At 44.9% G+C, this 69,680-nt stretch overlaps 2 protein-coding genes across 2 annotated transcripts in view; both read left to right on the top strand.

The window, feature by feature from the left end:
- Positions 1 to 12,348: 12,348 nt before the first annotated feature.
- Positions 12,349 to 41,787, top strand: LOC8026316 (atrial natriuretic peptide receptor 2-like). Its single transcript, XM_040213109.1, is given in 17 exon segments — positions 12,349 to 12,457; positions 13,354 to 13,579; positions 13,962 to 14,093; positions 16,237 to 16,508; positions 18,851 to 19,122; positions 19,572 to 19,851; positions 26,558 to 26,722; positions 28,168 to 28,321; positions 28,871 to 29,171; positions 30,535 to 30,801; positions 31,802 to 31,929; positions 32,024 to 32,265; positions 32,325 to 32,466; positions 33,162 to 33,399; positions 40,257 to 40,852; positions 41,381 to 41,693; positions 41,695 to 41,787. Coding segments are annotated over 17 exon segments (3,930 nt in total).
- Positions 41,788 to 61,744: 19,957 nt separating this feature from the next.
- The window catches only part of LOC121047082 (glutamate receptor U1-like), an 8,773-nt gene continuing 837 nt past the window's right edge, over positions 61,745 to 69,680 (top strand). Inside the window, exons 1-7 of the mRNA XM_040501971.1 lie at positions 61,745 to 61,759; positions 61,988 to 62,094; positions 62,242 to 62,332; positions 62,672 to 62,833; positions 62,905 to 63,043; positions 65,656 to 65,879; positions 67,084 to 67,367. Of these exons, the coding sequence (XP_040357905.1) occupies positions 61,745 to 61,759; positions 61,988 to 62,094; positions 62,242 to 62,332; positions 62,672 to 62,833; positions 62,905 to 63,043; positions 65,656 to 65,879; positions 67,084 to 67,367 (1,022 nt within the window). The remainder of the gene's footprint in view (positions 61,760 to 61,987; positions 62,095 to 62,241; positions 62,333 to 62,671; positions 62,834 to 62,904; positions 63,044 to 65,655; positions 65,880 to 67,083; positions 67,368 to 69,680) is intronic.

Below are 69,680 nucleotides of genomic sequence, written 5' to 3'. Positions count from 1 at the left end.
TGCAGAACGTAGTTTTCTTCCTGCTCTGGACACGTCTTAGGATGAGCAAGATGAGTCGTGACAATAAATTTGAGGGATGTATTTTCGCCCACAAAATTGTATTTAATTACAATTGTATTTGAAATACCCACGTTTTAGTATTTAAATACACACGTCAAATACATTACCCAATTTGTAATTAAATACAAATGCAAAATACACAAAGTATTTGAAATACGTATTTCAAATAATTGTATTTGAAATACTGCCCATCCCTGATCACAGTGAAAAAGCAGAGAGCTTACGAAGGGGAAGGAGGTACGAAATAGTCCGCTCTGTTTTCAAATTTTCGCACCGAAAATCAGCGCACTGTGCTGTCTGTTTCTCGCCTCTTTGTCCCTGTTTTTTGAGCGCTAAAATGTATTCCAAATTCCAAAAGCGCACTGTGCTGTCTGTTTCTCGCCTCTTTGTCCCTGTTTTTTGAGCGCTAAAATGTATTCCAAATTCCAAAACCAACTAGCCCAACAATCTACTCTACCGAAAATCAGGCTTTTGACTTCCTCCCTTTTTTTCTTTTGGCTCACCGAACAATGAGCTATTAGTAAAATCTCAATATAAATTAATTTATTCCAGCCCAAAATTCGTTTCATGGGCCCTTTAAGTGGTACGTTTATCATACTTAAATTTTATTAATGTAGGTTACAGGAAAGAAATACTAAGACCAAAAAAACCCTGTTCTTTTTTTGCATAAAGAGGAAAAGTGACAAAACCTTGTGAATGACACAGACAACACAACATAAAAAAAAAAAGAAAACTCAGTTCTTTTGGTTTGGTGAAGAAGAAAGACCAGCGAAGCTGTACTATGGTAGGAATAAAGTAATGGCCGGCCGCCAGTCGGCAAGCCAGAGTGGAAAGGTTGCCGCCGTCGTTCATAGATGGCGGTAGCTGTCGGAGTTTTGTGTCGACATTTGTTTGCCCGTGAACACAATACTGGGGAAACTAGCCCGTAACAGCTCCACTGTAAAAATAAAACAAAACGTGAAAGCTTCTTTGAAATGAACACAGCAGATCCGAGCGTGTGTGGCATCATCTATGATGAGTAGCCACGTCGGCTAGACGGTTTGCTTCTTCTATCGGGCTATCGTAGCATCTGCGCGACACAATTGTCTGACACCAATATCAATCTGATGCAGCGTCCGTACTCCGTTTCACGATAGCTCGGCGAACTGTGGAGGCTACGGAGCGAGGCACGTGACTGCACGTCACGGGAGCGTGATGATTCCTCCGTGGACGAGGCCTCCCTGGCCTCAACCATGAAGTGTTGTCCGCAGCCTCCACAGTTATTATCGTGAAACGGAACATAGACGAGCAGAATGACTTTCGTTTCACTTGAAGTCCAGATGCAGCCGACGCTACGAGTTGACGGGACCAATCAAATAGCGTGAAAAGCTCAAGTCACTGGGTTTTTCCTCTACATGATTGGTTCAGCGATGATGGAACACCTACAGACACTTGACGAATATCATGACGTTGCTTGTGCTTTCCTTGTTCCGGGCAACTAAACGCATCCTTTCGACTGCATACAACAGCGCCAAGTGCGCGCAACAACATCGCGGCCCTGCCCTGTAATCGGCAGACGCAACACATGCATGTTCAACAGGCCACAGAGCATGTGCCACAGTATCTGCTGCGATAGAAAGCGCCAGCCGCAAAGAAGATAATCGCAGGCCAGCAGAGTGCTTCAGAAACGGGCTAAGCTTTGCCTTTCTTATTTTAGGCGACGACACAGCGGCTTAGAAAATCTAGTTTGACACCCCTCGGCCGCAGCCTTTCGACTTCGTGCGGCATCCCCAAGTGCACGCAACACCATCGTGTCACTACCCTGCCATCGGCAGCCGCAGCTTGTGTAGTACGTTGGGCTGACCACAGCGCAAGTGCCGAGATTCGTCGCATAAATAGGCGCCAGGCGTAGTGTGCATTGCAGACCCGTGGAATGCTTCCAGACAAGAGGTAAGCTTAGTTTGACGTTTTAGTCTTTTACCATGGCCGCTTCCTTTTAATCTGTCCTAAGAATCCACCAATGGATCTTCTTGTGATTTTCTTTCTCTTCGACACATTTGCAGCATTCTTAACTTTCTTTGTCGTGCCAGTTACCCTGGGGTGCCCCACCACCCATGTTGCGACGGGGCTAGACAAAGACCCCCGAAACCAATTTCCTTCTTAGCGTTTTTTGCCTCCCGTTTGCCGTTCACCTGCTTAGCCTAGTTTTCTTTTTTGAAGCCTCCACGACTGCTTGTCGCCACTGCCTCCGATACCCTTTGTCATGCCGACTGGCACGGGCACCCCTCTTCCCCCACATGTGGACGGAAGTGAGGACAACAACCACTCGCATACGAATTTCTTGTATTTTTGTTTTGTTCTTGCTTTGGCGTTGCCCGCGTGTGGCATTGGGAGAGTGCCCGGTTTAGGTTTGCAGCCAGATTTTTTCCTTCTTAGAGGGATTATCCGGTCAATTTTTGTCTTCAAGACATCAATTCAAGACATCAAAAAGAAACACCCTCCGCACAATGTCCGAATTTTTCATCCTCTTCCACGCGAGAAATTGGATATTAAACTCTTCCCAAAACGCGTCCTAAAAAAAAAAAGAAAAAAAAAAGAAAAAAGACTGCGTTTTTGTTGGCAACAGTGGCCACCGCGGAAGCTCTGACGTACCCTCAGGTAAAGAACCGCGTTGGGGTGCTTCCCGACTGCTGTACTGTAACCTTTCGTTTCTTATTCGTTTACCCTTGTTGCTTTTTCAGACTAGATCTTCGTGGATTTAAGGGGACCTTTGTTGTGCCGTTGGTTGTAACAACCCTTGGACTGCAGACAAACGATGTCCTGTCTGTGTGAAATAGAATCGAGCTGTCCGCGTGCGAGTATGGCCGCGACCTGTCAGGTTCCAGAATGGTTTCGGTTTCGCCGCATAAATATATTTTGAAAATACAACTCCTGCAGGTAATCGCTGGGGAGCTTGTATTCATTCCATTCTGTTCTACCAACCCATCGCGCGGCCGCCGAGGTTGAGTGGTAAAGGATGTAGTAGAGAAGTTTCAACCGTCCCTCTTCCCCACTTCATTCAATCTCTACGGTCCATAGCTTTCACCGTTACAAAAATACAACCTCTCCTTCTAAAGCGCAAATAGTATGACCAAAGCTGAGAACATACAATGACTTTTGTCATGACCAGAAATAACAATAATCTCTTGTCCTGACTAAAATTTGAAACAAAAGTGCGGTGGCATTTTCCCAGGACCATTGACTCTACGCGCTGATAAAACCATTAATTGTAAAATATTTTTGTGTGTATGTTTTGGGGGGGGGGGAGGGAGGGAGGGAGGGAGGGAAGTGAGGAGGGGGAGGGGAGGAGGGGGGGGGGGAGGCACATCGAAATTCGGAGTTTAATCGGATACGTCCGCATTGACAAAAATGTTACTGGCGGGTGTTTTTCGGATTTATCCGAAAACACGTGATTAACCTTCCAGGTTCATTTTCAAAACACGTGATTAACCTCTCGGGTTCATTTTCTCGTCATAGTTTTCTGTTCTCTTCTTTCATCCTCTCTCTATATAGTTATCGAAGAGGCTAACGTCCCCCCCCCCCCCCCCCCCCCCCCCGACTCATTAGATGGGCAGTACAAATAAAAAGAACAAACTTAAAATGTATACACTATTCAAGGACTACCTTCTCCGTTCCAATTTCGAGCACATACCACGTAACAATCGATGATAATTCATATCGGTGGCACGTACACCGCGTACTTAAGGCCTGTTGATAGCGCTCTAGGGAGTCTAGGCGACACTAGTTTTTATTTTGATATCGCCAAGTTGTCGCAGTAGAAAGAAGCGTCCTATACACAGGGAGTATCTAGGGACAGTGGGCAGATACTCAAGCTTCAGTTTTTCCATGTCTACGTCTTTTATGACAGTGCTATAAGGGACTCGCAAAAAACACTAATTTGAAGTGAACGTCTTAGTTCTCCTGCAAATTAACTTATTTCGGTACCAGTACTAGGCAGTTAAGCTCGTTCAGAAATTGCCAGCAGGCCAGATGCACAGAGAAGCGCTCACAAGCCCGCATCTGGCCAAAAAGGGGTGATACAAATTCTTTATTATATCTCATTGATATTTTATTGCTACGAGGTCCCTTGCAAGACTTATACAAATTCATGCTCAAAAAAATATATATTTCGGCAGAATTCAAACTTCAAGTTGATGTATTTTAACGTATTACTCTAAATAAATGAATGTAAAACAATTGTGTCTCAAGTCACTAGGCTTGATCGAAAATGGACCGTGAAAATGGACCAAAGAAAGTGAAAAACTGATTTTAAACTGTATCGAAACCAACTAAACAAAGAACTTCGAAATGCTAGAGAAGTGTATTTTTGTGAGTTCTTTATAAGGTGATGTAACAAAGTCGACATTGTATGGAAACAAACAAACTAAATTTTGTCTTGGATCGTTCATGTGCGCCGAAAGAAATGGAAAATATAAACAACAATGGCAAAGAATTATCAGGTCGAGGATTGGACAATGCATTTAATAATTATTTTATTAACCTCGTTAAAGAAAGTCCCGAGTCAAATGCGTGCAAGTATATAAATTTTCAAAGCGATGCATCAATGTTTCTTACGCCTATCATTGATACAGATGTCATATCTGTCTTCAATGCCCTTAAAAATAGTAAAAGTTGATTCCGATGGATTACAGATCACGCCGGTTATTGGTCTCATTTCTCCTTGCTTAACGCAAATCTTTAATCTAGGCTTGCTTGCCGGAGTATTTCCCAGTCGGATGCAATTAGCTAAATTAAGTCATATATAAAAAGGGTGATAAAAATTACCTAGGCAATTACCGACCCGTTTCAATCCTATCGGTATTTTCTAAGGGTCTAGAAAAAATTATACACCTTAGATTGCCAAAATTTGCGGATAAGCACAACATAATAAATTCATGTCAATTTGGTTTCCGTAAACATCGCTCTACCGAACTCGCTCTTTTAGCCCAAAAAGAACATGTACTTTAAAATTTTGAGAATACAAAAACTTAACTCTCGGTACATACGTCGACCTCACGAAAGCTTTTGACTACCTGGATCATAATTTTCTAATTAGGAAATTAAATGAGTATGGATTTCGTGGCCAAGTGTCACTTCTATTAAATTCATATTTGTCTTGCCGCAGACAATATGTAGATATAAATGGTCAGTCATATGAAATAAAACTGATCAAGTCCGACGTTCCCCAAGGGAGTATTTTGGGGCCTTTATTATTCAATATCTATATAAAGGACATAGTAAACGTAAGTTCAACAATTTTTATCTACGCCGATGATACTAGTTTATATTTTACTGGAGAAACCTCCACAGAGCTGATACCTAACGCCAACGAAATGTTACAAAACCTTGGTAGTTGGAGTAAATGTAATGCTCTAAAAATAAATTCCAATAAGACAAAAGCAGTGTTATTTCGACCAAGAAATAAATATGTCTACATTACTAAAGATATTTTTTCAAATTCTTTGAAAATTGAAATTGTACCCATATTTAAAACTTTAGGTTTTTTTTTCAGGAAAACATGTCATGGGACGATCATATTAATTTCATCGCATCTAAATTATCACGATATGACGATAATAATCCCTGGAGAAGGGGAACAAGAGGGACGAAGGACAAACACAAATCTCCAAACACAGCTAGGTGACTAGTGAGCGACCCTCTTGTTCCCCTTCTCCAGGGTTGTCCAACTCGCTTGTCGTTTGTATTTCATATCGTCATAAACACATCTTGCCTCTTAAAACAAAGTTATTATTATATAATTCATTATTTTACTCGCATATAAATTATGGCCATCTTATATAGGGAATCACTACACATACCAATCTTCAAAAGATATTTATATGAGAAAAATATATTAAGATGCATTTCCTATGTTACGCTGGATTATCGCATGAACATTGTTTTCAATCAACTTGGAGTAATGAAAATTTTTGATTTATACAAATATCGTTTATGTTCAAATTATATGGTAGGAAAAAATCAATCTCAACATTATCTCGAAGACTTAGCAAATCTAGCAAAAAAGGTATATGCATATCCGGCGCGAACTGTAGAACCATGGGAAGTACCATTGTTTTAGAACTACTTACGGACAATACATTACATCATACACCCTTCCGACTACACTGAATCGGTTCAGTAGGGAAAATATAGAACTTGACAATTTGTCAGTGAGCAGCTTGCGGGAATTAATCATACTCATCTCAAACCAGAAAGAATAGAAGAAAGATGTAAATGTTTGGGGGTTGAAGTTGTTCTTTTGTCGCGTTTTGTCTACTATTGCTAGTCTGTTCAAATTGAATTTGCAATATATAATGACACTAATCAATTTTTTTTCGTGTAAAGGATCTCTTCATGTTTTCATTTATGTCCTAATCATATGTAAATAATTTGGTGCCCGCGTCTCAACTGCTATTTAGGTGGCTGGGGACTAGTCAACCTGTGTTACAGCTTTTTCCCTTTTCACCTTCCAACTGTAAACTGCTGGCAAAATAAAGTCATTTATTATTATTATTATCAAATCGACGCATGCACGTAGCAATCTAAACTTTTCGTCAAAGGTGCATTTCCAAGATCGATTTTTTTTCTTGTAAAATTAGACAGCATAGCTTCCTTTCTGTAAAAAAAGATAGGGCCAAGAAACTTGCCAGGGTCAACGGCGGGCGGCAACGCAGACGACGAAGTCGAGTTGCGGGGCGTGTTTGGCGCACATATTGATAGATCGCGTTAGGAGCTACGTCGGAAGGTGCAGCCGACCAGAGAAAGAAAGCTGACGACACGCAGACGAAATCCGTTGGCAGCAAAAACGCCGTCGTTATGCAGACGCGTTCTTTTTAACTAAGTTTTGTTTTTATTGTCTACGTTTATTTCTTGACCAAAGGTACATTAAAAAAAGACGTATGTTCATTTTCATAAACCACGGTGGTCGCGAGCCGTCTCGATAAGGAGGTAGCGCCATTTATTTATACGAGAGCCAAGCGCACCCCGCCACTCGACTTGTTCGTCTGCGTCTCCGCCCGCCGTTGACCCTGGCAAGTTTCTTGGCCCCATTTTTTACTGAAAGAGAGCTACGATTTCCAATTTTACAAGCAGAAACCGACCTCTGAAATACACCTTCGACGAAAAGTTTAGCTTGCTACATGTAGGCGTCGATTTTTACGGTCCATTTTAGATCGAGCCTGGTGAATTGGGACACCCTATAATTAGTGTCTACGCACAACAACACTTTTGCCTTATTTAAAGAAAAAAGGTTCGGAATTTTCCGTAAATATCAGATGTAAACAATATATAAAATTTATTTAGTGTTTGTACCTCACAAACGCCCAATAAGGTATATATGAAAATATTTAAAAAAAGCACGAAGGTACTTGAAACACTGAAAAAAAAAATATAGCCATGCAATTAATTTTCGCACAATTGAAAGATGTTCCTACGGATGCGGCGTGCCCACAGTTCCCGTGTGCTAACAGTATTGCTTTACGTTTTACAGCGATCAGCTCTTAGCCTCACGCTCTCCGGAAATACTTGTCGTATCCACAAATCCTCTCCTCTCTCCGCCCCCCAAAGCTGGGATTACAGGTCACGCTTGTAATGTCGCGTTTACTGTACTCAAACGCCTCTTAACATATTTCATAAACACTTTGCCATCATTATGAAACGCATTCATGCAGACCAATATGAACATCAATCACATCATGGAAATTTACTGCTTTCAGTCAAGATCAATACTGTTCACTGCTTTATTGTTCTAACCCCGAAGCAAGGTGATTTTACGTTACAGACATTTTTCAGTGTGTATTGCATTTAAATATTGCATTTCTGTCTGAGGCTTATGCCCACTCACAACCTCCTTATTGATATTTTTTGTGTTTTGTTCCTTTCTATTGTTTTTGAATCAAGAAACGTCCCTGATTTACATATTTTCGCCACCATTGTGAGCCTGTTTAAGGGGCCAGTCAAGCTGCTTGTACAGCGTTTCTTTTTTTTTCTTTTTTTTATGGGCCCTCACCTGGGACACCCATCTATATGGTGAACGACATATTATTATTACGCTTAAAGTTTGCGTTTTTCTGAGCACGACTTTCAATGAGTTACATGCCCATTCTATTTGTATCTCGCATTTCACCGAAGTTGTGCTAAAAATTACTGACGTAATCGAATATTTATGGTGATTGAAAAAATCAAGGTCTACCTTTGTATTAGTTGCATTATCTACATAGTCCGTTGCACCTCAAGAAGGTAAGGCGAGGAAAAGGAAGGCCGGGGAGGAGGAAGCAGACGGAACGGTAGAGAGGAGGAGGTTCCCTCTCTCTTCCAGCTTCAGCAGAGCGAATCACTGTGCTTATGTCTCTTGGACAGCCCCGTCACTGCCTAGCTTCGAAAACTATTCCCTAACTGACTCGTCAAATATTTATTCGTAACCTTTAATATTAACATATGGAGCTGCATTCAACAGGAAAATTTCTAAAAAAATAGCTAACCTACGATCACATTTCTTTCACTAAGTCACCCATGGCGTACTCCAAAATTTTGGTCACCAGGGAATTAAGCATCTACTTCCCGAATCACTAAAGAGCATTGCAACAAATGGAATCGATATTCTTTCTGTACCCGAGAAGCATATATCAAACGTTTTACAAATGTGCATGTAGTAATTTCTGATATGGTAAGATTGTGTAACTCTTGTGTGTTCTCGTATTTTGTTATTTATTACTTCTGTCTTTTGGAGCTTTTGTCTGCTTGCTTTGTAAGGGTGCCAAGGGGTTGTCAAGCTGTGTGAAACGGCTTTTTTTCCTTGGCATCCACATCCCCCAAGATGAAAATAAAACACTGTTCAATGTTCGATTCAATACCCGCGGAAGCGAAGCTCCGCGGGTGTTGCTTTTCTGAATTACAGCGGAGCTCGGTAAGAAGCGCACTCAACGGGGTAACCCGCGCCGCAATCAACATTTAAAAAGTATGAATATCGCGATTACATGCTTGGAAGAAAAGTGTACATTATAAGCGGGATGGTGAGCGCGTCAAGGGTCTATTTGAAAATAAATGAAAACTTTGAATGTGTTTATCTACATTGTAGTATAATTTTCAAAATTAAACTGACTGTTATGCAAGAGTGAATGTTAGGCTGGATGTCCTGCCTGTCCATGCGCAATTGTCTTTCTTTTTTTTTTATTCGAGATTAAAGAAAGAATATTTTATAGAGAAAAATCTGAAAATTCACACAATTTAGTATAGTTGGTAATCTCTATAAAATTCATTTGATGTCAAATCCGTCGTTTATTTGCCATCCCAAGACATCAGACCTTCTGAAGTCAGTTAATAAATATAGGTAGAAGAAACTTTGCTTATGAATGAACAAGTGGAACCACCTTCACAATTTTAGTTGGGTTTTCGTTCGAGCATTATACAAGGGCAGTGAAAGGCTCGGAAAAACTATTCGATATTCGAATAAAAAATACTCGGCCAAAACTACTATTCGCTTCGAACTCGAAATCCACAATTCGCACAGGACTACCAACAAATAATAATACTAGGAAAAAAAAAAACACCCTCTTTACCTCTACCAATCCTAAAAACCAACTAAAGAACAACAACATACAGTTCTGGATTTACTTTCCAAAGTGCTGTCGCGCTTCCTCCGCCTAAAAAAAAAAAAAAAGAGGAAAAACGTACACAAACATACACAATTGTTTGGAGTCCCAAAAATGGATTGTCATTGTTCTCCAGCTGCAACGATGCCTTTCTGATACAGTTGTGATTTTTTTTAACACTGTCATTCACTTCTTTGTGTATTGTTTCCGTTCCTTACCGCAAAGCAGTGCCGTTGTTACAATAATTTATGTGCTTCGTTATTTCCGGATTGGTTGCGTCAATCCTTACATTTCTCGTGTTCTGTCAATCTATCATTACCACGCCTCGAAGTTTGGCCTACATATGCAAAACCACGTGCCGTCGGAATTTCATGCACTACACTATTCTTCGAAGGGATTGATTTCTCACGGTGAGCTTTTTACACTCGTGCACTCCCGTTTCAAAAGCAGTTAGTCTACTCAGCCTGAAATCTGAAATAAAAACGATTTCCACTCTAAACTGCACAGCACAGGCCTTCAAACAATGCGAAATTACATGAAAATTCGGGATCACAGTCTTTTCCACGTGTTTTTCCTTTCTTTTTTCTCCTTTGTGTAGGAATTTAAATACATTTGGATGAACTGATTTTCTTACCCTTCCCCGCCTAGTCTCTTCTATTGACCTTGCAACGCCTTTAAGATAAAATGTAGGCACGACCGGCCTAGAGCATTCCTGATAAAAGATTTTACACCTCGCTGTTTCACTGTTTTCGGATGGCAGCTCATTTTCGACAGTACTGGTTTGTAATTTTCTTTGCCGTACTACCAGCATAGACCATCTTCGGTGTGAATGTTCAGATCCAAGTATTGTAATACTCCATTTTCAGGTTTCTCCACAGTGGAGCTCGGGATCGTTCGACATATCATCCCGGAAAGTGCACACAAAAATATCGTCCACATATCTCCGAACAATACACGTGTCCGCTTCAAACACGCGATTTCTACCAAACACAACATAAACCAACCGATTTAGATAAAACTCCGCTAAAGCCGGTGCAACCCAGGACCAAATGCACAAGCCTTCCCCTTAAGCACACTTTTTTTCTTCCTACTCCATAACTGTAGACTGAAGATGGTCATCAAGAATTCCTTTTACCCCATATAGTCGTTCATGCCCCCACATGCACTGACTGCGTTCCTTGTTTCGAGAACAAGTTTTGGGAGGACAACATAACAGATTTTGGCAGGGAAATCATTGAGTCCTTCACCATGAACACTGTTTCAATAATGCTCCCCACCTTCCCTTGTTTCCAAAGAAGATATAACCTACCTGATTCGGGAATTAGCGCAGATTACTATAACTGTTCCCCACCCCATCCAAAATTTTTGTTCTCACTGTTACCTCGCATTATCTTAGTTTCTTCTTCACAATTTTTGTCTTAACACTTTCCTTTATCTCTTTTTCTGTCTGCGTCCGCGCCCAGTCTGTTGCTTCCATGCGTACAGTACATCTCCGTTGATTGCCGCCTGTCTCCCTGGCTCTTCCCTCCCGGTGCCTCTGGTTACATCCGCCGCTGTTCGGCTCATTACGTCTTGTTCGCTTTACGTGGCGAACACGCACATACAACACTGCCACACCCTTTCTCTCCCTTTTTTTTTTTTTCCATGGCTGTTCTGGATTGGAGCGAGCGCTTTTAAGCTCATTCATGTTGTTTCTAGTTGAAGGAAATGTCGTCGTCCCCGAGTTTGTTTTATTGCTTCTGTTGCCAGACGAGAAAACTGTCTAGCGAATATGCCTGTTTGGGACTAAAACTGAACCAGATTAGATTTTAGCGCATCCTTCCCCCTTGTCATTAGTTTATTTTTCTCCAGAGAATAATATAGGTCCTTAATGTTTATCGATAGAACTAAACATTCCCTCTCGTGGTTGACTTCAGAGATTTAACTCGTTCGAATTCCTGAGAGACAACGATTTATTTAAATGCGCATACTTAAAAAAAAAAAAAGAAAGTCTATTAAGATACCTTTGTAAACATTTTGTTGACTTGTTCACCTCCGCATGTAGTACATCCGACGGATGTCTTTGAGGATACTAAACTTTTAAGACGAAATATGTCAGACCTAGGGATGTAATGTGGGAAAAGGAACGATGCTCGGAAAACTCGATACCTTTCATTTATTTTACTTCAGGCGTCTAGCGACGCATTACTTGAGGGTCAAAACAAGGGTGTGTGGTAAGTCGTATTAAATACCGTATTTTCCAGACTATAGTGCGCACGCGGCGCGTAGTGCCAAATCCGAGCGTAAAAATGATCATACACATCACACCTAGAGAAATGCCTGCTATATTAGCTCAGAAAAAAGCTTGTATCATACATAAATTACTATTAATATACTCTGTTACTCATAAAATCCTTCGCGTCTTGTCACAGTGAACGATCTAGAAAAATGCAAGACCTTGTATAGTCTGTACCTGTAGATAGTCCACACCGGGTAAAATTTCAATTTTTAAACATGTATAGTGAGCGGACTGTAGTCCGCAAAATACGGTGTATAAATACATGCGAGACATGTCATCTTGCTCAGAGAGTTGCTCCTCCCAATCAAGACCTTGAAGCCGCCGGACCGTGCAGAAGTGCTCAGGGCTCGTTCTTCTGCAGCTCGGCCCAGCTTCATGGACTGCCATGGATGAGCGCTTAACATGAGGCGCAACTCCTGGAGCTTCTGCATTCTGGTCGCCCTTCTGAACGAGCTTGGCCCGCCCGTCAATGGCTACGGCAGCTCGACCAAAACATGCTTCGAGCCCGGCAGTGAGTGGCCTCTTGTACGCTCGCTTGTTACACGGGAGTGCAAGTAACTTGGGAGCCCGAAGGTTATCGTTGCTTTCTCTTTGCGATCTCTATGCCGGAGTGGGAGTAGTCTGGCTCTTGCGCTAGCTTTTCTATACAACGCGTGCTAAGGATGCTGAAAATGACTCGGAGTAAGGACGCGTTGATCGCAGACTCCCCTTAATTCCCTTCGATATCTGATCTATCGGGAAGAACAAGTGTCTCGTATACAGAACTGACACTCTGCGCTCACACTCCTCGTGATATTTGTTTTTTATTATGTTTCTACTTTTCAATATTGTTATCCTTCGTCTAATTTATAGTAATGAGTGCTTTCTTTTCCGGTTTGAGTATTCTTTCCACCTCGCCACTGTTACATGCCAGCTACATTCAAATGTGGCTTAAATTTGAACGTATATATATGTACAGTACACTGTAGTGCCTTAAAACTGAAATATGTTGTTATAACTATAATTAACCGATCTAGAGCCTTTGAATAAATGGGCATTCAATGAATGAACGAACGCTCTGTAGGCTTGCTTTCTATTCGTTTATGCTGACCTACTAGACTACCAGTTTTACGTCTCTACCCCTGCATTGAGAAGTGAAATGGACAGAACTGCATGCTTACTCCGGTTCTCAATGCCGCGGTCTCTTTTCGAGTGGACGATGCAAGCTCTTCAGTGCTTCTGTGTGCACCTATATTTTGTGACAAAATGAAAATTACGTAGAAGCTCCGTCTCTGCACCCTGTCATTACCTTTTGTCGCTCTTTAGCTTCGTTTGCGACGAAGTGTTACCAAAGGCGGAAAGCTCTCGTTGGAATTCGCCGAATTCTTAGCTTGTCCCCGGCTATAGTGAGTGGTATCACGCATGCAGAAAACTACCCGGAGCCTGCTCCTCGGATCATGTACATCAAGGGACAGGCACGCACCATCATGGTCGAGACGACTCGTAGGCCGACGCACCGTCTCATCTCGCACATTTTCAAGATCCTGGTGACCGAATTGCTAGGCTACAAAAATGTGACTGTGCGCCTCACCAATAACTCCAACGTGATGGATGCCCTCCGGAGGATCACCAGCTGCGCATCGCCTTCGCCACAGTAAGATTGCTTTATTTAGTCACTCAGTCTACTTTAATGGCCCTATTTTAGTTGTCCACGGCCAGAATAATATAAAATTATAAAATATAACTTATAAACATGAAAATCATTAAGACTTACCTCATGGTGCAGAAACAATTTTCGTACGCAACACAATTTGTGCATGACTGGGCTCCTCGCAGGCTGCTAGTTTCTCCCCAGTGCGGCAAACTGCAAAGCCCGTGTGTTTAGAACGTCTAGGGTATGAAAGCCACCTAATGGGCTATTTCGTGCGGGTACCATTTCCTTCCTGTACCTACAACAAGTAGCAAATGAAACTGAAGTTTAACTTTTGATTTATACATCTCCGCGAATTCACCGTGACTCTGCTTCTGCCCTGTAGCGACTGCAGCCATACTGACGACCCTCAGACCATGGTTAACCTGGAATTGTGGCTCCGTCCGGGCTACAACCTCGAGCCCTGGCTGGCAACTGGGCGAATCATTGACTGTGGTCCCCTTGGCCCCATTGGGAGGCGAGTTCATGTCTGCTACTTTCTGAACAGCTATGCCCGTTGTTAGTTCTCTTATGACTTAATCCCAGTGGTAATATGGTGGTTTTTATTCGAAACGAATTTCTTAAAAGGGCGACTTCACTGCTACGTGAATGCCGTCTTCACTGTGTTTCTTGAGGTCCGCGGACAATTGAGGCGCGAACAACCGTCAGTCTAATGAGTAATTAATTAAATTTCGTTAATTAACCTTTTAATTAGTGAGTCTATGCATGCGGTTTCAATTCGAAACTTGTTGAGCGTCATTGAAGACCACTAAATTGGTAATTTTCAGGCAGACTGAGCACGTGAGAAGCGCAGTAGTCCGCTAAAGTTACAATTCGTGGTGCCGGTACAAGGCTGGGGCTCTCATAAGAAACTGAAGAACCGCGCGGGCGCGGGCAACCGCTAGCCTTGTACCTGCAGCTCAACGAGTGGTAACTTTAGCGCACTACTATGCTTCTCACTGGCTCAATTTCTGAAAATTACTGATTTAGTGATATTCAATGACGCTCAGCAAGTTTCTAATTGGAACCATATGTCTATTTCTACTACTTAAAAAGTTAATTAGTCATTTTCAATTAATTACCGAAGTAATTAGGAAGTATCGCAGTTTCTGACGTCCGCCACCACGAGTAATGCGGTCCCGAGAAAATTGTCTTTTCACCTGGAATACACTAATTGTAGGATTTATTGTCACTCTAACCTGAAGCACCTTGTATATGTTTGTATCGCTCGCCACAAACAGGGACCGCTTGTTGCACGCTGAATGAAGACTTTCTCCTATCGTTGTTTTTTTCTTAGACTTAGATTCTTAATTCTTCCGCGTTCTCCTTAATGCCTGGGTGATTTATCACCATAGGTCTATTGGTTGCTAGCGTCGCTGTAGTCGACCTTTCACGATTGGCCAAACGCTCAATATTTGGTCTCGAGTATGATGAATTCTATTAATGAAAATGCTCAAATGTCAGACTGCAAAATTTGACGGTGTTGGTTTAAGGACGCGATGACTACGAGCCTCCACCGCGCTTTTCACGCAAACTATTGAAATTGTCCCTGGCAATCAGTCATTCTGGTCGTGACGTCACAGATAGGAACCATGAGTGGGAGCTACCTCAACATATCGTCGCTAATCCTCGAAGCATGGGTAGGCGTCCCCAAGTCCCTTGATACTTTTACAAGTCGCGGCAACCAATACAAATGACACGGCACATTCCGCCGGAACAAAATGGCGGCATTCAGTTCAGGCCTCTGCCGTGCGCCGCCATTCGCTTCCTAAACCTGCACCAACGTTACTAGAACACTCAGTTGGGAAACTCGCCGTCGAAACTTGGGCCGCTGGCCTCCACCGAGACCGAGCTAAATACGACAACAGCGCCACTCTTTATCATTTGTCTGTACTGTGGTCACATTGAGCTTTTAGAATGCATGTTTTTGCGTAAAAACAAACGGAAAAGACTCTTTTTGTATAAAATTTATTAGAATTTAGTACCAAATGATGGGCGCGTGATGTTTTTAAAATCTTTGGGTTGCAGGGTTTTGCGGAACCATTAATATTGTTTTTATACAACCATGCCTCAGCGGTGCTTTCAGGTAGCGCGTCCCGACCTAGGTGCATTTCGACTTGGGTAGTAAGTCGCGGCGCGTCCGCTGGGGAGACGGGGGTGGCACCCCTGTAACCTCTTCCGCCGTATCTGTTTCGGCTCCGAAATGGCCGATTAAAGCCAAAATAGACTTAATGTACAGTTCCTCAAGTGGCCGCTGCGGGAGAAATGGCGGCGTTGTGTTCGTCATTAGCTCGGTTCTCGAGGACAGATCGGGGCCACTTTTTCAGATAAGTCTCTATGGCAGTTTCCCAACTGAGTGTTTTAGTAACGTTGACCTGCACCGTCACGCAGTCGGAGCCTCAAAGAATGTCGCTACTTGTAGGAAGCTCTTATCTAGGCACTTTAGGCGTCCCCGTAACTCGCGGTTCTCTTATTTACTCAAACTCGTTGAAAAGCTATCGTTGGTATGGGCCCAGTACTTACTGGCGAAAATAACAAATGAAAAAATAAAATTATTAAGGTTGTCCGCAAAAAAAAAAAAAAAAAAAAAAGTTTTTTCCGCAAAAAACGGTATTGTGCAGGTCTGGCTGGTTCGTGCCGTTGTCGACTGTCGAGAGATTCTGGCAGCACCACGGCATGGTGCTGGATCACTGGAGGTCCTTTCGGTCTCCCAACGTGACCGTGCTGATGAACAGACTACATGACAAGCTTCTGCACGAATACACTAGGACGCCAGACAAGACTGGATTCTTGTGTAATGCGTCTCTGTGTGTCAACGGCATCTACGAGCCTCCCATCTGCCGCAAACACAAGAGAAAAATGCCCTGTGCCACGCTCATCGCCGACTACCCAGGTGGGTGAGCCTTCTGGGCGTTCCCGGCTGATACACTTCGGTCCAGGTGCATCGGTAGTGGATCCTCGACATGCCTCAAGCGACAACCGCACCGAAGCTCTAACAAAGTGTTCCGGAAAACGGCAGACGAGTGGCGTCCCCACGTGCTAGCGTCGTGCTCTTTGTGCCACTCTTCGTGGCGCGAATGAGGCGATGCTTACTGCTTCTTTAATTACTGGTTTTTGGGGAAAGATGCAGACCTTGTGTTTCAGTTGGTATTGGTTGTGCCACCCCGAGACACTTCTCGCTTAGAGTTAACGGCACTTACGAGTGTATCGTGATCATGCATCTCTGACGTGAAACTTTTTAGCTGCGACATTCATCTTCTTTTGGCGCTCTTAGTGGAAAGGGTTGTTTGTGTTGTGTCAGGCTAGAATACGACAGTGCAGAGCAACGTTGATGCAGACGAGCTGGAAAACATTGAACGTGATGAGAGAGCTCCGAGACGGGGAAACCTCGAGCACAGCCGACGCATTTACAAGACACTACTGCAGCTGAGTCTGATCGTTTAGATCATGGTTCAGTTCCGGTCTTATTACAAACAAAAAGTAGGATGAGAGTATATTGACTATTCCTTTTTCACGGGTCCTCAATCACTTAGTCCGTGACATGATGCATGCGCTTCTGAACAACGCATCGCGTCCCAAAGTCTTGCTTGCGACGTCTGACTTTACTGAACTGAACTAATACCCGTGTAAGGGGTTCGCTGGCAATACTGCTCAATGACCATTCCAAAAATGTAATGGTATAGGTAGTGAATGCCACCAATACAGAAAGCGATATCACGTGACAGCTTCAAGTTGAACAGCCTTGGAACGCGCAATGGGTGCCTGAATTAACGTTGCGGTCCCAGGGCACTCGTTTGGTATTAACGGGTTCTTGGTATTTTCAGCAAGAAAAAAAAAAATAGCTACAAATGTGTCCCCCTGCCAATGTTTAAGTAGGTTAAATATACAAAAAAGGTTTTGTGCTGACTAGATGTAATATTGAAACAAATAACGAGACGTTTGAAAATTACCATTGCCTTCGTGAAACACTTGACCTGGCGGCGCACACTACGTTGCCTCGTCTGTTTTGTAAATGTATTGCTTCCTTTCATAGTGTACATACACAGTTTTGTGTAAGACATTTCCTCTTTCACCAAACTGCTGCAGATTAGTTTCTTTTGAAAACGTACGGAAAATCTACGCATAAAGAACAAGGCTCGACATGTCGTAGTGACGTATCATCAAGTAGTTCGTAAAAGTAGTAAACGTCAGATGACTAAAAAAGAAAAGAAAGAAACGAGCGAATACAGTAATTTATTGTTTCTTTTTTATAATTTAATATTCGTTCTATACAGGAGAGTTTTTTTTCTTGATAGTGACGGATTTATGATGACCAGAGAAGTCTAAATCATGACTTCAATTCATTTACTTGAAGGAACAAAAATTGCACATTTCGCGCGACCTAAAATGCGCATAGGAGCGGCTCGGTATAGTCATACGGCCGGACGTTTTGCTGTGGATATTTTCAATAAGTTAATACCAATAATGAATGATGATAATATAACAATAGTTTTCTTCATCGTGTCAGCATGTTTAGAGCTGGGAGAAAAAGCTGCCCGAGCAGTTTCACTGTGCCTATCCATCTTACAGTTTCGCAGCTGTTGCGTGAAAAAATAAGGGAACACTAGAAATTGTTGGAGGTTTTTTTTTTATGAGCAAGTTACCCCTCAATCGTACAAAGCACAGCTGTGAAATTTGCTTACTCATCGCATACAGCAAGTACTTTCCTGAATCTGAACGCAAAAAAGAGTGCTCCACAGTTGTATGCGAGTTTTCCTGTGACACATTTCAGTACACAATCCAAGTAGCGCGAGCTAAACTCGTGACCCGTGCCTGGGTATTGCATTGTATCTCAACATCCGAGTGAGGTTGTGCTAGTGGCGAAATGTAGCGGCTCGTACCTCCCTGCCGTTCTTATCTCATCAGTGACTATGGTTTACGGGCATGACAATTCGTTGTGGGTCGTCAAGAGAAATAGGCTCCGAGCTCAGGAAAGACACGTCAACCTCCGAGATTCCATGCAGAACTTGTTCTTTTTCTTTTATTTCTTTTCCTCACGCTCGCACGCGCGGCACCAGAGCTCGTACGAGTTACGGGTTTTTTGGGGGCTCGTCACAACACGGGGCATGTGAACCTGTAAAATTTAATGTTGCCTTCTTTGAGCTTTCTTCGCCTATACTTCAATAAACGGGAATTTCGGCTGAATCGGCGTTGCATGTCTCTTGACGTGTTACCCACGCGACCGTGTTTGCGCAGAGAGCACGTACAACATGCTCACCACCGAGATCGAGTCCCTGAGGCTACGCGTCAACGTGGCCTGGGTGGGCAAGAGGCTCGAGGAGTACGTGACGTCGGCGCTGGCCCGGAACGAGTCCATCATCTTCCACAACTGGAAGCCCAACACGCTCACGACCTTGAGCAACGTCGTTCACATCGCGTTCCCCCAGTGCGAGGACAGGGCGCTGCAGGACTTTCAAGACAACCCGGAAAACGCCAAGTGCGAGTTCGAGGTCAATCACATGGAGAAGGCGAGTACCAGAGACCTGCGTATAAAGTCCTTACCCAGGGCGTACACTAGCTGAGCGGGCTCTGTCGAAAAACTTTGAATCAGTTTATGAAAAAGTGGCAGCGGGAAAAGGAAAAACCAACATTGCAGGCGTTATCCTCGTGGTCGCACAATTTCGAAGAACCGTAGTAATGTTCTCGCGTTGTTACACCTCCAAAGTAACTGAATGGTTAGTTAGTGCGGTGTTTGGGTAGCTCTTTAGTTGAACTTTCAAGGCGATGAAAAAGCCTGAACGTCGGTTAGTTACCCCTTTTTGTTTCAGCAAATCAGGGAAGCCCCAGAACACAGCCTTCGGACGGGCCGGCTGTGTGCCTTCCATGTCTGCTCCACATTGCCCCGTATACTACCAAAATCCTGTAGATGGGCCACCGCTTCGACAACTCCAAGACCATTCATTGCCCTTACTCGCAGGTGGTGTGGTCCAAGCTGAAGGACAGTGTTCCTGACGTGTACGACATCGCCCAAAAGATATCCTTCAAGCAGGAACAATACGAGCAGATGCTGGACTTGTACAAGCGCGAGTCGACCCGCGATCGAGACTACAGCGACATCGCCTGCACCTTCCTGACCCAGAACGAACACCTGCTCCACGAATTCGTCACAGGCGATCTTGGGGACAAGCCCGAGCTCTACATCGGGGGAATCTTTCCTGTTTCTGGCATATACAAGCGCATGAGCGGAGTGCTCACCGGTTAGTGCCTCTCTTGTATGACCTTCTCGCATGCGGAATGGTAGCCCAGGGCTTCGCGAAACCTCGTTGAATGCACTTCTTGTGACTGGGAGGTAGTCTTGTTTATGCGCAGCCTACGGTCGAGCTACGAGACCGGGGAAGGGAGAGGGAAGGGGGAGGGGGGGGGGGGGGTTCACGGCGGGTTACCGCCCCGGTGCCGCTGACCCCAGTGACGCCACTGTCGACGAGCATTCCGGTAGTGGCCCTTGTCCAATCGCTGCAGTGACAATAGCCGAACAATAACAAGATCTGGAACTCGGCGCGTGTCCTGTGCTTCGCCAACCCCAGCTTCTGGCTATGATCAACATTGGCAAAATATGATCGGTTCCAGATCACGTGGCCGCTTAATCTGGCTGCGAGTTCGGGGGTAATCTGCTCGCTTTTATTTAATTTTTGCTAAGACTTCTATTTCGTTTGATGAAAAACCAACGCGTGTTTTATACGTCGTTAACGTCATGGATTCGTTCTAAGCGCTACTTGCGGCAAGTAAAAAATATCGTTGCATCGCCCTTTTAGGGCAGACTTGTGCCTATCTCAAATACTCTACTCAAAATACTGTATCTTAAATACTTTTTGGTGTATCTTGGTATCTTTCAAATACCTTTGATGGAGAGTATTTAATACTCTATTTTAATTACAATTCCGAGTATCTTGTACTCATTATCGTATATACATTTTTGATATTCCGCCATTTTCCGAGTTTTTCGGTATGAAGTGGGGTGGGCGTGGCACGGGCAAACGTGAACATTCTTTCGAGCAACTGAATTCTGTTGCTAGCTCCGATTAGGCTTGTTGCCAGATGGCCCAGCAAAAAACCGCCAAATGGCTGGCAAGTATAGCCCAAATATAGCCAAAGCCGTAAAAAAATATAGCTGAAATAGCCAAGACTAAAAACAATTATTTTTAAGACCTTTATTCACTATTTTTTACACACATACAAAACACGTTGCATTCACTTTTTCAACCTTCACATGCGCCACATTTCGTGTACATTGTGTCACTTGTGAATTTTTCAAAAATATGTTTCGGAAAGATGAATATCCGTGCAGCAATGACCCTTCCTTCGTAGGTTTTCAGAAATACAAGACATACAAAGACAGCTTTATTGTGAAGCCCGGGAGATATTATCAAACAGGTAAAGAACAAAATATAGAAGCAGAACAGTAAGAACGCTGGGAGTTTCAAACCAGAACCCCAATATCTATGGTCCTCACCAATATCGCACCCGTCTCTTTTCTTTGTGTAGAATATGAGTGTCCCCCATTCCGGTTCACTGTCCTTTCTTGGGGTGGGCGCGACAACTGGAAGGTAGTCAATTGTTTAGCGGTGAAGCTGCGGACTTCTCATTTTTAGGAACTTAGGTGCCTAAGGATTCTCACATTGGGCACCAAAGCAGCGTTCGGACAGTTCAGTCTAGGTTCGGGTAAAAGACGCGCTACCGGGTCTGTGGTAATAGTGCAATCCGTTTGGGTTGCTCCACTGCGCTGTGGGGAGACCGCTTGAACTCTGCAAGCATTGCTTCTCTGCGCATTGTGAAAACCCCGAAGTTCTCCTTCCTCTCCCTTCTCTCAGCTGGACAAAAGCGAAACAATTTTCTTTGAGGTTCGACTAGTTAATTTTCGAACTTCTTATCGGCTTCGAAGTTCGACGTCGAACCTGAAGTTTCCACAAAAGTTTGCAGAATCTTTAGAAATAGCCCAAAAATAGCAACATAGCCAACAACGAAATTTTGACGCCAACTAGAAAAAAATGTAGCCCAATTTGGCTATATATAGCCCAATCTGGCAAGACTGCGATTAGCTACGGTCACTTTAACTGAGCTCGTGAAAATATCGCTTTTTTGCCTACTGTGACTTATATTTCAGCCCTAAGTTTGTACAATGAAGGTTCTCCCCTCGCCTTCCCAAAGGCGCCCTTTGTTTCTATAAAGTTTCTCCCCCAAAGATCCTCAAATCAAAGGTGTGGTTTTACGGAAGTAAAGATGCCACCCTGAGGCGCAACGCAGACCGGGGAACGACCTACGAGAACAATGCAGATTTAAGTGTCCAGAAATAACAAATAGAAGAAAATGAAAAGTGGACACACACAAAAAAGGAGACATTTTTGTTTTGCTTTTTGTATATTTGACCCCCCTAGGGCAAAACGTCGAGGTCTTTTTTTTTTTCTTTGTGTTGTCAATCCGGCACTTCTTGCTCTCGCGAACACTGTCTGTAAGCGAACATTTATGAGCAGAGAACAGTACAGGAAACGAACTACGAGCTGAATGACCTCTCAAAATGCAACGAAGTGTCCCCCAACGTTGAGTGCTTTTCTGAACGCAACATACTTGAAGGTGCGACCACTGCCGTGACTATTATGTGTGTTCTCTTTGTTATCCATTCACTCATATCTGTGTCCCAAGTTCGTTTATAGTGAACTCCCCGTATAGGGAATAGGGATTGTAGTTAAACGATGCACCTAACTTAAGGTGCGCCGCACGATGTGATATTCAGCGATGTCACTATTGGCGAAGCGCTCTGACCCGTTTGTTACCCCCACACCTCGGCGTTTACCCAACACAAGGCACATGCCCACAGGCCTTGTGGGCATGTTTGTGTCATCTTTTTTAATTCGCAACTTTCAGCGATGGTGGTACCGCGGTGTGAGAATCGCGCTCCCTAGCTCCTGGATGATCGGCCTCATAATAAATGGACTTGCCAACACCTTCGAGGCGTGAAAAAATAACGTAAGGTTCCAATACTGCGCGTATGTAGCAAAACTAGAATTACTTCGCGTCGCAGACCCCACCTCGTACCGCTGTTTTACAACGATCATCCAGATGACAGCCATTTTGATAGGCACCAGTGCGCCCCCTATAGGTCGTGGAAGTTGCGAATAGAGCGCGGGGCATAGCGTAATGAAAAAATACCAACAATTAGTGGAGTGAGGGTAAGTGCCGGATCTTTCCCGAAAGCAGTCGTCAGAGGATGCGAACTTGACCCACTTGGGCTTTTGTGCTGAGCTGGGCACCGTGCATGCTGCATTGTTCATGCAGGCCGGAGTGGTAACAAAAGAGCCCCTCCTCCCCCTCACCGAAGAACGCGAACTCCAGCCGAACGCTGATGCCGCGTTCGGTTAAGTCGGCCGAGCGCTGAGCCATTGTATTTGTTATTCCCATCCATCTAGTTCTAAAGTTAACCGCTTGGGGCACCACGGTCTGATCTCCTCCCCAATAACTAAACCTACCTCTTTCTTGTTGTCCGAGAAATGTTTTGTAACATCTATCAGCGATATTGCCACGCGCGTTGCCCAGCGAGCGCGTGGCCGAATAGTTACCGCGCTTGGCTCTCGCGTGGGGGCTTCGGGTTCGATACCAGGAGCGGACTTCTCCTTTATTTATTCTTTCAACTTGACATTCTCGTAAGTTCGAGAACCTTGTCGTTTGATCGAGTTACGAATGTTCTACGCGCCGAACGTTCTACGCCGAATCTTTAGAAACCCACGCGGGTACAAAAGGTGCTCCGAGTGGCGGTCCGGAGTCAGTCTCGTCCCAGCGCTCGATCCTGCTGTTTCGCCGACATCGACGCCTGCGACGCTAGCCTTTCTCTCTTTTGTTTTAGGAACAAGTTCGCCCCATTAAACGTTTAGTTTCTTCAGTTATTCGCCGCCTCACCATTTATCATTCGTGGCAAAATCTTGCTCTTTATAGTCGGACTGTATAAAATAGCCCTACAATACTTTTTTTTTTTTCGTTTTGTGTTGTTGCGTGCTAATAAACCATTCTGGTGACCCAGACTTGCGTAGCTGCAGAATTGTCGTTGTCAATGACGTCGATACAAATTAAGCAATGCGGAAGTATCTTCAAAAGTAACTGAATTACATTTCTAAGTAGTTGTACTCTACTCAAGGTACTTTGCAGTGAAAGTAACTTGAGTAGTATTTTAATCACTTTATGACGCATGTATTTAGTAACTTAAGTACTTTTATCGAATATTTTGTCCAACAATGCTTTAACCTCTTAAGTCTCTTAAGTGCCGACCATCCCATACTACCATCTTCTGATTTTTTGCCCATGTTACCAATTGTGTTTGATCCACGCGGTATTGTTAAAATTATTGAAAACCTCAAGCTGTCGTCGGCATCAGGCGTCGACGAGATAAACGCGAAATTTCTAAAGAATACCAAAATATACTCATCGATCATCTTGTCATCTTTGTTTCAACAATCACTTGATCATGGCGTCTTACCTGAGGACTGGAAAGCAGGGAAGGTTGTTCCAATTTACAAAGCTGGTGACCGTTTCTCCCCTTTAAATTACAGGCCAATATCTCTTACTAGCGTACCCTGCAAAATTGTGGAGCACATAATTTGTTCACAGCTCTCGCGTTTCCTGGAGTACAACTCATTCTTTAGCCCTTTTTAACATGGATTCCGCAAATCTTTCTCATGTGATACTCAGCTCTTGGTTTTCACCCACAACCTCCACTCGGCTCTGGACCGTGGATCTCAGACTGACTGCATCTTTCTGGACTTTGCAAAGGCTTTCGATAAGGTAACGCATAAACTACTACTATACAAACTTAGCCTCAGTATTGATCCATATATCTTATCTTGGTTAGAGTGTTTCCTCACTAACAGATCGCAATTTCTAACTGTCAATAACAAAAACTCGTCATCGGCCCTCGTTGAGTCCGGCGTACCACAAGGTTCTGTCCTAAGCCCCCTCTTATTCTTAATATATATAAATGACCTACCTACTAGAATTTCCTCCTCCATAAGCGTATTTGCGGATGATTGCGTTGTTTACCGTGAAATTACTAATGACTGTGGCGTTCACATAGTTCAATCTGATTTAAATGCAATTTCTTCCTGGTGCCATGCTTGGCACATGAAACTAAACATGATGAAATGTAAGACAATGAGGATTTCCCGCAAAGCAGCACTCTGTCCTAACTACTTCCTATCGAATAACCTCCTTGAAAACGTATCAACTTACAAAAATCTAGGTGTTCATATCTGTTCTGACCTATCATGGAAAACTCACACCGAATATATCGTTTATAACAGTAACCGCATGCTTGGATATTTAAGACGTAACTTTTCTCTAGCTCCATCATCATTAAAATTACTACTTTATAAAACACTGGTGCGACCAAAGCTTGAATATGCATGCTCGGTCTGGGATCCCGGTGCAGAAAGCCTCATATCAGCGCTTGAAGCCATCCAAAACCGGTCAGCACGTTTTATATTATCAAACTACCATCGTACATCAAGCGTCACATCCATGAAAGCTAGTCTCTCTCTGCCCCTTCTTTCCACTCGTCGCACTATCTCCCGTCTCTGTTTATTTCATAAAATTTACTATGCCAATTCACTCTTGAAAGAGCAACTAATCAGTGACCCCATCTACGTATCATCTCGCCTCGATCACTGCTGCAAAGTTGGTATACCCACTTCCATATAATAGAATAGTTTATTTCAGACATACGTGTGTGATACATATGTCTGAGAGGCTGCAGCAAAAGAAGGCAAAAAAGCCCTCTGACGAGGCCGCTAGCAATAATTACAATAATTTAGCAACAAGATTGAATTAAACATAGGCATGAGTAAACCCCATTCCAATCAATATCATCAATATAAACATAAGCTATGCGTCATAATAAGAATAAAAAAGAAACGAACTAATAAAAAAAATCATGAAACAAAAACCAGAGAAAACTGGTTTTGTTTCAAATTTTTTCTTTCGGATCTTTCATCCCAAAAAACATTTCGCGATAATGCAGCTCTCGTTCAGCTCCAACACAAGAAACATGAAACGGAAACCTGAGCATGGACTTCGTGTTTCTCCATCGTCGTGTAAGCCTAAAAAGCGACGCAAATACCCTGAACGTTTCGTTCAGACCTGGGAAGCTAGACGCGTTTTAGTTCACGCGAGCCACGGGGACTTTGATCTTCCGACGAAGCGAAATCGCGCGGTTGTCGGACCCTTGAGAGTTCGACGCTCCACGGAGGTGGCCTTGGCTACTCCGTGCGAGTGTCTCAATTTGTAGCACGCTCCCCGGGAAGCTGCAAGGAACGTGCGCTGGAGAAAATATTTTTGCGGTCATGCTCCCATTTGTTGAGTCTAGCCCTCTGACATGTTCTGGCTCGAATCTCGCCTTTCCCGATTGGCGCCACAGCGCAATGCGCGTTGCTCTTTCTCGCACGTGTTACTTCTCTCCTATACATATTGTAGTAATATTTATCTACAAAAGAAATGTATATACACCGAACAGGATGTGCAATCCGCCTTTTTTTAAATGATGGTTCCAGAGGTTCTGAAGTGAAAACGGTTCGTGTTCCATGAACTCTCCCGTGCAACCTTAACAATTTTCCAAGCTTGCGAGAGGCCCGTGCATTATGGAAGCTTGGGAATGTTCGCGTTCTCAAAACGGCAACGTCAATCTTGACAGTCTGACATTTCTCTTAAATTTTCTACGTCACCTAAACAAGGCCGGTGCAGGGCACGGATGGGGGTACCAGTCGAACAATGACGCAGCACTTTTGTCCAATCAAAGCTCCGCGCTGACCCGTGGTAGGGGATGGAGAGTTCAACCCTACGAACTTGTTCTGGAGTTTTTGTTATAAAACCAGGATTCATATCCGGCACAAAACTTTAACCGAATGTTCACCATCTTGTTGCCTTCAGCGGCTCGCATGGCCACGGATGCCATCAACCGTTCCCCTCGCATCCTAAGCGGTTTCCGGCTCGTCATCTTGGAGCAAGACGGCCAGTGCGCTCAGGATGTCGTCATGAAGCGCTACATCGGCTACGTCACCAACAGCGCCTACAAAAGCCTCGTCGGCATCCTCGGTGAGTAGGAGGGCATCCCGTTTACGCTTCATCAAATTCCATTAAACTCTAAACGGCAGCTTCCCTTTTTACAACGTAAATATTTCTGAAGCCATGCTTGATCTGTGTACCTCTTACTGCTCCTTCCCCCGCTATATTTCGGGTGGATATCTGAACGAATCGTTCAGTTAGCTTGCAATATGAAGGGCTGTCAGAATGGAACACTTCAGCAATTGTGAGGCGACACGCTTCCGTCTTATGAACTGGAAGTTGAAGTCCGGCAGTCCGTTTTCTGTTTGGCCACCACCAGGCAAAGATCATGACATTCTTCCTTGCCTCCTCCGCTTTTCGCTGACCTCGGTGCTCGTCAGAATTGACGTCGCACGCCACCTGCCAATAGTGTACCTCTTGCCTGTCCATCTCTTCTGCCGCACCCTCGTATGCTTCCCTCTCCCGTTTTCGGGACTTGAACAGCAGCGGAGGCCTTGAGCGTTTGACCGACAGCTGGCAGAGCGTGTGAGTGGCTGTCCGGACCCACGTGATGAACATGCTCAAGGCCCCCGTGAAGAACAGAAGTTAACCTCGAGAAAAAGAAAACATTCCCCCCGGCGAAAAAAAAAAAAAAAAAAGGGATAGAAGCGGATTGGCTGCACAACATATGACGGAGTTGTGTCCACTCACGGTGTCTGAAGTAGTCTGTTTGGACACACCTTCAGGTGCATGTAGTCAGATTGGAACATTTCGGTTCAGCACTGAACTAACAAATATATTTTTGTAAGCGTCCACATAGTATTGTAGGCTGCATATTACATTGGGCTCCACATTAGACCAATTAACATGTCAATACCCATCTCGTACGCCGCTTAATGCCATTAGAATTCTCAGTCGGTGCACGGCCCTAACCATCAGTGCTGTTGGCGGTTACACCAAATATATTACCAGGGACTACATCGTGCTCCGCGAAAATCCATTGCCCTTGGAACCGGCAGCTTTTGCGTAGTTGGAACGGCTGGACGCGTACAGCCTCGGGGGTTTCCCCTTTGATTTAGGGGGTTTGGCTGCCGCCATCTATCGTCGTGGACAGCCCTGTAGACAGCGGAGATGGTAGTCTCCGCTGTCTTGGCGAATCCGTTATCTCGGTATGTCTGCGGCAGCAACTCTTCCTCGGCACAGCACGAAAGCGTGGCCATCGAGATGCGCCTGCGTTCTCTCGGACGCGGACTGTCTATACTACTCGGGGAGGACTTGGGAGTACAATGTATTTTTCTAGTAAAGTAGGTGATTACACGTTGTAATGGCCTAGACAAATAGATCTCTGGCTCTTTGTGTATAGTGACTGTGTTTGTACTGAGGCCTCGTCAAGCTGTACTTCGTAACATCTTTTTGTACCGCTACAAGCTTTTATATTGCAAGAAAAAAAAATAAATTTACATTAAATGCTTACCGATGACTGGTCACATTGGCAGGACCTGCCTGCACGGATACGCTGGAACCAATCGTGGGTGTGGCCAAGCACTACAACACGGCCATTATCAGTTACAGCGCTGAGGGGGCACTCTTCTCGAAGCGCGAGAAGTACCCTTATTTCTTTCGGACCGTACCTGAAAACCACATGTACAGGTAAGCTGTCTATAGACCATTTCGATTGGGCGGATTGGATGTTTTGTCAGATATTACGTGAGTTTAATCGCAGTCGCATATGCGCTCGTACTGCGTCTGATTATTTTTTTTTATACCAGAGTACTGTTCCCTGGACAACTCGCGGGCTACGAACCTCTGTTAGAACACCGCGTTAAGTTCCTTTGTCTGCGCGAGCGCTTGGTCATGCACTTCCTAAACGATCGCACCCGTTCACCTACCACAACGCTGTACATAACCGTCTTTAGAAGGGGCAATTTCCTGTCATACACGCATTTCAATTGTTTCTTAGCTAAATCTGAGAACGGGCAAACCAGCTCGTACCTTCGTGCAATGTGAAACATTGGGCCATTTGATAGGCCATTTGAAACGGCCGCATGACGGGGGTCTAAAGGCCTCTACCCTAAGCGCCTTTGACCTATCTGTCATTCAGGAGTACTGGATCGTGGTCGAAATGCAACAGCGAGGCTCAGGTTATAGGCCGTGCGGCTGCGGGAAGTAGGAGCGGTGACCGACCCCCTCCGTCTGCAGGTACTTGTACTTGAAGCTACTGGACGCGATGAACTGGCGTCGCGTGGCTGCCCTGACCGACGACGGACACAAGTACAGCGAGTACCTGAACCTGCTGCACGACGACATGCAGAAGCGCGGGCTCACGTTCATCACCAACCGCAAGGTTCCGCACGACCACAGCACTCACAACGCGACCCAACACCGGACGCACTTCATGTCGCAGTACCTGGCCGACTTGAAGGCCCGCAACGCGCGCATCATCATCGGGGGCTTTGACGAGGACGCCGCAAGGGCCATCATGTGCGAGGCCTACAAGCAGGTGGGCACTGCCTCGGAGCGCCCGCGCCCGCGGCTGTGCACAGCTTCTGAAAGGGTCCGCTGCCCGTCGAATCGTTCGAAAAAGCAACCCTTGCAGCAAGTGTTTGCTCCCGTCTCAAAGCGAAGGACTCTGCTTTTGGGAGAGACCTTCGTTTTGTGAGCTTTTAAGTTTTACCATGTCGCGTTTTTAGTGGTACTATCCTGATTTCAGGTGCAGTGTTACTTTACTGGACCTGGAATTAAGACAGGAAGTTGGGTTTTAATTCAGTTTACATCGGTTTTTAATATTAGACTTGTTATCACAGTTGTTTTATGGACGTCTAGACCGCGGGTACTTGGTCGAACAACTGTAGATGAAAAATTTAGCCAGTACAGTACGTCTGCCTGGACGTACTGGACGTACTGGCAATTTAGCCAGTCTGACAAGCCTGGAGCGAAACACGAAATAATTATATAATCAAATTTGTGGCTTGTATTATTTTTGATGAACTGAAGGAGGCGAATTTAGATGCGCGAGCTTTCGCATTCCATGAAGCAAATATACTTATTCGTAAAGCATTCAAAATTGGGTACACAATTTCATTAATTGCCACGCTGTATTATTACGCTCACGGACGGGGCCTGAACTGGGCCTGCGCACTATTCAATTGCAGGCCATGTTACGTAGTGAAAAGGTAGGCACGTAGCAGATAGTGGAAGGGTAGAATGCCAGGGCGCAAACGTACTGTAAGAGTTTAATCACGTCGAACGAAACACCAAGACTGACGGAAGATAGGACGCAACAGACACTCAGGTTCAGGCCCGGGTCCACAAATATCCAGTAGTGAGAGTCATGTCATGTACAGAAATACGGAAGGAAATTGTGATGAAGCACCGAGTATTGGTTTTCCACGTCTGCTTTTGTACGAGATTTCAAAATAAACGGACCCTCTAGTTACTTAATATTGGTCTGTATATTTTGTTTTTTCTTATTGGTTTGCGAAACCATATTGTCTATTGAACGCGACAGTCCTCAAGATGCCGTCGTTGCTACTGTCTGAAAGAACCTACTATCATGTGGTAAGTTTGTTCTTTATCATAGTGTTCTCGAAATAGAAAAGGGCAGCGGATAGCGGTCTGTTAACGATTATGATCAAATAACGGGGGCAGTTGTTTTGGGCGCTCGCCGTGAGAATTTTGGTGAAGGGAGGACAACATCTGTGCCCTATTTACCCTAAACGCACTTGGATAACAATCGACAAAACCCGAGTTTGTCTCGTGTTTCAAGTGTTGGCTCTTAAATGTCTTTAAACGCTAGCGAACTCCACTCGTACGCGCCACGCCGAATATGGAACTGGAACAAGCGGGATGCCCTTCTGACCCAGGGCATGACTGGTGCGCACGGTTACCAGTGGTTCCTGCCCACGTGGTTGGCACAGCAGAAATACCGGGACCGACAGTGGTACAACACCGAGCACTACAATAAGTACCACAATGAGAGCGTCAACTGTACCGTGCGCCAAATGAGAAAAGCCCTCGAGGGCTACATGAGCCTGCACCCCAAGTGGTACGCCGACGACAACGCCATAATGCAAGAGAACCGGACCGTCGGCGACTGGAAAACGCTCTACAAGCAAGTTGCTACTGCTCAGGTCTGCGGTTCAATTGTGCACTTCATTTTTAGAGTGCAGTGAAAATTCTGCTGCACTCTTCGACGCTGATTGTGTAAATGTTTGCAAGGCGTGGACCTTTTAGGTATACAACATGGGAGAAAAGCTTCTAGGCTACGTTTATTGCCGTTTTTAAACAGGAGTCCTTTAAAACGGTTTCTAGGAATATCTCGAGGATTAGTGGATTAGTACTGTATATTCTATAACACCCACAATGTCAGGAGTCACGAAATTGTTCAGATGTTAAAGCGTGCTGATTCTCAACACAAATGACGAGTCCTGAAGTTTCAGCCACTGTAAATGTACCAAACCAGCTAAAATCACAAAAAAAAAACAACAACAAACAAACAAGAAAAAAAAAAGCTATGCGATACAGGTGTGTTAAATTGATGCTCTTGAGCTAGTAGTTGTTGCAGATAGGATGACACGTTTTATTGTTTGTAACAAAAAGTACCAATGCGCAGGTTATGGCGACAAATAGATTCTCCAGTAGTACTACCACCGAGTTCGCCGTTTGGCATGGCGACTATACAACTTGCTCTAAAACATGCGAACCACTCGCACGAGGCTATTGCAGGCCCTAATTTATGCCGCTTGTTGTGGACACACGAAAGTGACAAGCAGTTCGTGTTCAAAATGATCAATGTTCCTCCTAAATGCGTTCTTCCTCTAGGTTGACGGCGCCTTCCTATCGACCATTTACGATCCCCGTTCATTGAAGGGAGACCTATCTTCAGAGGATTTATTATAACGTGAATAAGATGTTGTACTTCGTTATTTTCTCTACACGATCACTTCGCTTGCCGAAGTAGTTAAGTCATTTCTAGCAGTGAAACTATCATACTTAAACCCATCAACGAGGAAAGTCTGGAAGGAATAATACAAGCATTTTGGAGACTACGCCGTGGGTGTCAATATTTTCTGTTATCTCGTCTCGGTATTTACGTGCAACCATTTACTACGCTGCATTTCCCACCTGTAGGGCAAGGAAGACAGTGAATACGGCGGCTATGCGTACGACGCCGTCTGGGTCTTCGCCTTGGCACTAGAAGCTCTCTTCCAAAGAAATCACAGTCACACCTCCACGCTGCACGACGATCGAACTTTTCAGTAAGTTTTAGAACGAAGCGTGGCACTTGCCGCCGTTGCAATCGTCACAAGAACGCCACTTCTTAAATTAATAGCGGCTTTTGTTTTCTTCCAGGGAGCTGATATCACTCATCAACGAGACGAACTTCAATGGTGTCTCCGGTCATGTGCGCTTCTACAAATCCAGCCGTCTCACGGACGTCCTCATCAAACAGTGGGTGAACGGCACCCAAGTTCACGTGGGTACTTATAACCCGAGTTATGGAGATGACAGCGATAAGCTCCTGCTGGGCCCTCAAGGTCCCATGAAACCAATTTTCTGGCCCTCCGGCAGCAACCCAGGTGACGGAAGCGAAGGTGCGTGATCCGCCTGTCCAGCCTTAGTTGTCGGCTCACTGTTCGTCCGCCGATTCCAGACCCGTCCACTTGTCCCCTGGAGGGTCTCCGCAGTCTGCTCGGAACGAGCTGCGATCTTGCCATTGTGGTGGCTAATGTGATTGGCCTGGGGCTTTTCGCCCTGATCATGATCGGAGGGTGCACCATCATCATCAAGCAGAGGTAAGCCAGCACGCAATAATTCTGAGTACAATTTGCAGCATGCCACAGGACCACGGGACGGGATAGTAGATATACGAGCCAAGATGCGCAGACATGAGCACATTTTAATTTCTGTGAATAACTAAATATCAAAGGCATTCATATATTGTTTCAAATATCTTTCAAATATATTTGAATCTCTCGAGGCAAGTAAAAAATGGCGCGAACCAGTTAGAGTGTAAAACGTGAAAAGCAGCCTGCAGTCAGGCAAGTGTCCATCCTTCCAGCAACGGTTCGAATCTTGACGAAACCATGGCTAGGTGACTGGTGCGCGATCGAAAAAATCCGCCTGGTTCTGGTATCGAACCAATTTCCAATGGAGCGCTCTACCAACTGGGCTAACCAGGAGTTACACGTATGTAGAAAAAAACAGGCTCTATCAGCTGCCACCAGTCTAATACCAAGAAGGGTGAACGGCTTGCATTTTGAAGGTTAATTGCATTATTATTCGGTTCTATTCTTGTTGAGATTTTGTTTCCCCCAGACCCATCTAGTCTCGCGTATCACGAACAGGTGCACTAGATTGCCTCTTTGATTTAGATTTGTTTGTCTCGTCCGATTTCGTTTCGTTTTTCTTTTTATCTCCACGACACAACTGCGCTCACCTAGGCCAACGGTTCGACCGAATGTTCTTGTTCCTTACGGCCTACTTATAGGTACGAGAAAAGGGTGAAGCAAACCGAAGCCCGCCTGCGTGAACTCGGCCTTCTCTCGTCGAACAACGTGCTATCCTTGGACGGATGGGAGATGCCTCGAGACTACATCGTGATCAACCGCAAGCTGGGCGAAGGGGCCTTCGGCACCGTCTACGGAGGAGAGGCCTTCGTCCCCGACAAGGGCTGGGTCGCCGTCGCCGTCAAGACACTCAAGGTCGGAGCCATCGTCGAGGAAAAGGTACGACCGCTTTCCAGACCTTCACTCCGCCTTAGCGCCCCAAAACAAGGTTGTTGCTGTGCGTGTTGTTTTGAACAGGAAGAGGGAATGCCTGCGCGTAAGGATAACCTGAATAGACAGGGACCGTTCAATTCGCGCACAGAAGGGGAAAAGGGGTGACAAAAAATCAATGGTATGGAAAAGTGGGGTAATTTTGTCACGGATTTCTGAGCTTGTAGTGTTGAATCAGAAAATTGTTGTATTTGTGGAAGTATTGGATAATGCAGAACCTTCTACATTTAAGATGATGAGAAGGGATAGGCGGAGGTGTCGTCGGGAGTCGTGTCGTTTCTAGGTGGAAGGCCGGAATTTTTATAGGCGCATTTTAAATCTCGTCGTGTGGAGGTACTAGAAAAAAACCTATGTAATACACAAATTTTGCTCTTCGCAGAAAGTGAACATCGTTCCTGTGTGTTACTGGTAGGCTGGGACTTTGGGCGGTGGTAAGACACGAGTGTCGAGCTTGATCGTATTGCGAAAATTCCAGGAGAATAATATAGATATGTTTGGAACATATTTGGATGGCGGATGGGGTGTTATAGATGTGTAAGCACAATCTGCTAGAAGTCGATGTATCACAGTGGACATTACAAATTTTGCCTCGGACACTGGTGGTAGAGGTTTCAATACGCAACGCCTGCGAACTCAGCACTAAAAACGTTTACTCTTTAAGAACGTAAATCAGCTGCTCACAGGGTTAAAACCCCAAGGTTATGGCAGCACGCTTAGGTGCTGGTTAACGGCTCTGGTAATGTTAGCAACATCCTAGAGATTGATTTAATCGGCACCAAGCAACGCAGATCATACACTGGTGTCGAATGGACGGAAGCTACAAATGCAGACGCCATTAAGCACGTCCGAGACCGGAATCAGGATTGTTGTGAATGTTACAAGTACGTCGCTTGGTTATCGTCATTATGTTCCATGAAGTGTAATATTGCGAAGCTCAAGGGATGCATCTCCATGTCAAGACATTGGTCTAGGCACTAAATAGGTTAGATATAGTCGATAAAACAACCTCCCATAAAGCTATTTGAAGCTGGTTTAAGGTCGCTTAGACCATTGTGGCAGTACCCTCTTCTACACCCTTCAGAAATGAATGGTGTTCCATGGAACAGCATCCTATTTTATTAGTCGAAATCAGGGTTCCGAAACGGTGTTGCGATGTGTGTAAGTCTAAACACCCTTTCTACACCCTTAAGGGTGTCAATTTTTAGTGCGTTGGCATTAGAATATTCGTTTTGACGAAAACCCGGTGGTGTATTTCGTTTATCAGCATCGGGGAGAGCGGGAGAAGGAGGGGGAAAGGGTGACTCGTGCGACGCTCCCATTGGTCCGAAGCGCTGACGTCAGCACGAGTCAACCTCTCCTTCTCTTGCCGGCGTTGACAAACTGAGACGCCGCCGGGTTTTCGCCAAAACGAGCCCTTTTGTTTTTGTCAGTCACGCTCACAGCTGGCGCTGAGCCAGAGAGGAGGACGCGCCGCGGCGCGGTGGAATGCGAGCGTGTTCAGTTGCCTTTCTGCCGTTGCGGGTTGTTCTTCGCTCTAGGTTTCCGTAGTAGCGGTGCGAGAGCTGCGATGTGTGTCTTTAGTTAAAGCGATGGTTACGGTTCCCGTCACAAGTGATATGGATAAGGTTCCTATCACGAGTGGTATGGATGACCGTATCCAAGGGCGTCGGTGTACTCTGAAAGGCAGATTACAGAAAAGGGTTGAAAACATTAAAAGACGATCCATTGGTGGATTCTTCGGGAATGCGTTAGCATGACCATTGGGAAACTCCACACGCGTCCCCCTTGGGAAACGCTAACGCCGACCCCGTAATGACATGAATACCCCGTTCACACGATCATAAACGTCCCTTTAGCTAAGGGACCTTAATGGACAGCGGCGAATGAGTTCGCGATCCCTCGCGCGTAGCATGTGCTCGCGATCCATCAGCGCGGGCTGATTTGCCGATTACAAAGGGACCTATGTTAAAGGTACAGTGCTAATCACGCTTGTCTATAACGCGTGAGCGTGCGGTTTTCTCCGGGGAGCGCTAGACTGGTGGCATTCGCGGAAACTAAGCTAGTCACGTGGCGCAACATGGAACGGCCCGCTCGAGGGGTGTACCGCCCACTCTATCAGCTTGATAAGCGATAAAAGTAAAGTGCTTTATGATATGTTTTTGTTTTTTGATGACGACATCGCTGATACGCCTTCATGCTTTAGTTTGTTTATTGTTCGAGCAATTTTTGTAAAAAGCGTGCGAGCAGCCTTCCGCGTTCGGCGCCATCTGATTGAGTGCGTAGGACACCCCTTGAGCGGGCCGCTCCATGTTGCGCCACGTGACTAGCTTAGTTTCTACGAATGCCACCAGTCTAGCGCTCCCCGGAGAAAGCCGCACGCTCGCGCGTTATAGACAAGTGTGATTAGCACTGTACCTTTATGCTGGTCGTGTGAATAGGGTATAAAACAAGGCAGCAAAATAATAAGAACAGCCAGAAGATAAAGCCGAAACAGGAAAGTGAAGGGGTAAGCGTTATCGTTTCCCAAAAGGGGACGTATGTGGCGTTTCCTGAGGGTCAATCTGACGCTTTCCATAACTATCCACCAATGGATCTGCCTTTAGTTCTATAGCATGTGTGGCTGACCCATATGAGGATGTAGTTGCAGCGTCTGCGGGCTTCGTTTTAGCTTGGGATGAAGAGGCTGGGTTCGTCTTGCTGGTTGGCTTCCGTAGCAAGTGTATAGGCCGTTCTTTGTCATTGATGTGTGTGTCATCAACTGAAACGCGAGTTGGCATTCTTGACTACAAAGTTTTAAGACCTTGACAACAACATACAACCCAATAAGAAAGCCAGATTTAGGGCGTGCAGGATTCATAGCGCACTTTGAGAGTCTGATAGAATAACCTTTTTGCAATGAGCCAAACCTGGAAGCCAGTCGAATCCTCCTCCTAGTGCCGCTTATTCTGCCGTCGGAAATGTCGTTGCAACGTGGCGTGATCGTTCAATTCCCGCATAGGGAAACTAAGTACGATGGTGGGGCTCAGGGTCCCATCAGTGGAAACATAAATACGGCCTTCGTATTCGCTCGCAAAGTGGTTGCAAGCGACCTCCAACAATGGCTGGAATGCAGTCCTCCTTTGAGCAGTACGGAAGTGTTTCTTTTTCAACGTAAGATGAGTGGTTATCAGTAGGGGTTCTACTTGGCAGCTTAAATCCCTGTACGTATGGACGTGTTTGAGAGTTTGAACGGTTATGGATGATTGACAGCAGGGATGCCGTAGAGCAGTGGTTCTCAACCATTGGTGTTTCGCGGACCCCCTGTGGATCGGCGGACATGATGGGGGACCGCGTTCGTGGTGAGGGCAAGGTAATGGTGTAGGTTAATTATAATGTTTTAATAAATGAATATTGCTAAGGGCTAGTGCAAAATAGACTTCTCTCACTGACATGCACACGAGTAACCTCACGCTAACATTAAAATATTTTTTCTCAATTTGAAAAAAAAAAAAAAAAAAAAATACGGAGACCGGAAACCCTGCCACTGCAAAGTTAAGCAAACACGGGCTTTGTGCACTACATTAGTGCACACCTTGTGTAACCCTCTGGGGGCTGCCAAGACATCCGGGCATTCTTACCGTCAGTGCACAGTCGGAGGTCATAGCGAGTTTTCGTAGACTGCGTTTCGCCCTCCGCTAAGCCCGACGCAACGAAGAAACCGCTACAGCGCCTGCGGGTAACGTTCCGGGTAACGCTGCGGAGAGCGTTGAGCGATGGCGAAAACGATCCGATATAGACACAGCATTGATTCTCAATCAATTCTGTCAGTGTCTGATGAAGAATGGCATTCCGCTACAAAAATTGTTTTTCACTTTTTATTGAAAACGTGTTGACTTCTTGTTAACTCCGATTAATTTCTTTTGACTTTAACTTCCTGTTGATATGATCAACAAAAAGTTAATTTGTTGTAAAAATTTTTTGTTCATTTCCAGCAGCCTGATATATAAAAAAAGCTGTTGACTTCCTGTTAATTCTGCGTGATTTTTTTTTGTCCCGCAGATTTCCTGCTGACAGAAAGACTGCAGACGTTTTCTTGACTTTATATTGAACATGGTATCTTTGACCATATATCAAAATTTTACTAGTTCCTTCATAGTCACTGACAAGGTGAGAAGGGCAGGGAGAAGCTTCAGCCAGAGCCGTATATGTGGATAGTTTTTTCAATGGGAGGCGCGGGCAGAGCCAGGGCGTGCGCCAGACTCGGAAAGAGGGCATGGCATGCTCTCTTGACCAACCAGAAGCCGAAAAGAATCCCCTAGCGGTGGTAGCGAGAAACAGTTCTGATCAAAGGTCTATGTTCGTATATGGCTCTCATAAGCGCGTAAGAGTGAGGTGTAGTAACTCTTCGTGGTTGAAAATAGGGTGCACGTGTTGTTTTGATCATGATCACGCAGAAAGATGTAAGAAACGAAAGCGCCGCTCAACTCTGTTTTGCGCGGACAAAGTGTGACCACTCGGACGGCAGATTCCCGGCTTTCGGCGCTTGGCGTACGGATTATATCGATCGTTCCGCTAGTCGCACTCTTCCACCATCATTTCGGATGAGCGTGATTGAAACATCACGTGTACCATATTTTCAGCCATCGAGAGTTACTCCAATGCAGTTATCAGGTTTGTTTCTCGCGACCACCGCCAGGGTATTATTTCCGGCTTCTGGTTGGTCACATTCGAATTTCTGAAGACGCCCTGGAACACGCCCAGCCCGCTTTCGGCCAATGGCGCCTCCTCATTTGTCTCCTATACTTCCCAACGAATGGCCAAACTCTCTACATATACGGCTCTGGCTTCAGCTGTCCCGCCTCCTGCGCGAGCCTCCTACCGTTTCCAACGCTTCGGCATATCGCGCACCTCGACAACGCGCGTGCGGTCAAAGGTACGATGGAAGGCATGAAGCGTGTGCTGGATGCCGTGCGTTTGACAGACGTGCCCTGCCCTTCTTGCTTGGTTGGTGATAATAGTACTTCATTGATCCTATTAAGCTAGTTGATTAGTAGAGAAATGAGACAATAAAATATATATTTGAATATGGAGCCAATATACCTGACTCGCCTCGTCCTGAGTGGTGCTATATCCAAAGAATAGATAACATACGTTCTAGAAGCCGCTTTTGTAAGAGTGTGGTTAGCGACTGTGCCGAATAATTATTGCTTGTACCCATGCTTTGTAATAGATATTCCAAGAACGTCGACACACTGTTTTCCCTCTGACAGACTTTTGAGAAGGCGATATGATTGTTTGAACCTTAATACATACTGAGGTGAATAAAGTTTGCCAATTTTTTGCGTTATTGGCGGCCGTCAATCTGCAGCGGAGTGAAAAGCCGCAAAACTTCAAAAACTATGGTAAATGGATAGCTAAGGCGTGAGGCATATATAGTTGTTTTTCTTTTTGGATGACTGGAGCTTTTCAATTAAAAAGGTACAGAAAAAGCATGTTGGAGGCGACAGAAAGTCGACAATTTCTATTCAAAAGTACGCCAATATTCAATAGAAGGTCGACAGAAGAGCTAGAGAAAGTAAAATGAAAAGCCGTTGACGTTACATATCCTCTTGTGACATTTTTCAACAGCTTTTCAACTAGAAATCGCTTTTTTTTTTTGTAAGGTTCGTGTGGATGGGCATCGAAAGATTTTCACATGTCAAATGTACGTACCGGACAATGAAAAGGATCAGCTATGGTGTCAAAGGTTCATTTGTCATGCTAGTAGCCGCATGGTTGATTTCGTAGTGCTTCTGTGAATTCGATCAACTAAGTCATTCTTGAAAGTATTCGTTGTTCCATTAATTTTATGACAAATTTGGTCAGTAATAGGTCGATACGATTCAATTCAATCTATGGACAACTGAAGTGAGTGATGATATAGGTAGTTCTGCCTTTCCCCCCATGGGATTAATTAAATTAACTGAGGTTTGTCTATGCTAGAGGCAAGATATATCTAAGCTCAAAATGTTACTCCGCGCGGTCCTTGTGCCCGTTTGACGGCAGGAGCGGCGGAGGCAAGCATCGAGCTCGGAGCTAGTAAAGTCCGCGTACAGCAGGGCAAGGAGTTTTCTGTGGAACGAGGGCCTAGTCCATGTGTTCCTATGGTGGCGGTGTTTGGGCGACGTTGGAATCTGCGAGAAGCTCCGCAGTTCTATAGTTGAGTCCTAAATGAGATTTTTATATTCGTCAATAATCTGACTATCCACGACCCTCCAGAAATGCCCGACAGAAAGCCACATGACTCGCACAGTTAGATTCCAAACTAGTCGCTGGAGGCACTCGGTGTATCGTCGAAATTTGGCGACAGTCTTGCGGTGCAGACTCCGTTCAGCGGGAACACGGCTCCTGAGTTCGGCGCTCAAAACAAGGATTGTGTGCGAGTTCTCCACTGCTTATTGGCATTGGTCAATAAGCCCGAGTGTCTCCGAGGGTAAGAAAATTGGCTAGTGTCGTATAATCGGCCAATATATCTTGGTGCGATATCAGCAAATATTGCACGGCGGAGGGGAACCGCAACAAGCCGGGCGAGAAGCTACATTTGTGGAACTAGGCTTTGATCACAGTTTTGTTGACAGCTCCTTAACATTTTGGTGTTGCGAACTATCGACAACGCCAATTAGTTAATCGGCTGCAATACTACGTCTAACCTGGTCGGCCAGGGAAGCGTTTTACGTCTTTGTGTGAGAACGGAATATGCTGGCTGGCATTTAAGTTCGAGATCGCGATAAGCGTTACGTAACCTGTTTCGGGGACTTGCCGCAATTCATGATTCTTGTGCCTTTCAGCTGGACTTCTTGTGCGAGGCCGAGATGATGAAGCGCTTCGACCACAAGAACATCGTGCGCCTTCTCGGCGTGTGCACTTTGGGAGAGCCCGTGTACACAGTCATGGAGTTCATGTTGTACGGGGACCTCAAGACGTACCTGCTGGCTCGGCGTCACTTGGTCAAGGAGACCAATCGCAACGACTCGGAAGAGGTGTCGGACAAGTGCCTCACGGCCATGGCTCTCGACGTGGCGCGAGGACTGAGCTATCTGGCCGACCTCAAGTACGTGCACCGGGACCTAGCCTGTCGCAACTGCCTCGTGAATGCCGGAAGGACCGTCAAGATCGGAGACTTCGGCATGTGCCGGCCGATGTACGACTCCGATTACTATAGGTTCAACAAGCGCGGCATGCTACCTGTACGGTGGATGGCTCCTGAAAGCCTCACCGACGGCATCTTTACCACCATGTCCGACGTATGGAGCTACGGGGTACTGCTATACGAGATCGTCACCTTCGCTAGCTTCCCGTACCAGGGCTTATCAAACAACCAAGTGCTCGACTTCGTGAAGGACTTCAACACCCTCCCGGTGCCCAATGGCTGCAAGCCCGAGCTGTGAGTTTCCATATTTCTTATACTCTTAAAGTCGATTCCCTCGCCAAGAATGTGTTGGCTGTCGAATTCAGATGTAATGTGCTCAATCACGCATATAACAAAATGGTTCTCAATAATACTTGTTGACTACCCTGTTACGCTTCAATCAACATTTTGCTAAATTACCCAAGCGTCAAATAGATTGCTGGGAACGTAGGTACACGCGCTGCACGCGCCCGCCTTCTTTATACAAAAGATCCGAAGTAAATAACCAAAATATTTGTGCAACGCACGTGCGGAGTGCCATTCTAGATTTTTGCTTTCCAACATTTATAACTGCAGACGCCTGCACGCGCAGCGTGTTTACCTACCATTCTTTTTTATGCTTGTGTAATTCGGCAAAAGGTGTATTCGTTACCAGCAACTTTGCTTGAAACAGGCTTATTTATTTGCGCGACGTCACTTCACGGGAGTATTCACGCTTCAGGGCTAACGCCTCAGGGCTATTGTAGCCTGTGTGCGAAGAAAATTTTCCTTTGTGTCCTGCAGGGAGGCCCTGTTGTTTCGCTGTTGGTCTAGATGCGCCCAGCAACGGCCCGCTGCGTGCGAGATTGTCGAGATTCTCGCCAACTACAATAGCATCATCTCCCCGTGCCTCGGTCTGCCGCTGGCCAGCGTCCAAGTGGAAGGCACAGACTCCCTCGACCTGACTTCCATCGGAGCTCGAAACCGGTTGCACTCCATTTCGTTACTGGACCGAAAGGCTGAGTCACCGCCGCCTCTTCCGCTGAACAACGGCAACAGGGCCCCGCTCGTGAACGCCGCCGCTCAGCAGCCGGGCTCGCCGTCCGACCTCCCAAGGCAACCAGCACGTCACCCTGCTCCAGTCCTTTCGCTCCACGGGCCAAGTCGACGGCTTCGCCCAGTGCTCGGCCCAGAACATGGCGTCTCTATGAGCGTGAGCAAGGCCCTGTAGCGACGGCATGCCACCTTCGAAGTTCCCTGCAGTGTGTAACATTTTGCGCATGTGTGTGAGACCCTGGTACGCTCAAAGGTTCAACATGAAAGTCTCACTCTGGCGGTGCTCTCCAAGAACTGGCAGTAAGCGTCCAGCTGCCGATTCAGAATGTCATCCTAGCCATCGGAGACGCATTCACTCTTGACCCTGAAAGGTCGCGGACAACTCCAGATTGTGACTTTCGCGTTCATATGTGGCGGCATGGGATCATTAACGTGCGTGTCGGATCTTCCATGTACTTTTTGCTTACCACTCTCCAACTTCAGTCCTGCGAACTTGCCCTCCGAATGCGCAGCCACGGATCTCTCATCGTTCTGGTCTGCTGTTCAGACAGATCCATATGCCCTGCTCCGCCTGCTCTTCGACCGTGCGTATTCACGAGACAGTGCAGCCGTTTTCAAACTAATCCAGTGTCGAGTGTTGACCGCTCGTGGACACTGCAACATTAGCCCAGCTGTGCCGCGGCTTCGTAGCCTGGATACATTTCAAGACGACCGAGACTCGTCGCTTTTCAAACGCGCTTCTAGTCCTTCACCAAACGAACAAAATGTGCGACAGGTTGTCACTTCATACGTGGTGTTCGTGTACTTTTTTGCGTGTGGAAATGCAAGGTGTTTCAGCGAAGGAAACTCTTTCCGGGAGCAGACTCCCAGCCACGGCGGACGTCGAGGATTGCAAGAAAAATACTAATTAGCCAAATAAATCACTAAAATTGTATGAATTTTGTAGTAATAACAATAGGCACGCGGTTCCAATGAGAAACTTGATATTGCGGTGTTCGATGATGCTTAGTAACTCGTTAAAAAAAATTAAGCAAAGGCAAAAAGAAAAAAAAAAAAAAACACAAGTTTTGCGTTATATTTTTTATGTTAGTAGGGAGGCCAGGTATCAGCTTCGTGCCTCGATCATCGGGGAGCATGGCCGCTGTCGCAACGATGCGCTCTCAAAGGAATCCGAAACATAGAAACTAGTCAAAATTAAGCGTTTTTTTTTTTTCGGAATGGTGCCCCTGTTTTGTAGCTTTCTAAAATGAGTTGATTTAGTGGTTTCCGAGTATGCTTAGCAGGCTCATCCTTGGAAAGACGTGTTTATTTTCACGAATGTAAAATATAACGAGTAAATTTGAGTTGTTTATACAGCCAATTAGTACGTTTTTGGGCTTCCTGGTCCTCCGTGGCTAACAATTTGTTCCCGAAAGTTTTCTTGAAAGCCTTCGCTGTATCACCCGGTATACATACATTTATGTATATTATAATTGTAATTAGCGTGCCTGCGTCGCTGTGCTGTTCGGAGAGCTAACATGGAAACGTAAGGCGCTTCGAGATGCCCAAAATAGTGTGTTCTCTATCTCTATTCTAGGGGCGGATCCGGAACTCCGTTTTTTTTTTGTTTTTTTTTTGGGCGGGGCGGGGGGGGGGGGGGGGGGGGGGCGGGAGAATTGGTAAGGTTACTATTCTCCAGTCTTGTACACGTTACTTAAAAAAAGTAATCGATTACAATTATTATTACTATTGGCTAAAAAGTATTCGATTAGAATACTTGATTACTCGACGGCAAAAGTAATTGGACATTACTTAAGGAAGTAATCGTTACTTTTCCGATTACTTTATTGTGTGAAGACACATCTTTAGCGCTCATAACAATGAACTACTTCCAACCTATATTTCACATTTGCACAAGTATTGAAGAAGAAAAACTGGCTCCCTCTTCGTGGTCGTTGCACTTTCACAATGCTGACACAAGCATAGAATTCGTTTGAAGACGTTTAATGATTTGGGCGTTCGCCAATGTGTGTGTGTGTGTGGGGGGGGGGGGGGGGGGAGCTAAGGGGGTCCGCTTGAGCAAGGGTTCTCGCTCAAAGTTTGCGTCGCTCATTTTATTACTCACATGTGGATGAGCTCGCATGTCATACAAAAGAGCAGCAGCTCCAGGATTTGAAACGGATCATGTGTAGTATCCACTGGCGGAAGAGATCGCCCCGACCACTTCTCAACTCGAAACATTGCTTGTCACAAAGACCACGTAGGGGAAATGGGGAAATATTTCAACTGCCTTTGTTATATTTTGCATCCGCTTTAGGCATTCTTCGGTTCTGGTTCTCCTACGGGCTGCGAGTAGGTAAACTAGGCAGGATTTTTTAATTTTTTATTTCTGTGTGTGTGTGTGCGTGAGGGGGCTAGTTTGAACGAAAGACTCACAAAGCTACATTCTGATTCCTCAAAATTTGCCCGGAATGGCCTTTGTCACGCACTGTGGCTTCCCTGGGGCTTCCCGCTCCCAGTCCCAGCTCGAAAAAATAAATGGACATTCCACACAAACTGTACATAGCAAGAGATTGACCTCGTTTCCAACAGCTCCGCAAAAATCTTTCTTTTTTTCCGATCGAAAAAAAAAGCTAATTTTATTTTTGTCAATTCCAAAAAAAAAAGCGTCTGCCGTGGACAAATTGTAATGGTTACAAGTAATTTTATTACTTCGAAAAGTAATCAGATTACTCTTATGATTACTGCCTAATAAAAGTTATCAACTGATTACAAAATTACTCCCAAAAGTAATCGATTACAAGTAATTCGATTACTTGTAATGCGTACGGTACAAGTCTGCAGTATTCTCCCATCCTTTCTGTGTACCGGGACCCATGTCAAATTTCCCTCTGGGAGGGGGGAGGAAGGTGGGTCGACTTTGTCTGAAAAGGGGGGGGGGGTACGGCCGCCCCCCCCCCCCCCCTTCTTGGATCCGCCCCCTGCTCTATTCGAACTTTGAAGCGTCGAGAGGGTTTGCGGCTACAGCTTTCCCTTGTTCTTGTTCCCACTTTCTTAAGTTCTTAAGGTGCTGTTTATCTTCTTCAGTTACATAAAGAATACTCGTTACTAAGTTATTTCAAAGTGAACTAACACGTCCTTTTTTTTGTACATTCTCGTTTGTTGTCTTTATAATTTCGTAGCAGTAAAATTCTGCCCGTGTGTGTGACGGGTCCTTTATGGTTACTAATACTTTCTTTTTTTTTTAAATAAAAAAAAGCTTTAATATAGAGTTTACCCAAACACGTTCATGATTAGCTGATAAGCAGATTTCTGCGAACTTTCCAAGGTTTCATCTGCGCAGATGTTGATCATGCTGTGTTTGTAGTTTATCGAATACATATTTCTAAACGTATTGGCAAAGGCTCGGATATTATATAGAATGTTTATCGCCTGTTAAAACCCTTGAAGTTTAATCTTGAGAGAGCAGTTTTAATCTTTTCAACGGGGGACAATAAAACTGATCGAATTAATTACACAATTCAGATCTTCAAACAAATAAACCAAATAAAATTTGAAATAAAAAACAAACTAATTTCCGATGTAGGAAACGAACATGAAGAAATACATTTTCGTGTGTTTTAGTAAATCAGATATGACGATACTATTGAGTATTCATACGAATATAGTCTGCAACTGTGACGAATGTGTGGAGTGAAATTTTAGATGACCAAACAAAGGGAAGGAAGCTTTTCGAGGAACACAATGCAGGTTTTATGTTCAAACTGAGGTCTTATTTGTCGGCCCTTCGTTTCGCAAATTTCGCAAGCCTACAGACGTGGTTTTCTAACCGCGCACAGCAGAGGAACCAGAGTTGAACGACCTTCGAGCATCGAAAGTACAAAGTGACTGTCGCAATCGTGACTCGCATTCGCGTCGTACTCGAGTCATTTACAAATAAAGGATACGAAAAACTTTAATTCGTGTGCTTGTCAATTCACAATGTTGCTCGGAAGCAGTCGGACAGCGCTGTTTAAATGATTTTCACTGGTTCCGTCATAAGGATGCTAAGAAACTCTCACCAATATAGCCGACCGCCACTCAACCCTTGGGAACCTTCGTGGAAACGTTTTGTCCGGATGTTTCTGCATTACATATGTAGAGGGTGTTGCACGGAACGCCGGCCAGATCGTTCCTACAAAAAGTAGCCATTGCACAGAAAAAACAATAGCAACTGTTGATGTCGTATTGGTCTCTACCAAAGGGTTGATTTAGTAAAATAAGTATCGTTGGGTATACTCAGGTCAATAATTACATCCGGGTAATTTAATTTCTAATTCAGAAATTTAAACGTACGGTTTCGATCAGAAACTGTGTGCATCGCCGAAAGCCACTAAATCGGCCCACTTTACAAAAGTGTACGGCACACGCGGAATTTTTTATTCTTCCAAAAAATCCACTCAATCTGGACACTTCCTTCTTCAGTTTCGGTTTCTTATCAAAACTCGTACCTGCCCTAGCGGTCCTGCTCCCCGGGAACAAAGTGGGAACTGCCTACTCGCCTCTCGTAGGAGAGAAAAGTACGGCCCGTGTCGATGAAATGAAACTCTGCGCTGTTGGAAGAATCAACTTTAAGCGCCAAACACATGTACGACGGAACCGTCCGATCCGACGTGCGAACTGCCGGAATGACCTTCGGGGGCGGGTATTTTTGTAGCACTGGGGAACGTCGAAAACCGTCGCCTCCGACCGTCGTATTGCCTGATCGAACGTCGGATCGGACAGTTTCGTCGTACATGTGTTTCGCGCTTTATTCTTTCGTTCACTTCCGTCGTGCGAAGAAAGTGTGGCGGCGCGCCTTAGTTGTGCGCTTGGGCCACGGGGAGCAGGGCCGTTGGCGCAAGAGTTCACTAAAGCCCAAGGAAGTCTAAATTCGGTGATGTTTTCTAACTCGAACCATAGCTTTTAATTAACCAACAAAAAAGTTGATTTCTCAAATTTAATCAATCTCGTTATGGCGAACGTCAATAACATTGCTGAGTAACCCAGCAGGAAACGATTTGGCCGACATTCCGTGAAACTCCTAGTTCAATGATGTCTTGTTAATATGGACACCTCCGTTCCCCCAACAATCCTCAATGCGAGTTCTCTTTATTATCGAGACAAAACGTATTTATCCAGTTCATGCCTGATAATTGTCTATATCCATTCTAAAGGGGTCCATAATTACGAGAGTATAGGGAATTTCTCATTGGACTAAGAATCATTATTAAAAAAATGTATCGACAGCGGTGGACGATAGGTACAGTGTGAAATAATAATTAGCAAATGAATTGCCTAAAATGTTTTTGTTTTTTTTAAATTGCAATAGTCGCATCATTGCTGGCCCACTCCAGTTAGATGTTACCCGTCGCAAAAGGTGTCATAGCTCTTGTTGGAATTTGAACAAGTAAACTCTGCTCAGCTATACACCTTTTCTACAAAGGCGCAGTCATCTTGAATGTCGTCACTTCTGGTATGCGGTAAAAGATCGGTTTGATCTCTCCACGCCGCTAGAAGGTGTTGACGAAAAATGAGAGATTGTCATACATTCTTGTTTTGCCTTACCATATTTTCTCGCATAATCCAGATTGAAATGTTTTATTAGTTTTCCGTCCCGCATACCAGATACGGAACCCACGTGACTGAGAACGACAGTAAACAAAAGACGTCTATATACTTCGGAAAACTGAAGTTGTAATCGAGTGAGATACCGAAACTCGATGCAAAAGAGCCCGGCCGGAAACGACGCCAGCCTCCGCAGCAGGCGCGGATTGCGAGTCATCGCGAGCAGATAATAGGGAGTTTTCGTAGATCGTTCCAACTGTCCCGCAACGTCCTCCGCAACCCACTACGAGATACGGGACTCTGCAGGCAAGGCTAGCGCCGCGCATGCGCAGTAGTGACGTCTTCGTTCCGGAGAGCGTAGCGGAGGTGGGAAAACGGTCTACGAAAACTCCCCATTGCCACGGATGGAGTATGGTAAACGTATGGAGAATTTGGTAAGCGTGACGAGGCGAACTTGTGCCTTCGAAGGTGCCGGCATCTTACGTCGGCCACTTAAAGGGGCCATTAAACAAGTTTTGGGCTGGAATAAATGATATTAAATTGGAACTTTAGTAATCGGATATCATTTAGTGGGCCAAAAGAAAGCGAGTAGAAAGTCAGAAGCCAGCTTTTCGATACGAACAGTTGAAAATATTGCCCCGCGCGCAGCTGGCCAAGAAGACAGCGTGGCAGTGGCCTAACGGTAATCGTGTTTGCCTCCCACGCGAAGACCCAGGGTTCAATTCTCGAAAGCGACGCTTATTATTATTTTTTTTTTTTCAGTTTAATGTTATGGTACGTTCGAGAACTCTGTTGCTTGTTTGAGGTACGAATGTTCTAGTCGCCGAATTTTCTAGGTCGATTGTTCCAGAAGCCAACCAAGCCAACGCGTGACTGCAGACCACGTGGCAATGTGTAGTCAGTCTCGCCCCGGCGTGCGATCCTGCTGTTACGCCGACTTCGACGTTCACGACGCTCTGCTGTTATCTTGCGTTTCCTTTGTAATTATTGGACAAGTTCGCCACATTAAACGTTTATTTCTTCTTGTTCATTTATTGTTCTTTTGGTCACCACCCGTGACAATATAGCGGACTATATCGTACCTTCTTGGAAAGCTCTCCGCCTTTTCATTTGATACATCCGCGGTACCGAAAGCGCATCAGAGGTGCCAAAATGACGTCAGCCGACCACAACTCGCGCATTGGACACCAGAGCTGCGTCACTCGGACGTGTGCGCTCGTGAAAAATCAATTCGTCGACGAATATTTGGATTCGAGTTCGTGTCCAATGAGTGCCCTGACGGAACTCGTCGTCACTTGTGAATCACAAGTTCTATGGTGTGCTTAAAAAGCACGGTGGAAGCTTGGAGTCATCGCACCGGTGCCCAAGAATGGCATGACGACGTCATTTCACAATTCGCATTTGAGTTGAGGATTAAAGCTAAAGAGGAAGAAGTAGGAAAATCTTTTCATGACCCATTTAATTGCGACTTTCTTGTTGCCACTCTCAGCTCCTTTTATACAGTCTGTGTAGTCTAGATCATTCTGCCAGGACCATGCGAAATGTTACAAGATTCTACTAAAACTATCTAGAAGAGTAGCGAACGATAAAATGAACTAGGCAGGGGAGGTTCGAACCCAGTGCCTTAGTTTGAGAGCAGCGCGCGATGCCAAGTCGGCCATGCGCGCGGCAATATGGCAGCATCACGTTATCTAGGGGTGACGTGGGGGTAAAGAAGACGTGCCACACTGCCATGTCCTCGGGACCATATAGCTTTCGGATCTTTTTTTCACCTTGGTTTCAGTATGGCGGACTCTGGACAACCCAAGTCGGCTGCCTCCAGAAAATAGCGCAGAACATATTTTAATTGTCTGAATTCCTACAGCTCCGGCATATTTTTACGACGGGCAACACATTTTTGATTGAAATGTGCCAGCTGAGGCAAATATTTCGAAACATTAATTAGCGGATGTTAGGAAATTGTTTTTTAAATTACACTTTCTACCTGACGTCCACCGCGGTCGACAACGTTATCCCGAAGGAACCATTTCTTTAATTCAAGTTCCTTCGAAATATATTCTCATGCAGGTGCTAAATTTTATTTCCAACAACATTTTTTTTTTCTTTTAAAGGCGTGAGAGAAGAGGGCCGTCTTCACCGTGTGTTTATCTGGCTCGGTAAAGAATGTATACAGGGTGCTCAAATTAATATAAAACATCCTGGCTATATTAATTTCCAGTCGTTGCTGAAACACCCTATACTATATACAATCTGGTTACCTGAGTGATTTTTGTATTTGGAGTACTAGGAGACTATTATCGAAATCGGTGTTCTTCGCCGCCCTCCAAAATGCTCCGACATAGCAAAAGAGTTATATATATATATATATATATATATATATATATATATATATATATATATATATATATATATATATATATATATATATATATATATATATATATATATATACTCATCATCAACGACTCTCCATTAATAAAGGGACTATACAGCCATGAGAGCTCAAGGAATTCAGAAATTGGTTATCACCGTAGGCATCGTTATTGCCAACAGTTATAAAGACAGTATTAATTCTTCGATTAAGTGATTGCTTCGAACGTGAAGCCTATAGTTACCATTTTAACTTTACGTGAGGACATAAGACTCCCCCTAGCAACTGGTCTGCACTACGTGATATTTGCTTTGTCGCTCAAACTTGTGTCAGAGTCGATCATGTCAAACCCAAGAGAATGTCCGCAGAAAGACTTCCTCCACAGACCTGTGTTGCAATAATGTTGCTTGCTTTTTTTAAATTTAAAATTGTTCCGACTTGATTCACCTGCTTCACTAAGCCTTGAAACCATACACTATCCGCATGCGCGTCCCGCTTCAGTATAAAATGCGCGATTGACATTCTCTCGTCTGCGTCAATAAGCTAGAAGGCAGCGAGTCCGTTAAGCGGCGGCACAGTCCTTCACGTCTCTTGTTAGAGTGTGCCAGCTGACATGGATATTTAAAAGCCAATTAGAGTAGTTTAGGCGATTTCTTTCCTAACTATCACTTCACACTGGTACCCTGACCTCCACCGCGGTCGATAACGTGAACCCCGAGCAGTGTTGTCCGCTGCGTCCGGACGCAAGGTGAAACGGAGTCTTATAGTTCCATTGGTTCGAAAGGAACGCGTTCTCCTTACGTTCCTAAGATTTCAACGTGTCGTTACATTAACGTTACATTGCGTATCTTAATACCAGTAGTTGGAATATTCGCTAATAAGTTCCCGTTCCCCGGACGCAAAGCGGAACGGCGGAGTTCCTCCGTTCCTTCTCAAAGGAACCCGTCCCAGGAACGTCGTTCTTCGGAACGCCGTTCCGTGCGCTACGAGCTATCCTAGCCAATCCCGTTTTGTGGACGTAGCCCGTGATACGCTTTCCCCGCATCGCTGTGCCCCCTCTCAGAGGTCACGTGAGACTCACGCGGCCTTCGATTGGCTCTCATGGCTCGAAGCATCCGCTGCGCTCGGACGTAAGGTGAAATGGAGTAGAGTAACGGACACTCGTTCCTGGGTTGAGAAGGAACCAGGAACGAGCTTGCTTTTCTGTTTGGGACGAGCGTGTACAACACTGACCTTAAAAAAAAAGAAGAAAACTTTCCTTTTCTTTTCTATTTTTTTTTTCGTTTTTGCTTTGTCAGTCGAAGCGAAAAGGGAAATATCTGCCAGCAAAATTTATTTCAGTCATCAAATTTCGCTCGATGTATCGCTTCGTTGTTCAGCGAACAAGTTCTAAATATTAATCGGGTCATCGCAAGACTTTTTGAGTACTTCTTATTCTTTCGCTGAGAGATTGCGTAGACAACTCTTCAAAGGCGATCAGTATTCTGTTTGAGCACGACCGATTGAAAGCCACGTGGCTCTGCTCAATTCCGATAACGATAGCCGATAACTATACGACGCATGCGCAAAGACGCCGGGGGAGTATCGAATAACTTTATCCAAAATTAAAAGAAAAAAAAAAATCTACTGAAGCTTCCTAATGTTCAAATGTCCGATACGTTAGAGCACTTCTTTCTTGAATCCCCATTTAGTAGCTGTCTTCATAAAATATCGGCACGCAGCGGGCATATCTAAGCAGGCATGAAGTCGTTATGTCGAGAAAGTTGCAGACACCCATACATCAGAGCCAAAATCGAGCTTGGGAACACAAAACATAATGTCCCTCCGGATATCTCCACGTCCATCTTATTTGCGTAGCGGCTCGTTCATCCTTCAACTGTATGCAGTAGCGAATACTCCAATTCCCAAAATTTTAACCCTTGTAATCTGCGTGTGATCGGCAACCCGGGTACCTTGGAAAGCGGCATCCAGTTTGCGCGAGCCGTGAAGCGAGCATTTGAAAACCAATATTTGAATCGGCGACAGCACTCGACTGACTTCGGGACCCAAAGTGCGACCGCGCGATGTTATCGAAGAGTCGTGAAACCCAGATGGCGGACCTGAAAGCACTGTTGCTTCGAGAGATAAGCCGCGAATGCGATTTGTGAAACCCTCAAACTCTTATTGTTCTTTTATTTTTTTGCGCGCACGCGATTTATGCGCGAATTCTTTTCGAAGCACCGCCGAGATTAAAATCGCGAAAAGTCGTGCATTTTACAAATTGTACGCGACGCTTGGTTGGGGTACAAAAGAGGAGAGTCAAGACTGGTGCCGCAAGAACACTGAGAGGTCGCGTAAGGGAAGCACCTCCGATCAAGAAGTGGGACAATGAAATATTCGTTTGAGAACCTCACCCTGAAGGTCGCAAGAGGGCCCGTAAGTTTCGCGGAATTCTGTAGCTTTGTCACCATACTAATTCGCCACTCTGGTACGACACAACAAAATTTTTCTGCCTGCCATTAATTTTTTCTTTTTTTTTTTTAAATTTCTACCTAAAAGCACTCAGTAAAAAAAAAACCCTAAAAACCCCCCAAAAACTAGATACTTATTTTACAAAATCGAATAAGCATAAAAACAATTTGGCTGTTTGTTCTTGTTGTGACATCTAAATCTTATCGAAAGTAATTGTTTAGAAGAAAAGGCCTAACATAAGTCAGTCTTTGCTTTCCGTAGTTCATTCTGAAATTAGGAGTGAACTGTTTACGATTGTTCTTAAATGTGTAGCGGTTACTTGTTGGTTCGAACGCGGATAATTAAAAAAAAATTAATTGAGAACATTCGCGTCTCCGTACTTAAGCGCAATTGTTAAGCGATAGTTATACATTTCAAGTATACGAGGGAATTTGTAGGAAGTGAACAATGATTGGGTATGGTGCATAAAAAAGATATATTTCCTATTATTCTACATTTTTTTTTGTGTGTGTGTAAAATATGCATCATAGGCAAGTTAAAGCAAGAAGCATTTTCTTCTAGCAGATTAGAGTAGCATAACTGCAAATAAAAGAGCGAACTGCAGTTACAGAATTGTTTTCCTTACGCTTGCTGAAAGTACGTACTTGCCTCTGTTTATTAACGAACCCCTGCGAATTTATTCAGCGTGGAACGGAGGTACTTCATATAATCATTTCATAATATGTTATAAAAAATAATACCAAGCTTTCTGATACTACTTGGAATTTCAATATTGTAACCGCAAAATAAAACTGTCCAACCGTGTGCTGTACGGCTATTTTTGTTTTTAGTAAATTGAAGAAGCCTTTTGCGCAGTAATGTCATTGATCGAAATAATTTTGGAGCACCTTCTGGAGCAGCAAAATGTTCATTTTGGAGCATCGAAAGAAATTTGTGGAGCTCAAGCACAGACTTATTTTGTTTTCAATCATTCCACTGGGAATACCATGCTAAAAGTCATGCAGGCCTATCCAACTTCTTATAATTCCGGTTTCTGTACAACCACTCATTAGCATCCAGTGCACATCAAGCCTGATTCCCTCAAACACTCAATTAGATGTTTAGCTGTGCTTAGAAGGACCAAGCACGAATTCAAAACTAAGGCGACAAGCCATTGTTTTAAAAACTTAGCACTATGCGGAGGGCAAGTTCGTCTGCTTCTTGCGCAGGGGGTAGCGGTGACGTCAGAACGCCGAGCCCTGATTGGCTGATCGCGACCCCTTATCTGAGCGTCGTCTGCTCCTTTGCAACGTCGTCTGCTCGAAACTGTCTTACTTTTCCTGCGACTTTCGGAAGTGCAGAGGCCAGATTAACGAAACGATGTTACGCCAAAAATGTGCGTAAGACACGACTTAAGAACAAATACGTATTCACGAAACGAAATTTTCGTAAGTTTTGCGCAGGTTACGACGAAATCCTACGACAGCTCCGAAGCTGTCTTACGCACTTCTTACGATCAAATCAGCATGGCCGACAGCGTCGGGGTCGCGACGACCCACGGACGTTTATTTTTCTACGTGCGCTTCTCACGCGTCCCGACTTCAAGCAGCAAGAAAAAAAGTAAAAAGTACTTGAAACAGACCACGACGAACAAGAACGCTGGATCCACAAACACCCGGGAAAAGCTCCAACGGCCACGATTCCACCGAACGCGACCAAGCGAGCACGGCAGTTAGGCCTAGCAGGCACTCCGCGACTCGGCTACCGTCTGCCCACGACCGGCTGGCGTGGTGAATGAAATATGCCCGCGCGACCCTTGTGAACCCTTCCCGTATTATACTTTGATCGCTGACCTCAATTTTAAATTAAGAGGTCAATTTCTTCCTCTTGTTATCTCCTTGCTTCCCGAGGCAACGGTGACTCTCGCCGGTGAAAATGCGGTGAGTCTCCGACAGACGCAGGAAAGGTAAAGCAGCCATCGCTTTGACTAGCAGACGTAAAGCAGACGACGTTAACTGCGCCAACCCGCCGACGCCGTTAAAGAATGAGGGGTCTCGCCGCACACGAAAGGAGGGAAAAAGTATTTGGGAGGGAAGTTGCGGACACTAACACGCTCACTCTCGGTTCTTAGCAAAAAACCTCGGCGCCTCGGGACACCTCGCCAGTGAGTCCTTTGACTTCCCTCCTTGATGCGCGTCTGCTAGTTGTTAGACAAAAACAACGTACCGCTCGAGTTATTTCGTTTGCCCTCTCTTAAAGGCGAAGTCGAGTTCGCTCCGAAAGTCGCAGGAAAGGTAAGACAGACGCAGACGATGTTGCGAGCAGACGACGTTGCAAAGGAGCAGACGACGCTGAGATAGGGGGTCGCCATCAGCCAATCAGGGCTCGGCGTTCTGACGTCACCGCTACTTCCTTTCTCATGCGCAGAAGACGAAAATGAGCCCACTTGCGAGGCGTATTGCAGTAGCCACTTGAAGCACTTGCTGACTAGTTAAGGATATAACGAAGACATCTGTGAATGGTCATTTTAGGCATGTAACTAAAGTTATAACAAAATGCTATATTATTTAAATATTGTGGGAATGAAATATTGTGAGTACGAAATTCACTGTTTAAGTTTTGATCCAATCCTGAGGGTTGAAATAAAACTCTGCCATACTTAATTTGGATAAAAGCCATTGACATTAGCACCTGAATGGCATTCTACGTGTAGCGTTTTATGATAAATGAGAAATCAACATCTAGGTGATACATCTACGAGGGCGGATCCAAAAGTAATCGGAATTAATTTCTGGGGGGCGGACCGTTCGTAGCACCAGCTTCCGCCGCTATCAGCGCTTAGCGGCACCCCTTTTTGAGCCAGTTTGCCGACCGGCGTCGTCTGCTCGTGTTATGGCTGCATGTTGTGATTTTTTTTTTCCAGGTGCTTCAAAATTATTTTTATTGTTTTGTAATGTCTGATTTTTCTGTCTGCGTTTTAATGTCTGAAAAAAAAAACAAAAAACGTGCGGCCGTGAATTTTTTTTTTTAAATTTTTGTTTTTGCAATATTTCAGATGGTTTACAAAAAAGATGCTATAAAGAAATCGCTGCGCTACCAGTGGTTTTCTCACACCAAGGCCAGTGAATTATTGATCGAGTACAAACATCGTTTAGGGTGACACTCTATATCCTCAACTGATGAAAACAGCGAGAAAATTAGGGCATTGCTCACTCCAAGTTTGTTACTCCTAGTGAAGCGGTTAATCAGGTGTTTTACCTGGGAGATTTGCGACGCTTGCGCAACTCAATGAGGAAGAAACGCCCCGATTTGTGGGAAAAAGGGAAGTGATGGTTTCATCACGACAATGCACCAACACACACTGTCCTGTCAGTAAAACAATTTTTTGAACAAAAATAGCATGACGCCACTCCTCCCCCCCCCCCTTTTTTTTTTTCACCAGACCTCGCCCCATGTGACTTTTTTTCTGTTCGCCTGTGTAAAAAAAAAAAAAAAAAAAAATGAACGGAAAACGTTTTGTGAATGTGGCCGACATATTAGCTCACTCTGAGAGAGAAAAATTAGATCTGGCTCTAGCTCTCGAGATACAAATCGAACTCCAGTATGGATGCTGCCGGACTACTCCGAAAGGAAACATGAAACGTAATAAGCATATATTTATGCGGCCCAATGACGTCCCTGGTCGCACTTATTGAGCTGTGTCGTCAGGAGAGCCACTCGCCACGCTTCTGCGTTTCACTAACACCGAAAACGACGCCAGCAAACTAATCGTCGGCATGCAAACATATGGGGAATGTGGCGAACGCTGTCATAAATATGGCCGAACGCTGCTTATCGGAAGTGAAAGGGAGTTTTGTGAAATCGCCTTTTATGTAACCCAGCTACAGCTGACTCTGATTATTTAGACAAAAGAAATAGCAATGATGCACGCAACTCGTCGGGATGTCAACGACGACTGTGACTAATACAGGGTGTTTGATTTTATTTCGAACAGAATTTTTTTAAGGAAGTGAGAGTTGGACAAGTGCGTTTTTTCCGTGGGTTTATCAGGCTCGGCGGACACTAGATAAGGGAATAATCGTCAAAGTAATTTTACTAACTAGCTCAGATGTGTTCATATAACTTTTTTAAATATTCGTTTCAGTGGTCATTTTGCTATTTTTGTATCGAAGGCAATACCATTAGAGGCCAGAACTATTTTTAAAAATATTTTTGAAAATGTAATGAATTTTAAAATATTAATCGATCAATTTTAGCTTTTTTTTTTCGCTTCATTAAACAATTGCGCGCACAAACAGCGCCGCAAGCCCTGCCCACAGTGACGCCTCGAAGAGCGATGCAGTCGTATCAATCACGTCGTCCCTTGTGTCGTCGGCGCACACACCAAGGACACACTGCCAAGATAGTGACGACATGATTGAAACGACCACATCACTTTTCCAAGCGTCATGGGGGACACGGCTTGCGGCACTCTCTTCCTAAGCGCAATTTTTAAATCGGGAGGAAAAAAAAAGACGCGAAAAATTTAACCAAAATATTTTTAAAACCATTATCATTTCCCAAAATTATTAAATTGGCATGGTTCATGACCCCTAAAATCAATAATAATAAAAAAAGCTAATCAACAAATTTTTGTTAACTAGTCAACTTACCACGACGATTATCTTCTCACATCATGCCCGCCGAGCCTGATAAATACAAGGTGATAACGGCACTCATCTACATGTCGCCCCCCCCCCCCCCCACACACACACACTTTTAAATTAATTAACTGATTAAAATATATCCCTTATCTGCCACATTCTAATTAGAAATAAGTTGGGCGTCATCTCAATAGGCTATCGCAGTTGTTCAAGGTCCGGAAACTAAATTTGTCTGTGTTGGCTTCGGTATCTCAGTTTTCTCACGGCTTAAAGTTGCCAGAGAATAGCGTGTAGTAGAATCATTCTTGTCTGAATTCAAGAAACAGCTACGGCATATTTGCTCGATGGGCAACAAATCTATATTTTGAGTGCGCCCGCGAAGGCGAATATTTGAAGTTAGATAATTAGTAAATTTTACGTAATTACTTAGCAAAATATCGCTTTACGCTCGTAGCTGGCGTCCACCGCGGTCGATTACGTTAGGAGAAGGAATTTTTAATTTTTTTTTATTTCAATTGTTTTTTTTTTAATTATTTTTATCAGCCTTAGTCGTGGGTGAAACACCCTGTCTACTATACTCGTGACCGACAAAAGAGGGAGTTTTACACATAGCTCACGTGCTGGGCGAAGTACTCTTTTATAAATTTTGGTTCTCAAAGAAGAAAGCCATGTTTTTTTCTTCTTGTACTCACTTTGATAAAGTAACAAATGACTGAAACGTGCATACGAGTACAAGAATCTTCAGTGTTAAGGTGCAACCCCACCGTAAAGGACGTTTTGATTCTTTTTGACCGTTTCAAAACTTTTTTCCTATCTATTCTGCAGTCATAAAGTTCGTGACAAATTAAATACCTCTTCTTCAAGTATACTTTAATGTCTCAATATTACGTTTATTCTTAGTTGTTAGTTTAATATATAACGTTTAATAGACCACAGGTCCTGAAATTGAAAAATATTTGATCGATTTAGACGACTCGACGTCCAGGATAATTTAAATGAACGGTCTGTTTGATGTAGTGAATTAAAAAAAAAGTCAGCAATTAACTGTACGGAGAATGTACATTTTAACATTAAAAAATAAAATTTAAAATAGTGTTATTTCCTCGTGCTATAAAAACGGAATAACATCGGCTAACGAAAATATCGAGACATTAAATAACGAAGCACCTTTTGACATTACATTTTCCAGAAACGGCATATCGATAGATTACTCGTGAAGTTCAGTATTCAATCACTAACTTTTCCCATTCAGTTACGGCAAGTTGCAGTCTTCTAATATCAAACACAGATGGCGACACGTGTTCAAGAATAGCTTGATGTACAGTCGGCACGGAATGAAACGCGAACAGTGGGTGCATGGTTTTCGCTAGATACTGCACCACCTGAACCAGATGGGAGCTGCAAGAAGATGGCTCCTCCTTCGATGTGTTAGACTCTTGCTCAGTGCATCCAAACCTTTGGTGTTGCGTCTCTAGGTGACTCAGCGTGGGTCGAGAACCATGCACTCCTTGTTCGCGTTTCATTCCGTGCCGACTGTACATTTGTTGTCATGTGCCGCTTGGAACGCCATGTGAGAGACAGAAATGGCACCGTGTCAGATGCCTGGATGCCCGCAGTGAGCGAGCCTGTGATGTAAAAAACCGCAACTGCGCGTGGACCACAGCTGCTTTTTCGCGCGTTTCACTGTGCATCAGTATGACCAAATTAAATTTGACGCCGTGAAAGATACCGGCGGTTGACCCCCTGACTTGTCTTTACCTTAGATCAGGGCGCAGCCAGCACTACGGGCCGATGAAGCCATTCAAGCAGCGCCAAGACCGCACGCTCATGCAATTCGTTTTTTTTTTTGTGTGTGTGTGATCATCGGCTAAACCAAATATAGTGACATTGCGTCTTTAGTGTGTGCGTTCGCGTTTTTCTTGTCTTCATATCTTTAATTGCGCTCTTTCTTATGATGAACCATTACATAGTTGGTGAACATCTGAAAAAATATTGTATGCCAAAAAAAAAAAAGTAACTTGTCATTGCAAATTAAAAAAAAAAAAAGAGGAATATTAGAGCAGTTGTTTCAATTCTTTTTTTTTTTTTTTTTTTTGTTTCTAATCGTCAAATACCCGAATACTCGTAGCGACGCTAATTCTTCACATAATATGGAAAGAGAGCCCCGATTGGGTTCTCGAACCTTTTCGGTTTTGTTTTTATTGCTATGTTTTTATTGCGAACATTTTTCTGTCTATGTTGTCACAGAAGAAATTAATCATCTGTGCTCTTTATTACAATTATGCGAGTTTCTTTATTTTCATAGACGCCTCGAAGACAACGAGGCGAAACGCTGGGCTACATAAATCTAATTTTGAACGTCTGATCTCATTTCTGTTTCAGTTACGATAAAGAGTGGTAGAAACTGTTAACGTTCGTTTGCTGTATTGACGTCTAGCTCCTGGTTAGTTCAGTTGGCAGAGCGCTTCGCCATTCTTGGAGAGGTCCAGGGTCGGTTCCTGACCCTGGCGGATATTTGCAGCGGCGACAAGTCCGCTAGAAGCGAGTAGTGTGCTTCATTTCAGTATAAGTACATTTATTCACGCGTAAATCTGTTCCAACTTAAAGATTCCCCAAAATTATTTTATGTACTCCATGCCAGAAATTGTGTGACATGCGCGTGCTCAAACCCCCGTCGCTCCCCCCCCCCCCCCCCCCGTCAATTTCAGGAGGAAGAAAAATACCACACTGTAGCGAAGCACCACCACACACGATTTATTGCGTTCATGCACAGGTCTGGAAGGCGATCCTATCGCAATCTGTTGGTTCAGAATCACTCTAACCAAGGGCGGGGTTTTAAGAAATAATCCGCAATGTGACAAACTTTTTTTTTTTTTTTTGCAGCGAAAACGAGTAAGGCTGCTGGTTTGTTTTGGGTGTTTTACTGCAAGCTAGACCTTTGCGCCACTCAACAAGTAATGTTGTTATCGTTGTTGTTTTAAATCTGTTGAGTGCGTGTGCACCACCTCACTCTAACGCGGCTGTGTTGCGGAGAAGCGAGATACGCAAGATCGCAACGTACGTTGCAAGTGTCGCTTCTCTGCTGAGCATCGCGACGCGGTGAGAAGCGCACTTAACGGAGCTAATTAACCCGCCCGAACAGATCCCGATAATGAAAAGTCACGCGGAACTACCGAGTACACTAAGTATTCGACAGAAAAATTAAATTCAATAGTACGTTCTTCGAAGTGATAATCAAAATTTCTTAAGCTTGGCGCACGCCTACCGTGACGATTCGGGAATGTCGCGCTGCCTGTTCCTTTCAGTACTGAAATAGTGAAAGGAGCTTTTGGCGCAATAATGGCGCGAATTCCTCACATTCGAGTGAAATCTAGCAGGATGTAGCATGGTAAGCAGTTTGGCACAGTGTGGTGCAAATTGCCTAGGTATCACATGCGTGCTTAGGTCCTCATGATTTACTTGCAAATATTTGTTTAAAACCCAGAATAAAAATGTTTTACAACGCCTGAACAAATGATATGCTGCACTGCTTTTTGTTTTGTGTGTGTGTAAATTGAGGGAAACTTTGGTTACTTCAGTTAAGTTAGAAACCTTAATTTAAACACCCGAATAACTTATTCCACCTCGCCTGAGCTGATAGTGTACTGTACCACTGATTTTCGTAGATAAATTAAAGAAACCCTTGGTTGCTTCGGTGTATTATTAAGGGGGGACACTACCCAGAAAAACATATTTCTGCAAAACAAAGTTGTATTAAAAAAAATATTTACATCCACTAACATCTAGAGAGCATTCTGAGAAAGTTTCATTAACTTACACGGCATAGTTAATCTTTTATAAATAATGTTCGGTCTTCCGGCGCCAAAGAAAAAGGCAAAAATTAAAACACTTTGAACGCATTTTTCTGCTTTCCACTTTTTGGCATAAATTTCTGTTTAGGAAAACTATCGTTTGTTAATGGGACAAAAAGAAAGACTCATTCATGGTTTTTACTAACAGAAAGTTTATGGGCAATGCAAATTTGGAATTACTTTTTGACTTTGTGGATGTCTTTTATGAAATATGTTATGATTTTGTCGACAACATAAAAGACAAAAAACTTATTGGACTTCTCACTGCGATGTTAGCATAAAATAAATGACTTTCTAGAAATTTTGTTTTCACAGTTGTACCTTTCAGGCATTCTCCTGTAGATCTAGTGAAGAAAAACGTTGGGTATTACATTAGTTTTCTAACAATAGTTTTGCTAAACAAAGTCAGTGTGTTCCCGATAAAAACGACTATAATTTATTTTACAATTCAAGTACACAGATAAAACTTTGCACAGCATTCTGCCTCGCAACTGAAAGTACATACTGTAAATTTCATTCAAAGGTTCAAAAGGTTCAAAAGTTCAAAAGTTGACCCCTTTGGGTAGGTCCCCCCTTAAACACCTTTATGCAAAATCCAGAACACAATTCTCATGATTCACCTGAACTGATTGAGTGCTGTACCGCAGATTTTTTTAGTTGAATTGAAAGAACCTTTTGATGCTTCAGTGGACTTACAAACCTTTACTTAGACTCCAGAATAAAACTTCTCCACTACGCCTGAAGCTAACCTGTGTTGTACCACCTCTTAGCATAATCATAAGTTTTCCTGGTAAATTAAGAAACCTTTGGTTGGTTCGATCAACTTAAAACGCACTATGGTACCTCTCCACTCATACCGTCTTTCTAGTGAGTTGCGCAGTGACATCACTGGGAGTATCACGTTCGGTCCTCTTAGCATTGTTGAAGATCGCGGCGAGCGATCGAGACAAAAGACGGTCCGCCACAGGAAAAATTAGAAGAATGGTTTTGTTGACGTCACAAAAACTTGTGTAGTCCCAATGACGTGCGATTGTAATTCCAATAGCTGCCACACGCGGCTGCAGAACGGCGAAAAATTCGTTTTCTTCCCCTTTTCGAGCGCAGCGGAATCGTAGTATTTCGGGGGAAGGTGGAACGTTTCTTGTCACTTGTGCCAAGATAAACAATATAAAAAATACAATCCGCAAAGCCTTCCAACATTAAAATCGTTGCACTGCCACTCTTAGGAAAAAAATTACTCCTTCTGGTTGAAATGGCAATCACCTTGGTCTGTGACGTCACATATTTCCATGACTTTATATCTGTTCGAGACGTTTCATCTTTTTGCAAAGCCCCCCCCCCCCCCCCCCCCCTCCCCGCCTCCCTCCAAACCTTAAATCCGCCCCTGCGCAAGAGAAAACAAAACAAAACAGAAAGCTAAGGCGTGCTCGATGTGGTTGATTGGCGGTCCGCACGGTACTGAGTATTGTTTGTATACATTTTCTTTCTCCAATAGTTCGACTATTTTCCCTATACCATGGGAATCATGGAAAACGGTCACCAGAGAGTTTACGGAATGACGGGCTCACTCTTCGGAAACATCACGGCAGCATTGAACATCAGGTCTGGTGATAAGATTTTCAATGTGATGAGAGCATGCGCATTCTATTTTGTTGTGGTCTCTACGTTTGCATATAGCAAAACAAAACAAAAATAAATCATCACATGCTCTAACGACAGCATATCACTGATGGTTCGCGTGTCTTTCAGTTACAGAATTTTGAACAGCGTTGACGCCTACTGGGGGAACCTGTTGGATGACGGCAACTTCACAGGTCCTTTGGGAATGCTTCAAAGAAATGTAGGTTCCTTATTTTAAACTACGCAAACTCAAAAATATCCAAACCATGGCTAGCAAACATGTCGTGTACGTGAACCTCGCGAAATATTTCCACTAGCTTTATTAGATATTTGCGGTGCCAGGATAGTGACACAAATTTCTGCTGAACCCACCATTCTGTCCAGTTATCTCGCGTACATACGTGCAGCAAAACTGACAAGCACTCGCAAACACTGTAGAATATCAAAATATAACTTGATCCGCAATATTCGCTTATGCTTGTTATTCGGGCAGGTTGTGTTTAAAGGTCGCATACTGCACTATAAGTCTTGACACAATCATCCTGTGAAATGTACACAGGAAGCGGACATTGCCGTGGGCCCATTTTCCCTCAAAGTGGACTACCTACGTTACTTCTACACGGGCGAAACGCACATCTACGAGGACGTGCCAATCCTCAGCGGACTTCGGAGGCCATACCTGGCCGATCCCTTTTCTTCTGCCACTTCGTTTGAATCAGAAGTAAGCTTCTCAAACCAAACATGACTCTCCCAGTTTGTACACACGATAACCGTGTTTCATATGCCAAACAGACGCTGGCGCTGCTCCTTGTCACGATGCTTGTTCTGGTACTGCTGACGACGTTCTTTCAAAAGTCAAAGGTTGGCGAAGGTCCACTGAAGAAGCTTTCCACTTTTTTCTGGATGTACGTCGAGTCGCTTTTCATTGAGTGTACGTATTACAATCCCCTCTCGCACAAATGTTTGCATCAAAGCTTTTGGCAAATGTTGGTAGAACGTTGTCTTGTCCGGTCCACACCCCCTTTTGTGCCTTTCCTATAGTTATTAACTTTATAGACGATTGCAAACAGGGTATCTGGCGGCCGCCATGTACCTCCTCGTGTGAGCAAGCAAGTGCATTAGGCCGATCTCACCAGCCAGTTTGACTACGCCACTGCTGCCGCAAAGCATCGAGGGAACATTAGTCTTTCTGCACGCGCGACAACCCTGCTAGAGCTCTACGCGTGCTGAGCAAGAGACGACACGAGCCCCTACATGCACGGCCGTCTGCCTCCTATGAACTTAAGTTATGGCGGCACCACGCATGCGCCGAACGCTTAGTGAAATCGGTCTATTACACACCTGTAAAAGCTATCTTCACGCGCATGCTGCACGCGCTTGCACGGATGGGTCACCAGTCGGACGCCATGCTTGTGAACGTCTATACACCTTTTCATAAAAGAGTATGAGGGCGAGTTCGTTGATATGTTTGTGTTATGCACGCGCACTTTCTGACTGGCCGCAATAGACCATTTTAAAAAGTCAGAGCCACCTTGTGGCAGTCTCAAAAGCTCCGATAATATTGCTGCTCTAATGGCGGTGATGGGAGATTATGCTCGGCTAAATCAAGCACCCTCCATTTCATGAATCTAAGGCACGGTGTAAGATAATACTCTTCAGGTGAAGACAGCACGCTCCTCGCGCAGTGCAGATAGAGTTCGCTTTTCACTCTCTCTCTCTTTCTCTCTCTCACTATGGTTTCAAGCGGCGCCGGCAGATGACTCGCCGACCCGTGGGCACGGCAAAGACGGCTCGTGCCGCCTCATGCTCCTCACGCGCAGAGCTCCAGCGAGGTTGTCGCTCGTGCAGAAAGACCGCGGTGTACCGGCGTGTCATGGAAACGAGATAATTGTTTTCGCTCTCACACAGTTTCGCCGTTTGGCCGCCGGCGACACTGTCAGCCGCGGGCACGGCGGCCCCGGAATAATGCAGCCTTTCGGATGCCCGTCGAACGAACACTATCCGATTCCTCTCGCAGCGCGTTCAGCCCCGCCATGTCCTCACCTAAAGAGTGTATCTTACACCGTGATCTAAGGTAACATCGTAAAAGGACCAGCATTTTTTTTCTATTTCTACTTTATGCTTTAGAGGACGTTCGTTTTCACTGGTGTGGAGAAGTTGTGCAGTCCCGCCATTAAAGCGGCAGGCTTGGCTATGAAAAACAAATTGTGTGTATATTTATACAACCTATACACTAGTCTGCCTCAACGGGCGACTTGTCTCCCAGCTGTAGATGAGCAATTTAGACAGTGCAGCAAAAACCGTTAGCCTGGGGTCTTTAACGTGCACCATGCAGTAGTGATACACGACCGCACGCCGGGACAAAGCTCGTCCAGATCGAAACGGGCAGGGGTAGGGATTGAACCCAGGATCTCTGGGCTTTAGCGCGAGCTTTCGCTCCACGTGCTCCGAGCTGGTGTGCGCTATTTGCGGCGAGATGTTTCGGTGGCGCCCTCATTCGGTTACCTTTCGTGACGTAATTACCTTGTGAACAGTAAGTTCGATGGTGTTTGTAATGAAATGGTAGAAGCCTGAAATCATAGCGCTCTCGAAGCAGCACTGCAAGCACCATCAAAATTGAAGTTCTTACATTACTTGGCAGCATTCGGCCAATTGTGGTGGACCGACCTCAGCGACGCTTTCAATAAGCGCAGCTCATTTAATGGCTCTAGTGTGCGCTAGCCCACTTGGCCACCGATCCCCCTTTTTTTTTTTTTTTTTTTTTTGCTCTGCACAGGGTGAGTAGACTGACTTTCGGGGAGGGTCTATTGTGAGCGAGCGGTGACTTGATTGTGATTTAGCACGTGTGGACTGGGATTTTTGTAAATAATGGAAGCGTGCTGCCCATGTTACAAGCACCTAAGCACGAGGTCGCTGATTTGAAATGTTATCCAGTAGACCGAGCACTCGTGCTAGAAATGCATTGGATAAGAATGGCTAGTTTGGCTAGTTGGTTTGACATTATAGTGTAATACGCCAAAACAACACGAACGAAAAGAACAACACGGAGAAATGCACTTCTCGAAGCCAGGAGCGAGGGTCTAGCTCGCGCTTGTAGCTCTGGCTGCAGTCTCAGCATAAGGGTGAACGGAGTATACTTTAGCACTTTTCTCATTTTAAAGATGTCAGATTGAACGAAAGAGCGCAGTTCAGTTTGAAGAAGTATTGCAATAAATACCGCTCGAAAACATTTTCAACGTGTGTTGTCTTGTGCATTTTGAATATATTGGCTTTTGAGGTGAGTGAGCTTCTGACTACTTTAACAATGGCTCTATAATCGGTTGGCGAAATAGATCGTTTTACACAGCCTTTCCATAGACAAAGAGCCACTCCCTGATACGCTTCCCGGCAATCCAGCCCGCTGCCTGTAAAGGTAGCCGATCCCTGGTTCGTCACGATGCGCAAACAACCTGCTTAGTGCTCGAACCGAGAAGGGCTGCTTTTACATGACTGCGGACGAACCACTATCTTCGTCGTCAACCTGAACCCCTGTGACTTGTGCAGCGACCCGGCTGAAACCCCTGCGCGGCGCGGCTGCCCGCATCCTCTTTGGCGTGTGGCTGCTGGGCATTGTCGTGTTCAGCCAGTACCTGACAGGCCAGGTGAAGGCCAGCCTGATGGTCAAGGCACCGGTGTCACGCATCGACACGGTGACAGAGCTCCTGAGCCGAGAGCCTCCCATTCGACCAGTCACGCTCAAAGCTTCCCCCTTTATGAATATGCTTCAGGTACCACGCATTTCGAGCGGTCGACGACACTGACACAGCAGGGAGCCTTGAGAGGTCTTTTCCGCGTGATGTGCATGACTCCACTCTTCACGTCTAGCTCTTAGCCCATCCCCAAGTCATCAAGACCCTCTCCCCCCTCCCCCCCTAAAAAAAAAATAAAAATTGCTGGCTACGTCATTACCTCCCCAATATATAATAGAACCGCTTGTATCTTCGCACGTCCTGTCATTCGTATGTCAGTAGCAAAGGCCAGTGATATCGTGGCATCGTGTCTATGGTACACACCAAAGAACTGTCATGCGCGACAAATGCAGCATTGCATTCCTTCGCTTACAATTCGAAAGGGGCTGCATATGACATTTTTGTGAGTTGTAATATATATATATATATATATGTGTGTGTGTGTCTCTGTGGTGTGTGTGTGTGTGTATATAGTCAAACCCGTTTATAACGAACAGCAGGAAACGCTACGATCAGTTCGATATAGCAAAAACCATTTACAACGAACTTCCACGATGCGTTCGTTGTAAGGCGAGAGCTTCTCTTTCTTTTTCATCTCTTCGCTTCCGCCTTGTAACAACGCCGCTGGAATTTTTTTTCTTCTTTATTGCATGCGTGCAGATTTTTCTTGTCGCTTATCTCCCCTACAGAATCGCTTTTCTTCGTAGGCAACCACTTTGGTATGAAATGATTTTTTTTTTCTGTGCGTGCCTGCACAGTATCTTTTCTAGCTTTCTCCCCTGTTGAATCGCTTCTCATCGCTCAATTTTGTTTACGGCTTCAGCTTTTCGAATTTCATTTCTTTCCTACCTTTCTTTTTTTTTTTTTTTTGGGGGGGGGGGGGGGGGGGGGAGACAGGTTAGAAAACGATTGTTTGCACGTTTTTGGAAGTCTTCCCGGGGGAAAAAAGTTCGATATAGCCAATGTGTTGTTCGCTATAAAAAGTACTTTTTACGTGCATTTTTATTTAAACTTTTCGTGAGTTCCATATCGACGATAATTCACTGTACGTGGGTTCGTTCTACACGGGTTTCACAGTATGTGCATTTTTTTACGTCATATTTTTGTTATTTTTTAGCATGTAGAAGGTCGCCTTCTATACTATGCCAGATATCGCCGCTCTGGCTCATTAGTGATGTGGACGTAAACCATCCGTCATGGAGCCGAGACGGTCGGCCTCCCACACCAGATGGCGTGTTTTCAGTTCTCAGGGCTGGACACGTACCGGGCTCTGCACGAGCGGATCGTGCGATTCGCCGGTGAACTGCCCCAGTCCGAGATCTACACGACGAAGATTTTGCGCGACGTGCTCGACGGCCGCACCGCTATCCTCATGGATACCACGGGCAACCGCATCTCAGTGGCACGCTCTTGCAGCACCCTGGGAGGTTTTTTCCACGTGTCCAGCGATATCCTCGAAACGGCTGACTTCCGCTGGTACATCAACCAGCGGCTAGACAAGGCCCTCGTCAGAGCCATGGACGTCAGGTGAGTCGCTGTGGGTGCTCTGGGCACGGAGGATGACCGCACCCGTCTCGCATTCATACTCGTAGTGTGAGTGTGGTGCATTCTGACGCGAGCGAAATGCAAGCAAAACGCGAACGGGGGGTCGAAGCTGGCAGGAAGAACTTAAACAGTAGTCTGACGGAGCCCACGTTTCGTTAAAGGGACCCTGAAATCACATTTAAGCGTCTACCTTTTTTGCGGTTTCCACGTCTCTTGGGGTTCGGGCAAGCCAGCGGGCACGGAGAGAGTAACTAAATATAAATGCATCATATTTCAACCGGACGACGCGGAAACCTCCTCCAACTACGGGGGCGACCCGTGGTGCCGAAAGCGCTGAAGTCTTTTGTTCTGGGCTTACTACTGGTCAGAGCCGCTAAAATATTCTTTTTAGTCGAAATACAAAATGTAAGTGGTTGCGAACCGTTTCAATTATTTATAAAAGTAGTTTTTTAGCGCAGCCCTTAGGCGCCCGTTTCCGGCTTGAGCGGCGTCGCCATCGGCGTAACCGCGCGGTGCATTATGGGACGCGTGACGTCCCTCATAACGTCATCGTCACTGATGACGTCATCAGTGACGTCACTGATGACGTCATTGGCGTCCGCATCGTCATCGTCACTGATGACGGTATCACTGACGTCACTGATGACGTCATCAGTGACGTCATTGGTGAATGATCGGCATCCACATCGTCATCGTCACTGATGACATAATCGGCATCGTCATCATCACTGATGACGTCATCAGTGACGTCACTGATGACGTCAGTGCTGATGCCTCATCGGCATCAGCATCGTCATTTGTGACGTCACTAGTGATGATAACGTCATCAGTGACGTCAGTAGTGACGTCACTGATGACGTCATCGTCACGTGACCCCCGGTGACATCACGTGACCCCCTTGAGGTCAGTGACCCTCGTGAGGTAACGCCGCTCGGAGGAAGGAGTAGCAGACAGGATGAGGAGGCGAGGAGGAGGGAGGAAATATTTTCCCCTCAGTACCCTTCCCCTTTTCCTCCTCAAGAGCTGCGCACTAATTCGGCGTTACAGGGCTTTCATTGTTTATTCAGTATTTTAGATCAGAAAAGAAACAAATGCAGCTTATAAAGTACAGAAACAAGAAATGACCAGTCGACTTAACCGCCACCAAGGGGTGGAAAAGGCAGCGCATACTAGAAAGGTGTAGTGGGACCAGGCACCGACGAGCGGCACGCGTAGAAAGGTCCCGGATGTACGCGGCGACTCTGCGGTCGAGGCTCCGACCGGTTCCGAGCGTTCCGAAGGCCTTCGGCGAGAAGGTTTGGCTTGCGGTTTGGCCGTTTGGTGGTATGGCAGCGCGAAGTGGCTCCCGTTCTGAACTGATCTTTACCCCGTGTTTGCTGTCCTTTGTCGCCAATTAAGTGTCACGCCGAATTAGTGTTTAATCGCGCAGCAAATGCAATGCGAGCCGCCCTGGCTGCCCTTTTCATACAGCCTATCCAGAACATGCTTTAGTGGCGCCCTCTCGCGCCGTCGACACGGAGTGCGGCAGCCGTGAGCGCTCGCTGAGCTCACAACTCCTCCTCTAGTTCACGGCCACTCAAGCGACCAAGGACGTCATGAAGGAGGTTATTTTTTGCTTGTTCTTGTAATTTTAATTTGTCTATAACTTTTCAAATAAAACGAAATTCGAGAAGAGAAAAGTTTCAGTAAGTTGCTACGTTCAGTGCCGCTCAGGTTCGGTGCAAATTAAAAACCAGTAAAAAAGTCCTAGCAGGGCCCCTCTAAAAGACCATGAAGACGCTCGAAACATCGGCTGCCACTACCAAGCTTCTGAGAGACTCCTGTTGTAGACAAAGGACGTTACAATATGAATAATGTACAACCTTTAGGGTATTATAAATAAATAAATGCTTTGTGCATGAATGACACAACCTGCTCGTTGCCGGAGTCGTGCCGCTGTTGATACATCCATACTCAGTGAAAATCACAAGTTGAACTTTTGAAGCGAAGTGTACACGGGTCACGATTCTTGCGTGACGAGTTTTCGTAAGTTCTATCACTTGGGTTCCTATTTCCATCAAATCCTCTGCCACTTCGCAATGCCAAGAGGACCCACAATTGATTTGCTTAACGCAGACACCGGTCATTCTCCGGCTGTAGTCCTTCACATACTTGAGCCACTGAATTGTGTTTGTGAATTCGAATCTCGATCATGAATCAATTAAGGGACCTGAATAGAAGGCCTGTGCATATTACTAATTTAGCACGTGCATGTCGAGTAATAATATTTAACGTAAAAGTGTCTCGCATCAATGA

Source organism: Ixodes scapularis, unplaced genomic scaffold (assembly GCF_016920785.2).
Source record: "Ixodes scapularis isolate PalLabHiFi unplaced genomic scaffold, ASM1692078v2 PGA_scaffold9__187_contigs__length_104089568, whole genome shotgun sequence".
NCBI classification, from domain to species: Eukaryota; Metazoa; Arthropoda; class Arachnida; order Ixodida; family Ixodidae; genus Ixodes; species Ixodes scapularis.
This window is presented reverse-complemented; position numbering and strand designations above follow the sequence as displayed.